Genomic DNA, 72,089 nt, shown 5'->3' with positions numbered 1-72,089 from the left:
GGACAGTTGTTCTCTAGGATGGCTCTGGGCCACTTTGTTGGGGCCAGCCAATATGAAGAGACCAGGTTTCTCTTGGCCTAGAATATTGTTCTCCAAGGTCATGCCAGCAGCATTGGGGTCATCTGGGAACATGTTAGAAATGCACATGGTAAAGAATCAGGAACTAGGGGGGAGAAGGGGGTAATGACCTATGAGTTAACATGCCCATTGGGTTACTCTGATGCACTCTCAACTGTGAGGACCTCTAATCTTCAACCCTGGTTCTCAAACCTAGCTGTACATTAAACAAAAACTTGACACCAGATCACCAGAGCTTATCATTCTACTGATTTGTTGTGTGGTATGGACACTGGGAGTCTCAGAACTCCTCAGGTAATTGTGATGGGCAGCAAAATTGGAGAACTGCTGGTGAGGAACAACCCAGAAGTTCTGAGTCTAGGTCCTTCCCCCACTTGGTGCACTACGAGAGCCCTGCTCTGTCTAAAAAATCTATTTCTTCACTGGAGGTCAGTCAAGAACAGGGTCCACTAATCTGGCTATACATGAGAATCTGGGAACATCTCAGAAATTCCTATTTTATTCTTTTTAAATTTATTTCATTGTTATTTCTCAGGCAATTCTAATGTTCAACCAGGGTAAAGAAGCAAGGGCTAAGAACCCATGCCCCACTTTAATCTGGGTAGAATTTCTTCTCTCCCAACAAGACCTTGAATAATTTCAGAGTTGAGATTAGGCTGCTGTGATATTGGAAGTTATAAGAAGAAATGTATATTTTGGTTTTGCCCGTTGCTGACAGACCTCCTAAAATACTTCAAATTTCCTATGATTTGAGCTATAAAGGTATCTTTTGAGAACAAAAGGTTAATGAGATGACTCTCGGAAAGCACCTAAGGATGGGGGCTGGTTGCCAGGATTAACCAACCATGTGATTAGAAGGTTGAAACTTTCAGTCCCACCCTCTGATTTCTGGGGAGGGTGGGAGGGGTGGGGGGCTGGAGGTTGAATCCATCACCAATGGCCAATGATTTAATCAATCATGCCTACATAATTAGGCCTCCATTAAAAAAAATAAAGGAACAGGTTCATAGAGCTTCTGGGTTGGTGAACAAGTGGCGATTCAGGAGAGTGGTACTCCTGGAGAGGGCGTGGAAACTCCACACTCCATCCCACTCCATTACCTTGCCCTGTGCATCCTTCCATCTATCAGTTCCTGGGTTGTATCCTTTTATAATAAACCTGTAACCTAGTAAGTGAAATGTTTCTCTAAGTTATGTGAGAGGCTCCAGCAAATTAATCGAATCCAAATAGAGGCCTGTTGGAACCTCCCATTTATAGTCAGTGGGTCAGAAGCACAGGTCACAACTTAGACTTGTGATTGGAGTCTGAAGTCGGGGGGAGGAGCAGTCTCCTGGGACTGAGTCCATAAACTGTAGGATCTGACCCTATCTCCAGGTGGATAGTGTCACAGTTGAGCTGAATTTTAGACACCCAGCTGGTGTTAGAGAATTGTTTGATGTGAGAAAATCACCCATTGGAATTGGGTGTCAGAATACTCAAGGGGAAACTCCCACCAAAAGTGCCATTTACTCTTGGTAGTAGTTTGAAACAGTTTGGGTCTTAGTTGTTCACAGACCACCACTCCTGAGTGACATTTAAGACACGCCTCAGGTTCCTGCACCTGTCCTGGGTCTTTGGGTCACAGCAAACCTAGGACCCCTGTGGAAACACCTTCCTGGTGGGGCCTCTCCTGAAAGCATCCTCACTTCTATAAGGAGAAGAGAATGAGTCATCTCTTCCCCTTTAAGGATCCTGCTTGTATTCAGGTCATCCATAATCAGGGAAATTGTACTAAGATCCTTAAAATAAATAATCTCAAATTTATCGTTAATTTATCTCAAATATTGTTAATGTCCCTGTAATTAAAGTGTCCTGGTGGATGTGAATCACCCCGAAGAAATCAAGGCCTCTGTTTAAATTCTTAAAACAAGCATGAAAATTAGTACTACTTAAAAGCATCTCAGCCCAACTGTCACTTCCTCCAGGAAGCCCTCTCTGACCTTCCCCAAAGGAAATGAAACCCCTGGTCAACGATTCCTAGCTCTGTAGACCTTTTCTTCCAGTCACTCAAGAGTCTGCAGCCATTGATTTCAAGTTGATTTGATTCCTCTCTGTCCAGCGAGGACACGGCTTGCTGGGGGATCCCTAGGAGTTGGCCCAATGGCTGGTGCAGTCATCAAGTACACAGAGGGCTGTTCCTCCTATTGCAAAGAGCTTGTGTTCTTTCTCCCATCTTGGAAGCCTCCTCCCAAAAGGTGGGCTACACTGAACATGGAATCAAGAGGAACATGGGAAGGTTGCCACCTGAGAGTGAAGCTTAAAAGCAGGGGGTGAATGGAAGCTGCCATTTCAGGGGGGCTGGCTGCACAGCCCGGGGGTAGGGGCTGTTTGGGTTTGCTCTGCCCCATTTTGGGTTGCTTTTTCTGAAGATGATAAAACACAAACCAGGCAAAATGCCACAATTTTGGGGTCTGGAGAGCTCCCAACAAGACCTTATTTTAAAAGGATGGGCGCTCTTTCTCCTGATTCCTTGTCATTGATTGTACCTTGGAAATTCCTGGCAAGATTATAATCTTAGCATTTGTCATGGACTGAATTTTGTTCTCCAAAAATTCATAAATTGAAGCCCTAACCCCCATGTGACTGTATTTGGAGATGAGGAGGTAATTAAAGATAAATGTGTTCATAAGAGGACTTAATCTGATAGGATTAGTGTCCTTATAAGAAGAGAAAGATTCTCTCTCTCTCTCTCTCTCTCTCTCTCTCTCTCTCTCTCTCTCTCTCCTTCCCTCTCTTTCTCCACAGACAAAGTGAAAAGACCTGCAAGCTCAGTAAAAAGGTCACCAAAAACCAACTCTGATCTCAGACTTCCAGCCTCCAGAACTGTGAGAAAATAAATTCTGTTGTTTAAGCTGCTCTTATCTGTGCTTTGTTGTTGTTGTTGCTATGGCAGCCCTAGCATACTAATGCAGCATTATTTATTCCTACTTTATCAATAACTGTGTGTTTGCTTTCATCCTGTAAACCTGAAAAAATAAACAAGATGACTGGCTTCAGAAAACGGAACTGCCGGCCATAAAACGAGGACTTGATTTTGTCAGCACTCCAGCACCAGGGATTGTGTATTAGCAGATAAGAGTTCACACGATTGTCCTTGACTCTTTTCTCCTTGCATAACTTTTACCCTCCTTCCTATGACCCAGGGTGCTCAACGGGAGGCAATGTTGCTCTCATTAAGGGTCACTTGGCAGTGTCCAGAGACACTTTTGTTATTTTAACCAAGTGGGGTTGCTGCTGGCATCAAGTGGATCGAGCAAGGGATGCTGCTAAACATCTTGCAATGCACAGGAGAGGGTGCTCCTGGAATTGAATCCAAGTAGGGGCCTGTTCCTATTTGATAGTGCCAATGCTGATAGTGCCAAGGCTGAGAAACCTGCTTTAGTCCCCACACTCTCATGTTCTAATTTGTTACACTCTTTTCAAGCTCCAGGTTCATTCAACCAAGTCAACCATTATTAGCTGAAGTATGTAAATAGTCATATTATAGAGACCTAAAGAAAGTCATGGAGCAAAGTACAAAGAAGGGAAATAGGAAGTCATTAACATTCTGGTCTGTGTCCATCAAAACTGAGCAATCGAACTTATCACGTCATAGTGCAAATGAAACGTCCGTACTGTATAAGATGAGTGCTCCTGTTGCCACCAACTTTGTCACCTTGGCATGTTTTCAGACGTGTCTCACATTAATGACAATGGCAACAGGCCAGGTGACATGGCCCTGGAAATGCAATGTCAGACTAAGGAGAGGCACATAATTAGACCCACAGGAGACTTCATTCTCTCAAGTTCGTGTTTTTCCACCTTTGCATTTCACAATGTAGTATCGTCTCATATAATTGCACATTGTTGCAGCATGTGATGTCCCAGGTGCACTCCAAACTCTTCTTTGGGGGGATTTTTCAGTGGCTGTGCTGCACCCAAATGCTTCCCAGTCTTCAAGATGCTCTAGTCTTTTTATAGCTCCAATGAATAAAAATAGAGTAGCAAGGCAACTGCTAACACGGCATCTTTATGTTGAATGTCTGTGTCCTCACTGTACCCAGTGTCCTGGCATTTAAGGAGGTGACACTTACCTTGCTCTCAGCATCCATCGTGTGAATCATACAGTGAAAACAATCCCCAAGTTGTATAACATCAGTTCAATCTGTGCATTAAACCCTGCTTTTGTCACACCCCAACCTCTGTGCATGAGTTTCCTGGGGACGCTGTACCTGAGTACCAGAAACTGGGTGGCTTACCCAGCAGCACTGTACCACTCACGGGGCTGGAGGCCAGAAGTCTGAGGGTGAAGGCTGTGCAGGCCTGTGCTTTCTCTGAAGGTGCTGAGCAAGGACCTGTTCTAGGCTTCTCCCCAGGGCTTGGAGATGGCCATCTTCCCCTCTATGCCTGCCTGTCTCAATACCTACATTTCCCCTTTTTCTGAGGACAGCAGTCAGATCGGATTAGAATCCACCCTAATGACCTCATGCCATGGACTGCAGGTTTGTGTTCCCACAATCCATATACAGAAGCCTAAATCCCTAGGGTGATGGCTTTGGGAGGTGCTTAGGTCATGAAGGTGGGGCCCTTCTGATGGGGTTAGTGACCTTCTAAGGAGAGGTATGAGAGAGTCTGGCTCCATCTCTGCTCTCCACTATGTGAGGGCACAGCAAGAAGGTGGCCACCTGTAAGCAGGTCCCAACCAGACGCCGGGTCTGCCAGCACCTTGCTCTTGGACTCCCAGCCTTCAGCACTGTGAGAAGTAAAGGCTGGTAGCATAAGCCACACAGTCTGTGATGATATTTTATAGCAGCCCACACTGACAGGATACCGCACTTTGACTTCGTTACCTCTATAAAGACCTGTCTCCAAATTAGGTCACATTGTGAGGTACAGGAAGTTAGCCCTTGAACATATCTTTTGGGGGGATGCAATTCAACCCGTAACACATTGCTTTTATTGGTTTGTTCCTTGATAAATGTGCTCTGGGGGACCCATTTGCTGTGGGCCTACTCAGCACCATCACACCAAATCCTCTGTACTCATTCCCATATTTAATCCCTCCACAAATTTCTCCCACTTGTACGAAGTACCTGAAAGGACATGGAATGATCTGTTCACACAGTGGGTGTCTTAGACTCAGGCTTAACAACTGGCCTGACCAATTCTACACGCTGTGCCCTTGCCCAGTCCAACCTGCCACTTGCAATTGCTTCTCTTTATCCTTGTCATTAAAGTTGATTCGCTCTGATGGAGCTCTTATAAGTGTCTAAGAGCCCTGCAGCTGCCCTAGAACACCAGAAACTCCTGTGTGTCACACACGTGTCATGGGGAAACTTGCTTCTACTTTCAGCTTTGCAGTGATTTTTTTAAGTCTTGTTGTTATGGCACTGGAGATCCTGTGTCTGATTATTTGTTTTCTATTTTTTTCTCAATACAGAATGTCTTGCCTTTGAAACAGGAAGTAACAATGCACAGCTCCAAACTCCAGAGGGAAGTCAAGCTGGGATCATGGGGAGGGCAGCTCCAGGGCAGTGCCATCCTCACAGCACCACGGATGAATGGAGTCCCATAGGACCTGACTTTGAAGCAAGTGGCTGAAGTCAGAACTCCAGATGATGTCATTGCTCTTCCTTCACTGTCTCTGCTCACCTTGACCCAGTTCCACCTCCCAGTGCTACCAAAACAGGAAGATAGATTGTGTACTTTGCAATTTAAGACATTCAAATTAGGTCCATTTAAATGATACCCATGACATAATCCCTTATTGGCAGATGGAAAACTCCTCTCATGGGGATTGGACGTATTTTATAGGACAGCAGCCGCACATGGAGGGCTTGCGATGGTCAGTATGCATATACATATGCAAGACCAAGGGGCCCTCCTGGTCCCCATATTGGGTTCACCACCAACTATTTCTTAGTGCTCCATTCACTGTTTTCCACCTTCCATTTTCTCTCATCTGCTATGGGTTGAATTGTGTCATTAGAATGTGACTTTATTTGTGAATGGGCTCTTTTACAGATGTAATCAAGTTAAGAGGAAGTCCTTAGGATGGGTCCTAACCCAAAGACTAGCGTCCTTATAAGAAAAGGAAATGCCATGTGAAGACAGAGACACACAGGGGGGTCACCATGTGATGACAGAGGCAAATTGGAGCCACACAGCTGCAAATCTAGGAAGCCAAGGGCTGTGAGCACCACCAAAAGCCAGGAGAAGACGCGGAGGGATTCTACCTGGAGTTTCATTCCGGTGAATGAATCGTGGAATAATGACCTCCTGCCCAGGGCCCTGCCCACACGGTACTGCATGTTTCTGCCCTGCAGGACTGGGAGAGGATGCTCTGAGCACCCAGCTTGCGGAGCTTCTACAGCAGCCCTGGGAGGAGTTCACCTCCTTTCAGTCCGTCACCTTCTGCGTCAGGAGTCAGCAGGTCCACAGCTGAGGCACAGACCAGTTAATTAACATTCATCCAGATAAATTTTGTTAGTGGTAAAAAAGCTGAATTCATTTTAGAAGAAAAAAATCTCCTTTGAAAAGTGCTGCTTAGTTGTACCAGTACCTCTTCCCACCCACCTGCTTTGTCCAGAGCTGGGACTTTGTCCAGAGCTGACGTGAGCACACTGAGTCTTGAGGGACACACTGACGACAGCACAGATGCAGGCCATGTGGGAGAGGGCAGTGCAGCCAATGGGTGGTGGGCACCTTTATCACTCCTTAACACCAGATGTAATAGTCACAGGCAAAACCTTACCCCGGGGTGTCTATGGTCCCTACCAGAAGGTCACCAGGTGGGAAAGCCCTGGGTGCCTAACCACAGACAATCAATGTAGGGTGGGGCCTCGCCCCCAGGGTGACTTTCCTCCCCTACCATATCGCTGGTCATGCAGCTGTACCCCCAGACCTTTCCTCCCTAGAGATAACATCTAGGCCTCAAGTTGTGTTTCAGCTCCAGACCCAGATAAGCAGCAAAACCAGACATGGCTGACATCAGGACCAGCTGCATGGAATAATGACCCCCTGCCCTGGTGCCTGCCAATCAATCCGTGGAGACCACATCCTGAAAGGACACACCAGGATAACTGCTGACACACCCGGGACCTTCCCTAAAGTCTACATCCTTAAAACCCTTAGGACGGAGGACCCAGGGTGCTCTCCCTCCAGGAGAGCCTTTCTCTTTCCCTTTCCCTGTCCCCCTCCCCCTGACCCCTGCCGTGCAGGTTAACATTAGCTTCCTCTCTCCCAAGCTCCAAGGGCCCTTCCTTTACTTCTATAACTTGTTTCCTAAGCCCATTTCTTTTAGAAATTATTTTTTCTACCTCTGTGATTTACCAAATAAATGTTCTCTTACAGTTTGGGTCTTGTTCTGAATTCTTCCCTAGCCAGAAACCAAGTACCGAGGTTTCTGAACCCGGTTTGATCTGACCCCACTGGTCAGACACCTGGTGCCATTCCCACCACTTACAACAATACCACCAGCCCACTTTGGAACACTTTGGACCCTTTGCTGCCAGAAAGGACTACTTTTATGGAACGGGTGGGTAGCTAGCGATCTTCTTTAATAATGACAATTAATGACCCAAAAGTTCAATCTAGAGAGAACAGAGGAAGGAGAGTGTGCTCGTCAATTCCGTTTCTAAGCAGGCATCTCAACTGTGACCTGGGCCTGCCCCTCTGCGGTCCTTTTCTCAGTGGAATTCTGGACTTGAGTCTGAGATCACAGGGGCAGCGTGGTTAGCTCACTGCACTGTCCCAGCTGGAGCGAGGCTGCAGGAGACCCTCTGTCCCCATCTAGGATGCCTGCACCTGACTTAGCACTGAAGCCCAGAGTATAGACCCAGAGTGACCCTCAGGTCACCCCACCAGTACACGCATCTTACAGGATTGTTGTGCTAAGTGACACAGGTCACTCTCTCAGAACCTGCCCAGGCCCAGCAAGCTGCTTTGGGGGCTTCTGGCCAGTGTGTGGCCCTGGAGGAGAACACTGTCCACACCGAACAGACTTTGCTCTAGCCACTCAGTCAGCCCCGGCTTACCTGACGCTGTCCATGGCACAGCCATGGATAGGCTGGCCTAATAGAGGCCGTGCAGGAATGGTGTTGAAGGGTTGCAGCTCACAAGGTCAGAGTCCATGCAAGCCTGTGGGAGCCATGCCCTCTGAGCAGACAGGCAAAACCATGCTTCCTCCTCCAGGGCTGGCACTGAATTAGAGCACTCAGCACAGTGGGAGGTTTGTTCACCAACTGTCTAACCAGGCCAGTGATTCCAACCTTGCTACACATCACACCTGGGGAGACTTTCAAAGTACCAGTGCCTGAGCCTTACCCAAGAGGTTCTATTTAATTGGCCCTCAGGGAGCAAGCATCAGTTTTTCCTAAGACATCTCTACACCCCCGCCCAGGTGAGTGCGTGTAGCCAGGATGAGACAGCTGAACTAGAATATAAAGCCCTGAAGTCCTTGGTATTGCATTCTATTCTTTTCTTTCTTTCTTTTAATTATTAAAGCCTAGCATGGTCTATCACATGTAACAAATGTTTTACAAATGAATGATTGAACAAATGAAACCTATATGTGGCTCCCTTAGGTTAAGAGGAAGAGTTGCTGGTTTTGACTATGTAAAGATAAAGGTTGCTTTCCTGTTATATTTTGATTCACTAGAATTTGTCATTTGATACAACAAGGGAAATGCTGATGAAAAATGAACAATATATTTTTCACACCTGCAAAATTGACTAACAGCAGCCCTCATCTGACTCAAATAAACAAGAGTAATTTGACTTTGGAATTAGATTAAATATGGTGAGTTACAGACAAAGGCCACAACTTATGACAAAGGGAAGCAAATGAACCTTTGTGAGTAAAAGGGGATCTCTAATGAGGCTATTGTGAGCATACCTGTGACATGGTTGTGCTTCGGTGGTGCTGGGACTTAATAAACTTCTCCATTCCTTGTACAGTAAAAAGCCTGAGGAAATAAGCATCTTACTTAAACTTCAAACAATGTCTCATTAAATTCAACCAACTGGACTCAAACATTTACACAGTAGGAAAAAATAACCCTCAGACAAGCAAGAGATTAAGAAATAATTTTGAAAATATGTAGGTAATAAAGGAAAGTAGGAACAAGTTAAGTCAGTGGTTCTCAACCTTGGCTGCACATTAGAATCACCTGGGAATCTTTTTAAAATCCTGATTTCTAGGCCTCATCCTCTGGAAATTCTTTCTTTGTTACTAATGTTGTGGCCCCACCCCATAACAAAGAAACATAATTTCTGGAGGATGAGGCCCAGAAATCAGGATTTTAAAAAGATTCCCAGGTGATTCTAATGTACAGCCAAGGTTGAGAACCACTGAGTTAGGTGATAACAACCAATGTAGGAGTCCCAAATTCTTGATGGAATGAGATCAAGCAAACACTAATAATAGTTAGAAATGCAAGCATTTATAAGTGGATAAACAGAGGCTCTACGTATCAAATGAAAAAGCTTCACCAAAGCATGAAAGATGCAAGTTTAGGACTAGAAGAAGGAGGGCTGCACATGGCTATGAGTAAACTTATGGAACTGACATTAGAAAGGACAATCATCTTCTTCTGGAACCTACCTTGACACTAGGTTTAATCCTGTATCTCTTCTTCAATAGTCAACCAACAATTGATTATTGAATTAATCTGAAATTCTTGGTGATCTGGTCAAAGCCAAAGTTCAAATGAACAGATCACAGATTTTGGGGGGCTTGGTCATTTCTATGCTTAGAAGTTCTAAGCTGAGAGAAGGGGAAGGAAGGAAGGACGGAAGGAAGGGAGCGAGGGAGGGAGGGAGGAAGGAAGGAAGGAAGGAAGGAAGGAAGGAAGGAAGGAAGGAAGATTGATTAAACTGATAGCCAATGAGTTTAACTTAGGAAGTGACAGGCCATCTAGAAACACATAAACAAATCTCAGACACCAATTCAGGGACATGTCTTTGAAGACAGGGCAATATTTTCAGGCATGGTTTCAAAACTTTCTCCATTTACATATTTTTAGTCCAACACTATTTTCAAAACTGGATATTATAATACTATTCTCAAATCTGAAAATTTTAAAAAAATACTACTACATAAAATTCAGCAAATCTAGGCCTTTAAAAAAAAGAGTTTTGACATGTCTTCGTGACCTCAGATATGATGACATTTGCAAATCATCATGAGATGGATCCCATTTGCTGCTTTGATAGAAGATTCATTCTGTGTCACAGGCACAGCTTTTGCGTATTGCTTTTTAAAATAGCCTCTTTGGTTCCCTGCCTGAGCTGGCTCATCGCTTGCTTGTGCATTCGCTTGGAGAGGTTCCCAGGCAGGAGGCCTGCGGAGCAGTGTGGGAGCCTGTGGATCCCAGCCAAACCTGACACAGCCAAGGCTCAGGGACACCACAGGCAACCAGAGGCCCAGGGAACTGCTTTGGTTTCTGCCTCTGAAAACTGTCCACCACAGTGCCACTTAGAAGCCTGAAATCTGGGAGTTGAATGATATCCTTTTTCTGGGCTCAAGCAGCTGGCCCATGAAGCTGGCTTTCTATACCACGCAGGTGCCAGTCTTAGCTCAGCTGGGTGATTCCTCTTTCCTGCACTTGTCCTACCTCCTTGCTTCCCTTATAGAGCCCTTGGGGACAGAGAAGAAGAGATATTTTAGTACTCTCTGAGTAAGGATTCCCAAGGAAGGGATGGAAAGGGAAGGAGGGAGGATATCCCCTCTGCCCCCACACCCTCCACTGAGGACACAGCATCCATGAGCACAGTCCCAGTTCTTAGTGAGCACCTGCAGGTGCCAGGTGCTCTGCTGGGCATCAAGAACTACAGAAAAGAAGGTGAGGTCCGAGGTCCCTGCTCACACGCAGCTCATAACCCACGTGGAGAAAAAATAAGCAAAACTATTTGTTAAAATAGTGTGATTTCAAGTAGAGGGATGAAGACAGTCGTGTAGGACTCAGCTCCACTCCCCTCCTCCACCCCACATCTGTCCCAGGCTCCATCTGGGGTCTCACCAGCACGCCAGCCCCACACCCTGGGATGAGCCCAAGGGGAAGCTGCCAGTGGTACCAGCAAAACAGAAAGCAAGTGTGCCCTCTGGGGCTGGGGGTTAAGTGTGTGTGTATCTAAGGGGTTGTGAGAGAGGCACAGAATGACTAAGAATTCCATATATTAAGGTTTAAAAGACCATTGTGGTCTGGGCACCTTGTCACTGCACATAATAGTGTTTTTAGGACAGATACAATTTGTTATCTAGTCTACTTAAAAGTGAGCCTTGGTGACACAGTGCTTCCCAAACTAGCCTGAGCAGAAGGTTGAAAATAGAAGCCACAGCTGACTAGACCATGCAAGGAATCCATGCTCAAAGCTATCTCACCTATGTATTGCATAGGTGTAGGCTCATTTCAGTCAACAAACTTCTTCAGGGGGGTGTATTGGTTTACTAGGGCTGCCATGGCAAAGTGCCATTATCTCACAGTTCTGGAGATTAAGGTGTCAGCAGAGTTGGTTTCTCCTGAGGCCTCTCTCCTTGGCTTGTAGATGACTATCTTCTTCCTGTGTCCCCACATGGTCTTCCCTCTGGGGGTGTTTGTGTCCTAATCACCTCTTCTAAGGACACTGGTCATGTTGGAATATGGCCCCATTCATACAATCTCATTTTACCCTAATTATCTCTGTAAGGGTCCTATCTCCAAATATAGTCACATTTGAAGGTACTAGGGGTTTGGACTTCAACATGTGAATTGGGAGAGCAGACACAATTCAGCCCCAAACAGGAGGAAATTGTGAATGTGTGTTTGGGGAGAGGAGAGATATAGCATTCTCCTCAGCCCCCACCCATGCTCAGGTATATATGTGGTTGAATAATCCGGGTAACTGAGGAAGGTGAGCAGAGATGTCTCAACAGCAGTGAGCCTCTAGACTCACAGCCTAGAGTCTAGGGTAAAAGTGGATCACTTTCAGGTACAGAGAACTTAAGTGGGGGTAGAGAACAGGCTGCACAAAGTGCCTGGAGGACTGTGCCAGAGGGAGGGGACAACTGGGTCTCAGGACAGAAATGAAAGCTGGATTCCACCTGTTTCTCAGTTAGCCAAGAGCTGGCTCTGGTGGTTGGATTAGGCATCTCATTCAAAGTACATATTTGATGTGAGTAAAGTAACCGATATCAGTCAAAAAGGACCCACAATTGCCCAGCCGATGTGGCTCAGTGGTTGAGCTTTGACCTATGAACCAGGAGGTCACAATTCAATTGGGACAGGGCACATGTGGGCTTTATGCCCAGTAGGGGTGGGGGGGCAAGAAGCAGCCAATCAATGATTATCCCTCATCATTGATGTTTCTCTCTCTCCCTTCCTCTCTGAAATGAATTATATATATAATCTCCCACAAATCCCCAAATCAACTTGAGTGGTTCTTCCACCTCTCAAAAAAATATAAATATATTTTCAAAAATATTCTATTTTGTAAGACAACATTCTACATTCTGAATTTCTCTATCCAAAAACAAAAACAATGTCTATAAAGTGAGTTTGAAAAGAAAGGAAAAATATTAGAAGATGTTCTTCATGAATTTTGATGAGAGTATTATTCTGTTCAAAGGCATCCTAATTATAAACAACACAATAAACCTCAATTCCAACAGAGTTACTCTTCTCTATCAGGCAGATGGTAATTGCTTTCTTAAAAAAAATACATATGTATACTCGTGGCTTATCTGTTTATCTGTTTTGAGGAAGTAATAGCTATCTTGTTATATGGCCTAATTTTTTATTCTGCAGAAGCTAACTCTGAATAAAATCTCCTCTCAAGAAAAATATCCCTGCCTAGATGAAAAAGCAGCACTAAACACTGGAAGATTTTTGCAGAAAAGATGAGATTGCAGAGTGATCGATTCAGAGGGCGGTCTTACAAGCCTTTGCTTTCAAGCTACTTGTGAAGGCAAAGAACAGCAGGGCGTGCTTGGTGTTTGGCTGTTCTGCACCCAGGCACTCTGGGCAGGTTGGGGTGAGGACTTGACCACAGTCCGAGGGGGGGGGCCGCTGGGGGGAGAGAGAGAAAAAGGGGGTGTTTCTGCCATTTAGGAATAACCTAGTGTTGATTACTCCCACGGCCTTAGAGGACCATTCCCTTTCTTTAACAGATGCCTTTACATGGAGTACTCCAGCCATAGCCCCGGATTCCTACCTATAAAAGGCTTCACAGAAACACATGTTTTGTGGTGTGTGGGAAGAAAAGGGAATTACATTTTTTTTTTTTTTAGTGGGAGATGATGTAAGGCAGAGTTTAATACTGCAGGTCAAAGCCTGTTTTCTAAAAAATGAAATAATAGGCTAGACTAGACTGGATTATAATAGGACAAATAAGAAAATATCACAGTGCCTTCCTTGCACAGAGGAAGGGTAAGCGTTGCTGCGTAAACCTTTAACCCTTGCAGGGTTACACAACAATTTATTCTAGATGTTCACTCTCCAGTTGCCCACCCACTGGGCAGAGATGTTTGACGCTGCCCCTGAGCCATTTCCGCTAAGACAAAAGGCACTGGGAGCAGTTGGAAGGTGACTTAGATAGCAAGTGCCATCGCTGTACTATCTCTGCCTGCACACTGCAGAACAACAAGCAGGCCAACCTAGCTCTGTGTGTTGACTCGAGCTGGTTTTAATAGATGCAAGTCTGAGGCAAAGAGGAAAGGATTATCACCACATTCATGTGCTAAAACACGCCACCTTTTCAAACAGAAGAACGGGACATTTAGACATTTTCCAAAAGGGTCCATTCACTTCTAATGAATTACTATAGGTTTTCCTCATCAGGGTGCATGTGTGTATTAGAACCCACCCACATACCCCATGTGTCCAAAATACATACATTTCCTGCACAAATGTTTATAATTAAAATTTACATTTTTAACCAGATAAAGGACAAAATGAAGCCCAAACATGGGTTTAGCGGTATAGAGGCAACTCAGAGTCAGCAGCAGCAATCCGAAACTGTCATTGTTGAAATAAATGTTTGATGCCTCGAACCACCAGCATCATCCCCCAAATATGTTGCTTTCATCCAGGTAAGCTAACACTCTTGCACTCTGGGGTACTTTGGGATTCTAAAATCATGAAGGAACAGTAACAGCCATACACTGTGATTACAGCCTCTGCATTCCATCAAAATCGTCATTTGAGTGACCTGGCTTTTCCCAAATTTTTCCTTAGTTAACACTCACCTTAAATTAAACAAGAATTTAGTGTATTGCTCTCCACCCCCAGCCCTGTGCATTTGAAAAAAATTCTATGCCAGGACTCTCTTGTCCTGTGATTATCTGTCAAAGGGGTTTTTGTCACACATTAAGGATAAAACCTTTTCCTAAAACCCATGTCAGAGATTCTGAGAAAACATCTGAGCTCGGTGACTCTGGTCACGGTTTTGGCTGCCAAACAGCAGTGGAGACTCGTTCCAGTGTGGGGCGATCCTGGTTTCTCCTCCATATGTTATTTGTGCGGTCACATCCCTCAGTCAATGTAGGATTTCTCAGGGGCGGGCTGCCCAAGCTGAGAGGCACTGAGAATCAGTCCTCTATTTAAAAAGCAAGTATGGCCCAGCCAGTGTTGCTCAGTGGTTGAGCATTGACCTATGGTTCAATTCCCCATCAGAGCACATGCCCGGATTGCAAGTTCGATCCCCAGTGTGGGACACGCAGGAGGCAGCCAATCAATGGTTCTATCTCATCATTTATGTTTCTCTCTCTCTCTCTCTCTCTCTCTCTCTCTCTCTCTTTCTCTCTCTCTCCCTTCCTCTTTGAAATAAATAAAGATATATTCTTTTTTAAAAGAAAATATGTAGGACAGTGGGAGACATGTATCACTACAACCAGAACACCAAAATGAGGACGCACGTGAGACTCTTGTCCCTCCCTGCCTGCAGTGCCTGCCTTTCTACACAAGGAAAGCGACCCAAATTGTTTCTGGCCAGGCAGCATCACCTGTGGGGCTTGCTTTGATCAGGACACAGGCCTTTCTATTTCAATACTCATTCCTGGATTAATTCATTTATGCACATATTCCATCACTCAGTAAGAATGCATTCACAAATGCTATCCACTGACAGAGAGCAGACTCAATTGTAGCTTGCATTGCTTTGAAGATATTTGTTGCATATGTTAAAATCTCCTTTTTTGTTCTTCTAGCTTTGTTTCCTCAAATGTTAGTTCTTTGGTTAGGGTTGCTTTTTCTCAAATGTTTGGTGGAGATTTATTCCCTGTGAATATGTGATTGCTCAGGAATCCCGGCTCACCCCCTGGAGAGGTGATTCTGAATTTCCGGCGCTCCGTGATTGAGGATGAGGGACACGCTTCCACAATGAATGAAGCGGAGCTAGTCATCCAGGTGAGTGGCTTCCAGTTCATCCTGAGGTCTCCAGCTACACCCATGCTCTCTCCTAAATTTGGGTGCATCTTCCAATGTAGCCTATTGTTGGCACAGCCAGAATCATCTTGGAGACTATCTGGAGTCCCCATCCTGTTGTTTATCTCCCTTACTCTGAAATAGCCCCCACCTCTGTGGCAGAGCTTTCACGCTGTGGCTTCTCTGGGATACTTTCTTTAACAATCCACGCCAATCTGCTCTTGTGTTTGGGGGATCCTCCAATTTTCACAGCCACTGATGATTATTTTCCTTGTTTTCTAGCAGTTATGCCAAGGGAGTGCAAAAAGATCCAACTTGGAAAATAGTCTAGAAGTTTCTTGTGAAGTTTAACAGATGCCTAGCCTTTGATGCAGCCATTGCACTCCTTGTCATAACCCAGAGAAGTGGAAACATGTGTCCAAAAAGACTCATATATGAGTGTTCATCGAAGCTATGTATATCACAATATTTACAACTGGAAACAACACAAACATCCTTGGATAGCAAGATGGATAAACAGAATGTGATATATTTATGCAATGAACACTACTGATCAATGAAAGCAGAACACTGACACATATAAGACCTGACAAATCTCACCATGAAATCATATATTGATTATATATTGATTGATAGAAGCCAGATATAAAAGAGTGCATACTGCATAAGTCCATCTATACGAAGTTCAAAAACAAGCAAGACTAATTTATGGTAAAAGAAATCAGAACAGAGGGTGCATCTGGTGGAGGGTTGAGTTGGGCTTGACTGGAAGGAACATGGGGAAACTTTCTAGAGTGATGGAAATATTCCATATATTGATTGGGGTGTAAGTTACACGGGTATATTCATTTTCAAAACTCACTGAGTTGTGCAAGTGAGACCTGTGCACTCCACTGTATATAAATTAATCCTTTATTTTAAATAATTGTGAAAGTAAGATACTACTTTTGAGTGCCAAATTTGCAAGGTTCATTTTAATTATATTTTTAAGCTGGCATAAGAGCAATAATACAAAAAGGTTCAAAAGATTCCATTATATTTTAACACTTTGAAAATGCATGAGATAAATATAATACACAGTCTCACTTTCAACTAATTATAATATCTCACTCACCACCCCTCAGCTGTGTCAGGAAGCAGAACTGACTTTCCTTTCTCAGAATACTATACTTGGACCTATATTTAGACCTAATATTTAAGGCAGCATTGAATAGAGATGCCACCTTGACATGCAATATCAACTGTCATTTCACACTTCCACACAACCAGAAAGTAACTGTCTTTGCCTCAAGCAAAGATGAAAAGGACAGGGGAAATGAGATTATTATCTCTGGAAATCTCTTTAGGACCAAGCAGTTTCTTCTTCCGAAAAGAAAGCATGAGTCATCTCATCACTCAAGCATTGCTTCAACTGCCAGAGAAAAATCTATATTCTGTAATTACAAAAGCCACCTCAGGTCCTTTCTTCTCTGCTCAAAAAGCTAAGTAGAGCCCAAGAGGAAACCTTTAGAGATTGTCACGGTGATGGTTCACACAGGTAGTCCACATGCTGACCCGAGGTAGGACTGGAGCACTTGACTTTGGAGGTCATAAGTTAACAAAGGAGTTATGATGCCATGCTAGCTCCTGGCAGTGGCGGCAGTGGCAGAGGAGGTGCATCAGCTGTGGACAGAGGCAGCCCCTGGGGATAGTGCCTCTGCACCCATCCCAACACCCACAGCAGCTTCAGGTATAGGTCCCCGCACTCCAGCTCTGGGAGGTGAGGGTCATAATCCTCTTTTGATTCTTCAGCACCTTGTTTCTTCTTTTATTTCTCAAATATGTCAGTACCTTTGTAACCAATTATCTAGAATAAATCTCTTCTGTTGAAACATTTAGCATGTCTGTGTGTTCCTCACTAGACCCTGACTAGTACAGAGCTTGGGATCAGGAGTGGATTTGAAGACTGGAATGACCATCTAACATCTCTGTCCTTGAGCACTGTGATGACCACAAAGTCAGTACAAAATGGAAAATTGGTAGTTAGTATAAAGCAGAGGCATCACAATTCCGCTATGGTTCCCTGAGATGAAGGACATACCTAGAGGAAAGCTTTGGGACAGCAAGTAGCTGCTTCCCCAGACCCTTACAGTGGGGATGATGATGACAGAGGCAATGCGCAGAACGGACGCTTCTGACTGCTGTGGAGCTTGCAAAGAAAACTGGCAAGCTCAGAGATTGGAACTCTCAGCGCAAGAAGAGTCAGAGCAGGCAGAACACTCCATGATGGCCCTAAAGACTATCATAACTCTTAAAACTGCAGAACTGGTACAACTGAAAATCAGTCCCAAAGTGTGGTGCTTGAGGTTGCAGAATTATAACATACATTAAATTCACAGCTATGCAAATCCTCTAGGAAGTTAGGGCATCAATCATAAAAAGGTAACACCCTGACAACTGAAATGAGTCCATTTGGGTTGACTCAGAAAGCTTTGAGAAAACTACCACCTAAAACCTCTGAGCATCCTTGCCAGCAGAAGTAGTTTCTCCTTGCCTGGATGACACTAGCCTTCCTTTGCTTGAAGACTCCATACTATCCAACCCAAGGAAATTGCCTTTCAAGGGAAGGCCTGCTCTCCTCAACACTCCTCATTGCTACCAAACCAGAGCCAAGTTCACCCCAAGGGGACAAATGCTGTGTCTTCCACAATAGAAGAGAGTTTATATTCCAAAGGAATTGCAAGACGGTGTTATTATGCTGGTAGAAACCTGGGTCTCAAACTGAAGGGCAGAGTGGAGGATTGCTTGGGTACAGACTAGAGGGAATCTATATACATAAAAGGCTAAGTGACAGTCTGACCGGCTGACTGGCCAGTAGGTATGATGCGCACTGACCACCAGGGGGCAAACACTCAACGCCGGGATACGTTGTTGCTGGGCCATGCGATTCCACCTTTGGCCATGGGTTATGTTGTTGCTGGGGCACTGTCAGTCCCGAATCTGGTTTAGTGCCAAGCTGCAGTGACTTGGCAGTGGCAGTTCTCAGATGACACACCCTGGAACCAGAGAGGAGGGAGCCCGATTCCTCCTGGGGCTGTGCAATTCCACCTTCGGCTGTGGGTTATGTTGTTGCTGGGGCACTGTTGGCCCTGAATCTGGTTTACTGCACACTTGCATTTGCATTCCACATCCTGTATGACAGTAACTTTGCAGAATGCCCTCTCACACTCCAGGACCCCTCCGAGGATGTCAGAAAGCTGGTTTCGGCCTGATCCCCGCAGACCAGGCCAAGGGACCCCACCTGCCAGAGGGACCCCACTCACTCTGCAGACACCCTTCAAGCTGTGGCACTGCCCCAGATGCAGCTGGACAGAGAGGGACCGTGGGAGGTTGGCTCCAGAGCATGTCCGGCCCTTCTCACCCAGTCGTGCCCTACCAGCCACCTTCTAATTAATTTCCTTTCAATGTGCACGAATCCGTGCACCAGTTCACTAGTGTCTAATAAATATTTTGCATTTGTGCATGATTTTAAATCCTTCATTTTACAATTTTACTCCTCTAAATTGAACTACTTCGTGAATTAAAGATCCACTAAGAAAAGTGCATGTGGCAAAGACTTCTAACTGACCCCCAGTGTCCATACACCCTGTTTCTTCCTAGTGAGTTTAAGCTGATGCCTGCTTTCCAGCAAAGGCTATATTTCCCAGACTGCTTTGGAGCTGGGTATGGAATGGGATATGAGTAAGGGTGGTAAATATAACTTCCAAGGCATTTAATTACCGTCACTTCCAGAATCAGCAAAAGGCAGCAACTAAAGCCTCCATGGAAGCCATGTGGTAAGTGCCCTGTCCCATTACATACAAGAGAAATATACTTCTCAGTTGAGCCTCTAGATTACTTTTTAAAAGCAACCTCACCAGTGCTGTAACTAATATAAGGCGTATTATTTTAAAATATTTTTAGTGATTTCAGAGAGGAAGAGAGAGGGAGAGAGAGAAAAAAAAAACACCAATGATGAGAGAGAATCATTGATCAGCTGCCCCTGCATGCCTAGACTGGGGATCAAGCCCGCAACCTGGGCATGTGCCCTAACTGGGAATTGAACCATGACCTCTAGGTTCATAGGTCAACACTCAACCACTGAACCACCACGGTTGGGCAAGATGTATTACTTTTAAATATAAATACTCCTAGGGAACTATGCATTACTTAAAAATTCATATGAATTAGTTTAACCAAGGTGTGTTCTTCCTGAATCCTTGAAGTTAAGTCAGAGACAGCCTGGTATGTAGAATGCTGCTCATCCAGCACTTGCAGCAGACATCCTTAAATCATTGGCCACATTCTTCTCTCAGCCTACTTATCCTTCTGAACACCTCTGGCAGCTTCCACTACTTGATCCAAGTTGGCAAGGAGATAAAACCCACTTGTCATTCTGAGTTAGGTTTGTATGGAAAACAGCAAACTGAAGTGAAGGCTTTGAGAACTAAGAGCAGCATGAGGGCCCTGTGAGTTAGGGAGTGGTGGCTAGTACATGTGAAAGATGCCACGGAGCCTGTGCTCTGTGCAGGCTATTTCCAGCAGGCGGTCTCAATGGGACAAAAGTTGGACAAGTCAGAGTTCTTGCTTACAAACAGTAGCATTCATCCACCAAAAGGACAGTGTAGATGTCATTTGAAGAATCGCCAGGATGGAGAAATTTTATTTGGAGGCTACACAACCTAAATAACAGCAAGATTATACTACTGAACCACCTCAAGGGAGACCCTACTATTCCATCCAGGGCACAAGCATGTAGGTGGGACCATCCACTCTGAACTCCAAAGCCACAGGAGGAGTGGCTGCTGCCTCCAAAAGTTGGATCACCAGGTCCACTCACCAGGACCAATCCTCACTGGGCCTCCATTTGTAACCTAAAGTTTCACTCTGGTGCATTGGATTGGCTGAGACCAAATCACATGCCTGTGCCTGGCTGCAAGGGAGTCTGGGAAAGCAAGCTTCTGGCTTCAAGGAGGCAATAATCATCAGGAGCAGTATTGGTTATATATTGTGGCATAGTAAATTGTCCCAAAACGTGATGGCCTACATGAATAATCTTCTTTCCTATCTCTCAGTTTCTTTGGGTGGGAAACTCAGTTAAGACATAGTGGGGATAGCCTATTTTTGCTCCCCAATGTCTTGGGCCTCAGCTGGAAGCCTCAAAGACTGGGTACAGAACCATCTGAATCATCACACATATGTCTAGTGGGTGCTGCTAGCTGTCTGCAAAGACCTTAGTTGGGCTGAAGGTTGGAGACACTTCACCTGGCCTCTTCATGCAGCGTGGTCTTCCACACAACAGGGTGACTGGGTTCCCCAGGCAAGTATTCTAAGAGAAAGCAGTAAGAAGAATATGTGAGATGGGACCAACAAATCAGCATTGCCAGCTTTAGGAAATCCAATCTTCCACAGGAGGGAAATTCTCCAAACATAGGAATGTGAGCTAAAGTGCTGGTAGACATAAAGCATGATGGAAGATCTTCATCACCTATTTCAGATTGACAGTGCTTGCCTCACGCTCCACCCTTCTTCCCTTCTGTCTTTTCTGGCCTTCCTCTCCTTCCTCTCTTTCTTCCCTCCTGCTCTTCACCTGTGGAATATGGCACCAGGAGGATAGGATAGCCTTAGACAAGGCATCAGGACTGGCCTCCCTCTCTCACCACCTTTTGTGTGACTTTGGGCAAGATCCTGATTGCGGTGAATTCAAATGTCTGTGCTATAAAATGAAAGATTGATTATTCTATTAAACAACAAAAATGGGTGTGTCCATTGTATGTCTTGAAAAATGCAGGGTTGAGTATGAAATGCTTCTTTGTGTCTTCAAGCTCTTTCCTTTAGTGACTGCCAGAGCATCTTTCTATGGAGGGCTCAGATGTCCTCCCGAGAACCTCAGCTCCAGGAGGGTGGGATTTCTCCACAGTGACTGCATGCAGTCAGTGCTCACATTGCAATGGCTATAGCGCTATCTGGAACCAAAGATGTCTGGGTTGAAATCCAGGCTCTGCTGACTCTGTGCCTTGCTTCACTCATATATAAAATGGAGATAAACATGGCACCTATTTAATTAGAGTTCTTATAAAGATTGCTTGGGAAAGCATTTGAGATACAGCAAGTGCCATCTAAGAGCTAGCTTTGATGATCAATAAATGAATGGCATAATAGGTCATGTGACCTGGTAATATCAGAGATCTGCATTATGCAATGAATTCTTTTGGCAGAAAACGTTTTGTTTTTCTAATTTTGACAGTGATGTTACCAACTTCATTCAAAAGAATAAACACATGGACATAGTCAATAATGTGGTGAAAGCCTGGGTGGGGGAGGGGGAAGCAGACACTGGATGGAGGGGGGCTAAGGGGCAGGAAATGGGGGACATCTGTAATACTGTCAACAATATAAATAAATAATAAAAATTAAAATGGTAAAACATTCCCAATAGGTTTTTTTAAAAAAACCTGTCAGTTACATTTAGTCACCATTCCTGGTTATATAAAAATAATTATAGAAATAAAGAAATAAAAGACACTTAAAAAAGGGAAGAGAGAAAGAAAGAAAGAAAGAAAGAAAGAAAGAAAGAAAGAAAGAAAGAAAGAAAGAAAGAAAGGAAGAAAAGAGGGAGGCAGGAGAGTCAGAGCCAGAGAAGGAGATGTGATGAACGAAGCAGAGGTCAGAATGATGCGATGGCTGGAGAAGCAATGAACCAAGGAATGTGGCAGCTTCTAGAAACTGGAAAAGGTCAGGAATAGATTCTCCCTTATACCCTTCAGAAGGAACACATTCTGCTGACACCTTAATTTTAGCCTAGTGAGATCAAGTCTGAACTTCTGACCTCCAGAACTCTAAGATAATAAATTTGTGTTGTTCTCAGCCAAAGAGAATAGCCCTGGCAAGTGTGGCTCAGTTGGTTGAGCATTATCCCGTACATTAAAAGGTCAACTTGATTCCCGTCAGGGGAACCCAAGTTACGGGTTCGAACTCTAGTTGGTGTATGTATGAGAGGCAATGTTTCTCTCTCTCTCCCCCTCTCCCTTCCTCTCTAAAATAAAAAACAATTTAAAAAAAGACTAAACAATGTGTGTGAATTGGGGACAGGTCTTTTGAAATGGTCTAGTTGATGCCTTGGAGACTCTATGAGATTGGGGATCACAAGGAAATAGGATCAATTGGAATAATTGGGTTGAAGTCCTTTGAGGCAGAGAATAAATGAGAAAACCCAAGTTCTGCATATTTTTGCAAAAACTGCCACTGGAGACAACTGGCCCCTGGAACCATTGATTCAAATGCTCATGGAGAGTCATTGGCAGGTACAGTGCAATTAATTTCCTGACCGTCCATTATGTGATAACCAACATCCCACCCCCCTCCCTTTCTCCTGTTCATGGCAGATTAGCCCATAATCTCTCTGTAGACATTCCCTAAATATCCTGCTCCCCACCTCATCACTACTTGTGAACAGAGGAAGAGCTAGAGATCAGAGTGGTCCTTAGAGATTCTTTTATTTGACTAAATGTTCTCAATTCAATTGTCCTAATATTGTAAACTTAATCTCAGAAGGCTAATTTTTAGGGTTTGTTAACAATTTTTAAATTATAACTGTAATATATTCCTTTTCAGAATAATTGAAAATTAAATAGAAGAGAATAACTACAGCACAAAATAGACCTCTACACCAAGCATGTCAAACTCAGGCCGATAGGCCACATGCCTCATTTATAGAAGTGGAACATTCTAGAATTTTCTGGGATAGGAAAAGGAGGGTGGTTTACAAACCACACAGGGAGAGAAACCAAGATGGCAGCATAGGTAATCACCTATACTTACTGCCTCTCACAACCACATCAAAATTACAACTAAATGGCAGAACAACACCACTCAGAACTGTGGGAAAGCTGGCTGAGTAGAAGTTCCACAACTAGAGAGGTGAAGAAAGCTCATTGAGACTGGTAAGAGGTGCGGAGGCGCGGAAAGTGCTGGCACCTGGATGTGCTGTTCTTTAAACCAGGAGGGAGGTACAAGCTCCCACTTGCTCTGAACTCCAGACTCTACGGGCCAGACTCTGGGGGACCCAGACACATACGGGGAGAAACTGGACTGTCTGGCATTGGGACAGGAACGTGAGGGCAGCTTACTCTTAGAGTTGCTCGCAGCAATCATTGTTAGGGTTAGGGTGGTGTGGGAACTGAGTGAAGGGGAGCTATGGGGGGGAAAAAGAGGAACAACTGTAATAATCTGAACAATAAAGATTTATTTAAAAAAAAAACCACACAGGCCTTCTCATCGCCGAAGTAAAGGTTCGAATGAATGGACTAGGCAGTGGTCGGCAAACTGCGGCTCGGCAAACCATGGCTCACGAGCCACATGCGGCTCTTTGGCCCCTTGAGTGTGGCTCTTCCACAAAATACCGACTTCTGCGCATGGGCCACGAAGTTTCAATCGCGCTGTATGTCGCACCCACATGGTATTTTGTGGAAGAGCCACACTCAAGGGGCCAAAGAGCCGCATGTGGCTCACGAGCCGTGGTTTGCCGACCACGGGACTAGGGCATCAATTTTTAATCTTTTTCATCTTATGGGACACACAAACCATTTACTAAAATTCTGTGGCATACCAAAAAATATATATTTTTTCTGATCTGACAAAAAAAATAGGTATAATTTTTACTCATTCACACCAGGCGGCTACTGTATTGGCTATTGTCACATTATTATTTGACAATCTAAGGGAAAAGAGGTCAGTGACCCTGACTAAATAGTCAGTCATTGCATGTTTTAAAATTTTTCGTGACACCCCATTGTGCCTGCCACAGCACACTGGTTGAAAATTGCTGAACTAGAGGACTGTGGAGGGGGTCAGATGAGAATACTTACCTGTACTAATATCATTGTTTATACCATTTAGTTCTTTTTCCTTCTAGTCTTTTTTCCTACACATAGTTTTATGTAGTTGCAGCAACAGTGTGAATATAATTTTGCACTCTGCCTTCTCACTTAACATTATTATGTAAATCATAAACATTTTCACATGCTATATGATTTTATTATTATAAAGTTACTGCTGTATAATATATCCTCAAGTGGAGTAGGTATAATTTACTGAACACTTCCGCTCTAGTTGTAACTTTAGGCCGTTCCCAATTTTTAACTGACATGGCTTTATCCCTTCAAGAGCTGATGAGAGATGCTGTGATAGGCAGATAATAAGTAAGATGACCACCATCTCATGTCGGTCAGTCCTGTTTTGGCCTCTTGTCCTAGCATCAGTATTAATTGTGATCCTTTCACTCTCAAATTTATTGCATTCAGGCAATAAATTTTATTAGCACCCTAGTCATAATTTCACTTGAAAATAAAGGCCTTACAGACAGCTCCTTCAGATTTCAGTTAAACCTTTCCCAAACCACACCAGATCACATCCCTGGGCCTCACCCAAGGCCGGCTGGTTCTGTGACAATGAGCACTACACCTGCGGAGGCTTTCGGGGCATAGACCTGGTAATGCAGTGTGCTGTTTGAGGCAGCTGGCCAACCTCAGCACAGGGCCTGGAGGCACAAGGACCAGGCTGTAGTTGGAAGCACAGGGCTGAGCTGGGTCAGCGGCTGAGCCTCTTCAAAACTCAGTTTCTTCACCAATAAAATGGGACCTTTTCATATCCTTTCTCCCTCCACATTAAAGGAACTCACAGTACTTAAGAGACAGACTATATTTCATAGGTGATCTCTGCCTCTCACTATCACAGGGCTTGACCAGTCTAGACCAGTGGTCGGCAAACTGCGGCTCGTGAGCCACATGCGGCTCTTTGGCCCCTTGAGTGTGGCTCTTCCTAAGCCTTAGGAGTACCCTAATTAAGTTAATAACAATGTACCTACCTATATAGTTTAAGTTTAAAAAATTTGGCTCTCAAAAGAAATTTCAATCATTGTACTGTTGATATTTGGCTCTGTTGACTAAAGGGTTTGCAGACCACTGGTCTAGACCATGCATGGCAGCGGGCTTCCTGCAAACATTGAAGCTTCACCAGTTCTGAGGTTGTTACAGCTTCTGAGGCTCTGAACAAGCATTTTATGTGAAATTTTCACAGATAAAAGTTTTCATCTTCCTTCTCAACCTATCTTTAAAATCAGAACTGGATAAAGCAGAGCCCCCCAAAAAGCATAGAGACCCAGTCAAATAGACCTTCAGGCGGCAGCAGCTGATATTCCATCACCAATCCCTGGTCTTACCTGGGCTACTGCACTGCCCAGTTCCACCCATGAGAAAACAGCCTCCGCAGAAATGCATCTTTGTGTATAGTCACCTTTCCAGGGAACAGCAAGCCAGGGTGCAGGCACCTCCTGCTCACTTGGCACAGCTTGTGAGGATTCTGCTGACATCTGGTAGACAACCCCAGAAAACCAAACCCCAGACCCTTACTAGTGTCCGTCCACAGTGGCCTAAAGAGTTATTTTCCATAGTGGAATTTTTTAATAATTTGGAAAAGTGAAAATAAAAGCGGTTTTAAAAAATCATGGTGGCATCAGAATGAACACACGTGGCTGATGAACTTCAAGGCTCCCCAAATTGAACTCTAACCAGGAACAGTAGTGAAGTTAGAGTCCTGAGCCATTTAGCTTTATGGGGTAATGTTTTCCTATATTTCATAGGTGATCTCTGCCTCTCACCATCGCGGGGCTTGACCATGCTAGACCATGCATGGCAGCGTGCTTCCTGCAAACATTGAGGCTTCACCAGTTCCCAGGTTGTTCCAGCTCCTGAGGCTCTGACCATGCATTTTATCCGAAATTTTCACAGATAAAATAAGTTTCAAGGGTTAAAGACAGAAAAGGAGGGGAGGAAGGAAAGCGTCCAGGCTGAAGGAGGCTCCCCTCCTCTCCCGCAAATGGTCAGCCATGGATACCCAGGACTCTGGAGTTCGCAGAGGGTCCTGTCCCCCGCGCTGAGCACCCACAGGCGCTAATGTTGGAAGCGACTCCCCGCATCCTTTCGGAAAGGAGTCAAAAAACAGTGTTTGGCTGTCCCCTCCCCTGGGGACCCCTTTTCAGAAAGCAGGAGTCTGCTGAGGCAGAGGCTTAATTCGCATTACATTAACCCTTTAAGGTTAACTCTAGGGAAGCGGTTCTCAACCTGTGGGTCGCGACCCCTTTGGGGATCGAAGGACCCTTTCACAGGGGTCGCCTAAGATCATCGGAAAACACATATATAATTACATATTGTTTTTGTGATTAATCACTACGCTTTAATTATGTTCAATTTGTAACAATGAAAATACATCCTGCATATCAGATATTTACATTACGATTCATAACTGTAGCAAAATTACAGTTATGAAGTAGCAACGAAAATAATTTTATGGTTGGGGGTCACCACAACATGAGAAACTGTATTAAAGGGTCGCAGCATTAGGAAGGTTGAGAACCACTGCTCTAGGGACTTCAAGAGGTTTGGGACCTGATGGGGCGAGCGGAATCGGGATTCCCACCCCTTTCTCCCCCGTCACTATTCTTTGATCAGTCATTATGGAAGCGTCCCGCCACTGATCCCCTAGTCCCGGTCCCTGCAGGCTCAGGACGGCTGTGCGAGACATCGGGCTCCATCTGGTCCAAGGGAATTAGTAATCAGGCTGCTTTCCATGCTGCCCCACGCCGCTTCCCCTTCGGATTGTTCTAACGAGGTTAAGTGAGATCAGAGGCTCCGGCCGCGGGGTGCAGCGAGCCCGGTAAGGGCGGGAGGACCGAAGTCTGAGACAATCCCATTCGCGCGCTCACATGCCCCTTCTCCTGCTAGTCCCCACCCGCGCCCAGGCTTCTGCCAGCAGGCTGGCCTCGCGCGCCCAGACCCCGCAGCCCACAGCCCGCCCGCCCGGCGCGCCGCTGTCTCCCCCCAGCGGCTGAGTGCGTGTCGCCGCGGGAGACTGGCGGCGGGAGAGTGGCGGGGCGGGGAGGCTCGGTGCAGGCAAGCCCGCGGCTCCGCCCCGCGCCCCCCCTCTCCCGGCCGGCAGGGCCGCCCCCGCCGCACCGCGCTCGGCTCAGACGGAGCAGCCGCCTCTGCAATGTCAGCAGCCGCAGCGGCGGCGGCAACGCGAGCGGCAGCGGCCGGGGCCCCGCGGTAGCCGCCAGCGCGGCACGGCCCGGCGGGCGCGCAAGACGCGTGCCCGCTGCCACCTCTTTGCCTCCGGGGCGCTGCGAGCGACTCTGCGCGCCCCGGCGCAGAGCTCCGACCTCAGGCCAGCCCGGCTGCGGCCACGCACAAAGGACCACGGACCCGGGCTCCGGGGGTCTGCGCCCAGGGACCAGCCCGGGGATAGCCAGCTACGCCGCGCCTTCTCCTCCCCTCCGCTCCCCGGGCGGCCGGAGCCCGAGCCAGAGCGGGCCCCGTCCTATGACAGCGGCGATCCAGCGGCCGGAGAGCGCGCCTGCTGCCTGCTCCGCTGCGCCACGGCAGCTGGTGCCCGGAGTGGCCCGCGCCGCGCCCCGCTGAGTGGTCGGCCCGCCACCGCGCCCCGCGCCCCGGCCCTCGGGCTCCGGCAGCAGGAGCCGAGTAAAGCCTCAAGCCGGCGCCGAGCCTAAAATGGCCACGCTGCTCCGCAAAATCGGGCTCATCCGCCTGCACAACCGGGACACCGAGGACCCCAAGCACCACCACAACCACCGCGGCGGCGGCGGCCAGCAGAGCGCGTCGCTGCGCGGCAAGGGCGGCGCCAAGAGCAGCGGCCACAAGCAGCAGCACCCCCCCGGGGGCTCGGGCGACGCCAGCCCCGGGCCGGGCAAGGGCAAGGGCAAGCGCGCGCCGGAGCTGGCACCGCGCGACAAACCGCCGCAGCCGGCAGCAGGGGCGGCGGGGGCGCCGGGCGGCGGGGGGCCCCGGGAGCCGGCGACAGGCGCCAGGGCGGGGCCGGGCCCCACGGGGGCGGCGGCGGCGGCGAGCGGCAGCCTGATGCCCGTGGCGCGCCAGCAGCACTGCACGCAGGTGCGCAGCCGGCGACTCATGAAGGAGCTGCAGGACATCGCGCGCCTCAGCGACCGCTTCATCTCCGTGGAGCTAGTGGACGAGAGCCTGTTCGACTGGAACGTGAAGCTGCACCAGGTGGACAAGGACTCGGTGCTGTGGCAGGACATGAAGGAGACCAACACCGAGTTCATCCTGCTCAACCTCACCTTCCCTGACAACTTCCCCTTCTCGCCGCCGTTCATGCGGGTGCTCAGCCCGCGCCTGGAGAACGGCTACGTGCTGGACGGCGGCGCCATCTGCATGGAGCTGCTCACGCCGCGCGGCTGGTCCAGCGCTTACACGGTGGAGGCCGTCATGCGCCAGTTTGCTGCCAGCCTGGTCAAGGGCCAGGTAAGCGGGGAAGGGCTGGGGCGCGCGGCCCGTGATCCTACCCAGGGAGCTGGCCCCTTCTGCCATCTCGCTGCGGGACCGGACTGCTATTGCGAGCGGGCCTCCAACCGGGAGACTCCGGGGACTTCCTGGAGCCTCCACTTCTTTCCCCAAAGCGTTATTATCCTTCCCTACTTTTCCACCCGGTCGCTCCTGATCCCCCACCCTGTCTCCGCCGCCGCTCTCCTCACTTCTTGTCTCTCCAGAATGCACTCTCCTGCTTTCTCGCTTCTTGCCTTCTCCTTTTTCTCCTCTCCTTCTTACTCCCTCCCCTGGTGTCCCTCAGGTCTACCCTCTCTTCTCTGTCCTTTATCCTCTTCCCCACTCCTCCATCTATTCCTCTCTTTCCAGCCCTCCAGCCCCTCCCCCATCACCGCCTCCCTCTCTGCCTTTCCTCCTCGCCAGCCAGTCTCCCCCACTCTCTCTCCTCCCTCTCGCTTCACCACCTCTCCCTCCCCATAATGTCCTTAAAGGTGGAACTTTATGTGCAACGCAGGATCCAGATGTCCAACCTAGTTTACCACCCCACCACACACACACACACACACACACACACACACACACACACACACACGGTTTCCTCCCCACCTTCTCAGGTGGATGCCCTGCAGGTGGGGCGCTCTGCCCAGACACCCTCTGCTGAATCTGCCCCCCTGGCTCTGCTTGCTTTTCCTGAGCAGCAGCTAGTGTAAAGGTGAAAATTTTGCTCTTGAGAAATTTCACGGGAGAGGCAGAGGTGTGGTGTGAGTGTCTCCATAAGTAACAAGGCCAGACTTTGTCAAGGAATTGCCTGGTACCTGTCCCTTCCAGGACCTTCACCTCTGAGGTAGAGGTTCAAGGTCTTGGTTTCTCAGACCTGTTTCTTCCTTTGGTTTCCTCAGTAGTTAAATCTTGCATCAGGGCTAAAGATTTTTCACTAAATATTGAAATAAGGGACACGTTTGATGCCTCAGTCTTCTCACCTATTGCACCAGATGGCAGCTTTACCGAAAAGAAAGCCCAGAGGACTTGAGAGCGGAGAATGAATGACTCTCCTGAAGTATGTTCCCACCTGGCTGCAGACAGGTGCAGGAGGGCTTTATCTTCCCACATTAGGTGCTCTTCATCATATTCAAGTAGGTTGATGTTTTCTGGAATCAATATTAAACGTTACTTAATAAAATCATATTTTTATATGGGCTTCTTCTAGATTTATGAAGAATAACTGTTGTATTTAGAAGACTTGAATGACCTCTATTTGGTCTTTTTACAGCCAGCGTATCAGAAGCAATCAGTCCCTTGTCACCTGCCTCTGTCTCTTTCACTGCAGGATCTTTCACACTAATCAAATAATGCTTGTTCTGCCAATTTCACTAGAGCCAGAGCCCCTGGGATACCAAGCAAATAGCATCCTAATTCCAGTGGAGAAGGGCACTTAATTCTTGACTGAGGTCTGTTGTTACCAAATAACTATCCTGCTAGTGCATCTTTTCTGGGGCTTAGGTTCCACTTAATTCTTGAGTTAGGAATAGGATGGATGTGGCAGGTCTGGAAAGACATCTCGAAGTGAGCGGGGTTTAACTCTTTAACGTCAGAGGTTCATTCTGAATCAATGCTGGCTCTGATGTAAGGTGCCTATGAATTGAGACAAGCCCCAGGGGTGGCTCAGGAGTCTCAGTTTATTTTTCAAATAGAATTTATACAAATTATGTGGGAGAAGATTTCGTAGAAATGCCTTTGTTATTTATTGGTAACCAGAACTCTCTGGAGCAGTCTCTTACCTTTTTTTCATTCTTCACAGTGAAGATGACTTTGGGGGTCAGGGGAAAAGGAATATCATTTTGTTTTATAGAATCACAGAATCACATGTTAGATTTGGAAGAGATCGTAGAGGTCACCTGAACTACAGCCTGCATTTTAAAAGATGCAGGAAGGTAAAGATCTCAAATGAAAACTAAAGAAGTCTTTTTAAAAAGAACAGCTTCTTAGTTAAGTGCTTTTCATGTTTACGTTAATGGTATGAATAATAGTTCTGTTGGTGCCCATGTACTTCTTTTAAAATAGGCACACCCTTTTTGTTGTAATCAAAATTGAAAGTCTTGCATACAGCTTGCAAGTCAGAGACTTCAGTGTAGTTATCAAGAAAATTTTATGTATTGATTTCAAAAATCTTACCTAATTTAAGTCAAGGTCCTTCACCTAGCATATTGTGTTATATTACCTATTCTAGTGCATTCAATATCTGAAATGAAGGTGAGAACTCAGCAAAGTTATTAAAATCCCAATCAGTTTCTTTGCTTTTTCCATGCTGATTTCAATATCCAAAAGGGAGGAATGTGGAATATACATAAACTATTAGAAATGCAATGTAAGAATGGGAGAAATGAAGTCATTAATGTTTCAGGATTCTGTGTGCAAAAGTGTTTCAGGAACCTGAGCATTACTGTGCCTTTCCTACCTTTATGAATTCCCTGCCTACAGGTTGCTCATTGCAGCACCGTAGCTACCAAATTATTTCCATAGTTAAAGGTAATAGGCTTTGGGGAAAATGCCTGATTAGGCATTCCAAGAGAACCAGCACTGCTACCAAACCAGTAATTACTTTAAAAGAACGAATCACTCATTCTAGTACATTCCTCCATCTGTTGGCATTTCTTTTCGGGGTTCGGTTTTTTCTTAAGTGACCAAGTCAGAAAAGGCTCCTTTTTCTCTTTCACAATTGCTCACCTTACCTTTCTGAATGGAGGATACACCAAGTCGATTTTGTATCATACCTTTAGGGAAATCGTAAAATAATATTAAGGGTTTCATTGGTAATATGAAAAGATCAGCTTAACCTTTTTGTGGACAAAATAAAAGTTGGGGTTTATCACAGGATCTGATCAATTCAGTCATTTCACGAAGCCTTTACCTGACTCTTTGGCTCATGTTATCAAAATCTCTGGTGTGCTGCTGTATGGGTTGCGGCTGCTTTCAATGAAATCAGCATGAATTTCTTGTGTGCTGTATTCTGTGTGGAGAAAGTGACATACTTGCAGGTGTATTTGTCTGCTGTCCAGCATCAAGCCTCTTTTGACTAATAGAGACATTTTAGGTAACTCTTGCTTTTCTATAATTGGATGAAAAGCCCTGTACTTTTAAAATGAACTGCTCACAGTGTTCAAACTTTAGACCATTATTTATACCCTTTATCATTTATTGAACCCAAAGGAGACAGTCCACAGCTCCTATAGATGATTTTTAACATTCAAAGCTGTATGAAGTTGGTCTTGAAACTAAAGTCAGATGCAACCAAAGGTAGAAACGACAGTGGACAGACTCTGGGAACCTGACATTGAAGGGCCCTGCCTGGAAGTGCCCCGGAGCTCACCGGCTTGTCCTCCAGGTGTGAAGTCTGGGATAATTGGAGGACTGGACCGAGACCCTCTTCTTGCAGTTGTGTGAGCATAAGGTTTCACAAAAGCCACTTGAGGAAGCACTAACTTAGGATTCTTTTTCACATCTGCTCACATCCTGAGTGGCCCCTTTTTAATTAGCTAGATGTGGCCAGGGGCAGGGGACCAGATGGCACTTGAAAGATGGTTCCTCAGTCCTCCTCTATCCCCTCAGAGCCAACCACAGGACTGGACTTGCCATGAAGATAATATTGATCAGAATAATAGCGGCAGCCACTAACATCTGCTGCATGCTCTTGGCCTGGTTCTGGACCAGCTTAGTAAGCAATTAGGCTGTTTCACCTCACTTGGTTCTACTGTTTCGATAGTCAGTGTGCAGGTGAGGAAACTGCTGCTCCACGCAGTCAGGTAACATTAATACAACTTCATGTTCTAATACCAACCATGAGTGGCAAGGCCGTGAAAATCAACCCACACCAGCAAAAGCTTCAGGAATGATAGAGTCAAGCCCACCCACCTAAGCACTGGCGTTCTCCAGGTAGCCTCTGAATTGTGACCTGCATGATGAGCCTTTTTATCCACAGAAAACAGATGTGCAGCCAGCTGTCAGCAGAAGACTGAGAACAACAGGACTGAAGTATCCTCAGATCTCAATGTTTGAATTAAAAATTGGTAAGTGGTGCCAGGACAGTTACGTTTGCCTGACACCACCAGTTTCTGAGACTTTTGAGTAAAGTAAACTGGCAGATGTGGCCACTTGTCAGAATGTGATGAGGAGGTAAAGGGCTCTGCAGATCACCTTGGTCATAACATGTATCACTGATGTAGGCCTTAAAGGGATCTGTACCATGGGTGTCACTGGGAATCATGTGTGCACGCGCGCGCACACACTCACACAGTCATCTTCAAGACTTCTTCCAAAATACAGGGCCTAGAAACAGCATTTTACTTGTGACTGTAATATCTCCAGGTCTTATCAGAAAATATGATGAAGATGAACAGCGCTTTGGGTTCTTAAAATGTATGAGCTTCTAAACTGTTATAATTGACGTATGTGTAAAAACCCTGTATTAGTTTCCTAGGGCTGCTGGAACAAAATTCCACAGACTGGGGGCCTTCACCAACTGAAACTTATTGTATCACATTTCTGGAGGGGAGGGCAAAAGTCTGAGTTCAAGGTGCCGGCAGGGCTGGTTCCTTCCCAGGGTGAGAGAGAATCTCCAGGCCTCTCTTTAGCATGTAAACCATCTTCTCCTTGTATAGCTTCACATCTTCTTCCTTCTATTCCAGTGGTTCTCAACCTTCCTAATGCCGCGACCCTTTAATACAGTTCCTCATGTTGTGGTGACCCCCAACCATAAAATTATTTTCGTTGCTACTTCATAACTGTAATTTTGCTACTGTAAACAATATGTAATTATATATGTGTTTTCCGATGGTCTTAGGCGACCCCTGTGAAAGGGTCGTTCCACCCCCAAAGGGTCGCGAACCACAGGTTGAGAACCGCTGTTCAATTCTCTTCACATCTTCTTCCTTCTATTCATGTATGTGTCATAATCTCTTCTCATAAGGACCCTGATCATATTGGTTAGGGCCTACTCTCATCAATATGTTTAACTTAATTGCCTCCAAATACAGTCACGTTCTAGATAGGACTCCAAACATGAATTTTGCTAGGACCCAATGCAGCCCCTAAGGAGCCCAAACAGGGACTCCTTAACCAGCTTAATCCCTTGTTTCTCTAGAGCAGGAGTGGGAACCTTTTTTCTGCCAAGAGCCATTTGGATATTTATAACATCATTCTCGGGCCATACAAAATTATCAACTTAAAAATTAGCCTGCTGTATTTGGTCAAACATTTAATTAACTCACTGCTAATGCCTTGGCAGGGCCAGACCAACTGGTTTCATGGCCTGGATGTTCTCCACCCCTGCTTTAGAGGCTGTGCTGGTTTGCAGAGTAACAGCAGTCGTGTGGACACAGGGCCACACTGAAGAGGGCCAGGAGGGCCAACCTGGAGTGCAGCTTGGAACAGACAGATGGATTCCCCTTTAGAGGGAGGTTGGAGAACCTAGAGCGCAAACAGTGCTAATCCCAGGTGGGCGACACGTGTGCGTTCACTCAGAGTGGACCTGAGGGGGTTCTGTGAGTCACTGTGTGGTTTGTTCTGTGCCACGTGTAGGTAGTGGAGAGATTTACCCACCATGATGACTCTGCAGCTTGAGGTATCCAGGTGCTTGACTGTTCAGAGGAAAAAATAGCTTGTTCTGCTATCAAGTAGGACAGGCGGGAGGACACAGACAGGACTCTGCATCCTAAAATAGTCCCACGCCAACTTGGCGGCCGGCAGCTCTGCTCTCTGGCGCTGCTCCTCCCCAGGCTGGTGGGACAGTTACTAATAGTAGTGACTTGCTCTGCCCTGAGTTGCCGACTTCTGAGAATCTCAGAAGAGGATGTAACGCGTGTCTGTTTGCTCTTCTGATTTATATTAGGGGTGTGGGAGGTTTGTTTGTTTTCTTTTTAAGGAACAGCACAGTTTGGGGATTGTGTGTGTTTGTTTCGTGGAAAATGCCACTATGGACAGAGTTAAAGTTCCATTTAAAGTCTGAGAGCCACAACCCAGTGTGTCCCTTCTCACCCCCGGGAACAGGTGTGTGTGAATTCAGAAAAGCAGCCTCGGATATCATTTGGGGACGGCTAATTTTACTTATTTGTTAAAGCAGCCACTAACAGTGGTCTCTTTGAGCCATATTTCAAAACTGAATTCTACTTTTTCGCTGTGTTGATAAGGTAATGAGAAGGGAGAAGGAGGATGGATGACAGGTGTAACTCCTTTCCTCTCTGTCAGTGGTTCTTGCCTGGTGGTAAATCAGGTGCCCTGAAGAGTGTTTAAATCATTCCAATGCCAGGGCCCTACCCTCAGAGATTCAGACTCCTGGGTCTAAGATAAGGCCTGGTAGAGGCTTGTTGGAAAAGCTCCTCTGTGATTCTACGGGGAGGCCAGGATGGAAAAAGCCATGCTGGACCAGTAATTCTTCATCATTTCCGGTTCCACCATCTGGGATGTGTCCTCACACAGCAGCTGCTGCAGGGAGCCTCAGGTGGTGGTGGGTATAATCAACCCCCCTAACCTTCCCCTCTCCACCTTAATTAGACTCACTGTCCTCTGTCAACCCTGATGGAGTGCCCTTGAAGCCCTGCCATCATAAAACCAAGTCCTTCCTGCCTGGACAGTATGCATAGAGCAAAACAGGTGCGAACCCTGCAAAAGGACATGTGTTCAAGACAGGTCACTGGCTCTTCATTAGACACAGCTGGGAAGACTGGAGTACAAACCCTCCAGAACTATGGATATTCAGCTAATTCACATGGCAAAGTATGGGGTGCCTGCCATGTATCAGGCACTTGCTAGGCACAAGGGGGTGAATAGAGACACATAAAGTGCCTGACACAGAACTGACTACCCCGTGGGGATAATGCAAACCCATTCATATGCCTTTGACACAGCAGGCAGCTTCACAGTTACAGTTTGCTTGGTATTTGGGTAACTGCCCATTCGTTGAATATATGTGGGTGTGTGTACACAGGGGCTTTGGGAGAGGAGGGAACCTGGGGTCAGCAGCATCTTCAAACTTCTGTATGACTCTCCCAGAGGGAAACCTCTACTGACAGCTGGATGGGACTTAACTCTACCGTTGAGGGTTAGCCTATTTTCTCAACATTGTTTCATGCTAATAAATGGAAAGAGCAGGCATGTCTCAAAATACACAAAGCTCTCATAATAGCAGAAATGTTTCTAATAATGTCTACACTTTCCTACCAGGGAGTCAGCAAACTAAGATAAGGTTTGTTTGTTTTTTCCTCATTGTCACACATTTCATTCATTCATTCATTCAGCACCCATTTGCTGAGGGTCTACCGTGACTTGGGCACTGTATCCACATCAGTGGCATTTCCGGGGTGACCCTTCCCCATTCTGTGTGTTATTCCGTCCTCCTTTTGGCCATCTCCCAGGCTGGGTAATTTGGAGATGCCAGGAGAAAGCAAGCTGAGATGAGCAGGAGGACCAAAGATTGAGAAAGGTAGGGGACAAAGCAGATCTGGGACCAATCATGTGGCAAAGAACTGAAAGAGGAGGACAAGGCATGAGAACCAAAAGAAGTTGTCCCCCCCAACCCCCCAGCAAGCCTAGATGTGGTCAGGGAGAGGATTAACTAGGATGCTTGACAAACTAGGATGTTTGTCAAGCCCAGCTTTTCCTGCCCATCCTTTACTCCTGACTCCGTGGATACTTGTGACCTCCTGCTTGGATTCCTACACTGCCCCTATCCAGTCACTCTGCCCCTTCCCACCCTCCCTGCTGCCACCTTCCTGGTTCCTCTAAAATGCAGACCTGGCATTCTCATACCCGTGATTATGACTCTTACAGCATAGAGCCCAAGCCTCCGACGATGCCCACCCATAGGGGCACTCCTCTACTGCCATGGCCCCCACGGAGGTCCTTCTCCCACCAGCCCCTTCCAGCCATAGAATACCCACACTCGCTGGTTCTCTCCACCCCTGCTTAGCTCACAGATGTGCCCCCACCCGAAAGCGCTTTCTCCCCATACACCAGGGGAGCCCTTGGTCATCTTTCAAAACCCTGCCGAGATGCTCAAATCCCTCTGCAAACAGCCCCTCACCACTCCTGCAATAGAGCAATGGCTCCCTCCGCTGAACCACCTCTGCATTTTCTGGAAGACTTTCATTTCTAGGCTTATCCTGCTAGATTATATTTACATGTTTAAATGGTACTTCCCCTTCCCCTTCCCCTCAAATAATGCCTGACATGCCCTGTGTGCCGAATAAATGTCTGTCTCAAGATTGCTAGTCTGAGCAGACGCCCCATCCCTTAGCTTTGACCCCTCTCACAATGCAACATCAGATTGTGAACGTGTATCAGATGCCATGCAAAATGCTCTATGGGTCACTTGGTTAAATCCTTGCAACAGCCTATGAGATGGGCGTTGTTGTTATTCCCATCTTACAGAGGGGGAAACTGAGGCATGCCCGAAGCACATGGCTAGTAAAGAGCAGAGCTGAGTCGCCACGAGGCAGTCCAGTGCCAGAGCCACCTGGTGCTATGAGCTGTGGGAATGACAAGTCCCACCAAGCGGCACGGGCAGCTGGGTTGTTCCCAGGGGTCCCGATGCACCTTAGGGGAGATTTGGCAATGATAGTTCTTGGTTTTGCCACAACACCCACAAAGAAAGAGGTAATGTATCCATCAACTCTAACACACAGTAATGAATTATCAGCAAAGTTGGACAACTAGGATGGTCCAAACTCACCATAAATTATTATACCTATTATATGAAATGGAAGAATGTTTTAATTCTTTCAAACTGTAGGAGAAAGATAATTATTACTGCTTTATTTCTTCGATACATAAAAGGGAAAGGCATTTTAAAGATTCTGAAAATAACTCGAGAAAAATGCTTTTTGAACATAATGGCTACATTGGTAAAATCACTCAAATTAAAGAAATTACTTCTTTAAATATAATTTCTGTAAAATGAATACTAATTCTCTGTCACAACATTTGGTAAGCATTCTCAATATTGTTTAAGGGTTCTTTGATGATAGAGATAAGAAAAAACTATGTTACAATGGATTAGATTACATTTAAAGTTGAAATGTATTCAACTCACTTGGGAATTGGAGAACAAAAATCCCAGGCAAATATTGTTAAGAGGGTGCTTGCCATTTTTTTATCTTGAAATTCAGACATTTCCAAATATCAGAATTGATTATACATTCTATATAATAAAAGCCTAATATGCTAACTGTCCAGTCATTCGTTCAACCAATCAAAGCATAATATGCTAATGATATGCTAAGGCTGCTCAACCACTCGCTATGACGTGTATTAACCACCGGGAGGCAGACGTCTGACTGGTAGGTTAACTTGCTGCTGGGGTCCAGCCGATCAGGACTGAGCAAGATGGGCCAGACATGCCCTGGAGCCCTCCTGTGGTCCCTCCCTGGCTGACCAACCTCCCGTGTCCATCCCCAGCCCCGATCATGCATCGGTGGGGTCCCTTGGCCTGGCCTGCACCCTGTCACAATCCAGGACCCCTCGGGTGATGTTGAAGAGCCGGTTTTGACCTGATCCCTCAGGCCAGGCTGAGGGACCCCATTGGTGCATGAATTCATGCACCAGGCCTCTAGTTGGTTATAATAGCAGTTATTACTATTACATTAAGTTGGACATAATTATTAGAACAATTATTTTTGCCTTACCAATACATATGAATTAGGGAGATTTTTGTGTGTCAAGCTGGGCACCCACTTTGCTTCCCAGGAGACACCAGTCAGGAATGGGATGTCATTGTACAAAATAAATATGAGTTGCTTCAAGGATTTATCAGTGCCGGGGTCTTTCTCGGTTAATGACACATCCTACTTCACTCTGTTTCCAACCAGGGAAAAGTAGAAATATCATGGAAGAAATTTCAACTGAATTTGTTACAAGCTTAAATTAAACATAGCTAGCTTAATGTTGTAAGCTTTTAAATGTAACTTTAATACTAATGTAATCATAATTTCTTCTTTTTAAAAAAATATTTTTTATTGATTTCAGAGAGAAGGGAGGAGAGAAAGATAGAAACATCAGTGATGAGAGAGAATTATTGATTTGCTGCCTCCTGCACGCCCCATACTAGGGATCGAGCCTACAACCCTGTGCCCTGACCGGGAATCGAACCATGACCTCCTGGTTCATAGGTTCTACCCTCAACCACTGAGCCATGCCAGCCGGGCTAATCATAATTTCTTTAATCTCACTTTGTGACAAGGAACTGTTTCTCATGGAAGCTTCTTCTGCAGCCCATGTGTGTGGGAGAACTCGCCTCTGGGGTCAGAGCCGCCCTCCAGCCTGGCCTTGGAAGGCAGAGCCTCCATAGCTGCGTGTAGGGCCCTCTGGGGAAGCACCTGTGTCCAGTCTGAAAATGGCCTAAATCTAATGCAGATGAGCTGCTCAGGGTGATCGCTGCCATCCCAACCCTCACAGACCTGCTGGTTTTGCCTTTGATCAGTTTTATAATGTAGATTATGAAAAATCTTAGCTCATAAAAGACAGTTTCTCTAACTGTAGGGTCAACCAGTAAAATTACATAAAGCTTAAAGGAAATAATTCTAATTCATAAATAAAGCTAATCTAATAAAAAGTGACTTTGAACACTGCTGGATTGGATTAGGATGATTTATTTTTAGTAATTTTACTTAAAAGAGGATCCTAGCATCTGCCTTTTTATAGATAAGAGAGAAGGAGGCCTCTGGTCGGTTATTCTCGAAGATCAGTCAGAGAGGAACAGGAGAGCCCAGAACCCCTCCTGCCACGTCTGGCCCCCACAAGGCCACGGGGAGGACTGCGCAGCCTCCCAGCATCTGGACACCTGTGGGCTTCTCCTCAGAATAATGTTTTTAAATGCACAAGATAAAATCCACAGGATTGCCAAGGAAATGTAGTTATAGTAGTTCACCCTTATTCTCGGTTGTAGTCAACCTCAGTCTGAAAATATTACATGGAAAATTCCAGGAACACACAATTCGTAAGTTTTAAATTGCACGCCATTCTGAGTGGCATGATGAAATCTTACTCCCTCCCGCTCCGTCACACCCGGAACGTGAACCATCTCTTCGTCTTCAGTCTCCACACTATGGATGCTCCTGCCTGTTAGTCACTTAGTAGCCGTCTTGATTATCAGTTAGATAGGCTGTTCCAGTACCGCAGTGCTTGCCTCCCTTCTCTTAATAGCTAATTAGGGCCCTGGACATTGGCCCCACATCTAGGGTAAGGCGAGCGACTAGATGTCTCCAGTATTTTTTCTAAGTCTTAGGACTCAAATGGGTAGAACAGCATTCTCATAACCAGAGGAAATGGCATACCACTCACTGATCCTCCGGGATTTTTATGCTGTTTTTGTTGTATTCACAGTGATTTTCCCATAGTTTAGCAATATTGAAATCTGAAATCCAGCATCTGAGATCATTGGGGCATGAAGCATCCTGTCCCCATTGTTTCTCCGCCTGCTGTGCAGATCATTCTAAGGAGGGATGTTATCATCTTTGTGGAAGAGAGTCTATAACAATATCTAAATCCATGTATGGGCCTGGGTGGTGTTGCCATAACTACTGCTTTAGGTTTGTAATGTTTTCAGCATCATAGTCACCAAATAGAAACAGATCTATCCAGCATTGCTCAGGTTGTTTTTCATAGTTATTTGTGTCTCTTTCCTGCAAGCTAATTACTTAGCTGTCATCGAACCTTATGGTTGAGATCATTTCAGTTGCCCAATCCAAAGAGAAATATTGAAGGCCCTCAAGCCACACCTTGGCCCCAACCACACACCATTTGGAGTTTCCAAGGCTGCCGGTTCTCCCTTTTGATAAGTGAGTGGGCTGAGTTGGAAAGGATGAACCCAGCAGGCTCTGTTAGTCAGCACCTGACTGTATTGCCTTTGAGGGGCCAGTAGACTACACAAGGGCAGGTGACTATCATTTAACCCTTTCAGATCTGTTAAAAAGGTGATCGATGGTCCCACGACGACTGTGGCCAGAAAACCTTCCGGGAGTTCAGAACGTGGTCTTGGTCAGCACCCAACCAGGAAAGACACCCGAGGCCCAGGACTGAAAACCCGAATGTGGGAGGAAGTGTATGAAGGACACGGCCAGCAAGCAGACCTAAGAGGCTTGGGTCTGGGTTGGAGAAAGGAGAGAGGATTCTACCAGCAGGTGCCAGCAAGGGGCCTGGGACTGAACAGGCTGGCGAGAACAAGTCAGACCCCCATTCCAGAGCAAAGCTTGCATTCACAAAGCACTTCCACATGCATGACTTTCTGGAGGCCCAAGACAGGGAGGCGTGCGGGCATGCAGAACAAGGAGGCTTGCACACGGGGGACGAGGCAAGTGTCTGCTTCTCGAGTTCCTGCCAGTAATATTATTGAACCAGACCACGACGTCTCCAGAAGGATTGAGGGACTGAGATCATCTCCCAGGGGCATCTTCTTCCCTCTATATTGTCTCATGTTGTAGCATCAGCAAGCAGTTGTCAAATACCCAAGTCTGAGGGACCATTAAGTAGAGAGCGGATGGTCCACCACGAAGGGCTGGGCAGAGTGAGCATGTTACAGGATTCAGGAAGTAAGAGATGGCCCTTGCTCAGCTTGCATTCAGGTCAGAATACTCCTTATCCAAATTCCTGTGGATGGTCTCCATAGATTTGATGGAAACTTCCACACTGTACCACTAAATTAAGTTGCCCCCAAAACATTGAGGGAAATGTTAAGAAGGCTACCAAACTGAAGAGGGTCTGACCACCTGACGTGCAGCAGAGCCAAACACTGGACACCGAGTTTTGCAGTGGAGAAATTAAAGCAGTTAATTGGCAAGGCACCAAGCCAGGAGAACAGGAAGCTATTCCTTAAAACCTGAACTCCTGATGGTTTTTAATCAAAGGTTTTCAAAGGCAAAGATTGAGGGTTAGGGATTAGGGTCTCAGGTGATGCTGACTGGTTAGTTCTTGTGTAAGCTTCAGTGGTTTTCCTTAGTACGATTAATTCAGTTCCTGACATCATCTTGTCTGGAGCCTTCATCACTGTGGTCGGTGATCTAACTGGGCTGAGGAACCAGGATTCTGCAAAACATCTCATGATTGTGTATCAGTGATGTTATCTTTAAAGCCGAAGGCAGAGACTAAACATCTTGTGACCACTGTTATTGTTTAAACTGTTGTTGCTTTGTGCTTAAGTGGCTTCATTTTTCTATTATCTCAAGCAAAGTGTACTTTTAAATACTTTTGGAACTTGGGTTATAGGTAGGCCTTCAGGACATGACCAATATACTTTCTTAGTCTTTGACTATAAGCTATTTGACAACCAAAGCAATTAAAACATTTAATTGAAGACTATACCTATATTTCTAGAGTCTGTGGTCTAATGCCTACACATGTTTACTGTTGACTGTCAGTTTCAAGATCTTGGCCACAAGGAAATGCTTCTGACATTTTTTGCTTCTAAACCTACAGTGAAAGAATGCTATTTTGTCATTTGTTTGGTCTTAAGGAGAATAATGCAGTGATATTAACTAGGCTTATAAGTCAAGCATAATTTGAGTGAGTGATAAAAGAATTTTTCATAGGTAATCTTACCTTTTGAAACTATGAATCTCTAAATCACCTATTATTTTCTACTTAACATTTTCTATCTTATGTTATTTTTCTTTACATAATTACCATGACTATTGGTACCTTGTCCACAATCTTCAATTTTTTCATCTCCTGCCAGTCTCGTTCATTTCACTACTTTCAAGTAGTCTTCTAAGTCAGTAAGTCACACTATTTACCAGTAGGTAGCATTTTTAAAATACTTCAGAATATTCTACAAGGTTTCACTCTGAGATTGGGTGAGTAAATCCTTTAAAACTTTTATTCTTGGAAACCTTGAACATACACCATATGTTAAATTTATAATACAGCGATTCTAGAGGAGGTCTGGGGAGAGAACATGGGTTTGATAGTGACTGGAAGGGAGAAGAAAGAGCCCCTTGAAAAGATGGAGAGAAGCATAGCATTTCCTCAGTGCAGGACCTTGGATGGGACACCCTTCATTTTTTCACTCTGCCATCGACTGCAAAAGTTGTGTGTGGCTGATACCTCCTCCCACACTCCATGGACCTGGGACTGCAATCAGGCCACAAGGAACCAGGAGCTGAATATTGATCTGAAATCCCTCAAAACCCAATCAGGCTTAACATTTGTGTTGTGATTTTAAAGTGGAATTTTTGTTCCAGAATATTCTAAACTTTTTTTTTTTCATTTTTGTACAATCACATAATTAAGCAGAGTTGGGAAGAGTAGACATACTGCACACATTTGCCAGTAAACCCAGATATTTATGTGTTTTATTGAGCCATGATAACATTTGGCATTCCCTTGCCATTCAGAGTAAATTCTCTTCCCAAAATATTGTGGTTTTAAGTTCTGTAATAGGAACAAAGAAGCTACAAAAGATCTAAAATCCTGCAGGAGACAAAAATCCCAAAGTCAGGGTGGTGAGTCATCTCATCAATGGAAAAGAACAGAGAACCAGCTCCCAGTTAGCTCCTGTGGAACTTTTCAGCACCCACATTCCGTTGGTTGGCTTGCTTGTAAGGTACTGAAGGTCTCTATCAGACGTAGCTGATTTTAGTGTTGCATGTGTGTGGGTTCTTGGCCACTTCTGGCTGCCCTTCTGAGTTAGAGCTGGACTGGAACAGTTATGAGGTCAGAGAGCAAATAGCGAGGCTCAGAGCTGGTGCAGGCAGGTCTGGAAAGGTCCCCTTTATCCTGATGTCACCTGTGGGCTCATTGCCCTAAGTACACACACACCTCCTCAGGCATCCCCCAGTCAGATTTTAAATGCCTTGACAATGTTTGGGAAATAGAGATTCCTTTTGACTTGGGTGCAGCTGTTGTTTTCTGCTCTGGGCATTTTAAGCAGGTGCAGTCAGTGGGATTCAGAGTTCTGTAGGGCCACTGGTCCTGTGCTAATGACGTCTCACCTTGGATGGGTTAATAATATCAACCTCATGTGTGACTTATGGGGGAGGTCGCCAGAATCAGGCACTTTTTAAAAGTAACTGCTTTTCTAGTTTTCTTAGATACAGTGAATTGGCAGACAATAATTTGATTGTGTCTGCATAGAGGGAATACATTAATTTTGTAACAGGAAACCAGGAAATAGGCAAAATATAACTCTCCAAGTTGCTATCTCACAACCTGCTTCCAGTGTCCTGGAAGTGGACAGTGGAGCCCATGGGAGATGCTGCACTGTCCCTATAACAAGCACTTTGTGGGGTACTCTGGGATGCCTGTCATGCCCCTCAGGACCCAGGACACAGCAGCTCAGTGTCAGGGTGAGGATGGAGGCCACACCTGGAGGACCACCCCAGCTCACTTCCTGCTTGAGAATCACTGCAGGAACCTAACACCAGTTCCAAGACTATAGCATGAATCTACACTCATGCTTGCACTTTAACCCGTATTTAACTTCAGTGAATGTGGAATCTTGAATCTTTTTTCCATTTTCAAATCTTTCTTTTTTCCCCTGTGCAGAGCATTTACCTAATACACTTTGTCTTTTCTATGTATGTGTTTATCACCTTCCTGCTCACTACCAGCTGCTTCCCTCTGTTATTCAGGCCCTGAAGTAGCCTTCCTTCCACTCCCCATTCTCCCCTCTGCTCCCCATCTTCCCCTCTGCCCTCCATCCCCCCTCTGCCCCCTGTCCTCCCTTCTGCCCTCTATCCTCCTCTCTGCTATGCGACGACACCTCTACTCCCCATCCTCTTCTCTTTTCCCCCTTCTTCACCTCTGCTCCTCATCCTCCCCTCTTCTCCCTGTCATCCCTTCTAACCCTGATTATTTTGCTCTTCATCATCCTCTCTGCTCCCCCATTCTCTCCTCTTCTTCCTGTCCTCCCCTCTGCTCTTCAATCCTCACCTATGCCCCATTCTTCTTTCTACTCCCTGTTACCCCCTCTGCTCCTCTTATCAACTCCCTCCTCATCTGCCTCTGAACCCTGGAAAGTAGGGAGGCAGAAGATAGTGAGTGCTTTGACTATGACTAGGGAGATCAGCTCTCAGGGTCTTAGCAGCAGGTCTGCCCATTCCCTCTCTTCCCCATTTATTCTTCTGTAAACTGAAACAAGAGTCCATCTGCCTGGTGTCCTGGTGAGACTTTTAGTGAGCTGCTGTGGGAAGATTTTAGCTGCCACTTTAGTACCCCAAGTACAAGTCCCCAATTGGAATCCCACCCACCAGCCCCATCTCCAGGTCACATCCTCCTTGTAGCCTCTACTACTCCCTCTGCCCAAGCTCCCTGTGCAATCCCAGAGCACTCTGCTTTCAGCTTGCTCTGGCATGTGCTTCCTCTTGGAGGCTGTGCCGTGTCTGTCAACCCAGCTGGGCTGGATGTTCCTCACAGGGCGAATAACTCTCTGTAACTGAAACCAAGGTTCAACTGCCTGCCACCAAGAAAGCCAACTCATGAGACAGGTGCTGGTTAAAAGGAAAAAGGTTTATTCAAGTGCAAGGAACCTGAGAAGATGGGGGACTCTTGTCACAAAGCCCATCTATCATCTCAGTGCAGGCAGGGGTTTTTATAGGGAGGGAAAGTTAAAGCAGAACAGAGAGATCAGAGGGAGGAGCTATGGATATGCAGACAGTGTCCTTGCTGGTCCCAATATGGTCTTTAATGTCAGCATACTGGAATTGGTCAGTGTTAGCCAAATTCCTGCAGTTGGGTGATCCTCATCCCCTGATGTCATGGTCAAGGCCATTTCTTGTACAAGCTGGAACTGGAACTTCTGATGCCTGCAATATGCTAATAAGGAAATCATTAGTATGTGAGTGCCTTTTATCATTTTGTTAGTACATTTTATTCTAATTCCATTTCATGGTTAGTCAAATCAGAGTAGTATAGAGTTTTTATTCCCTGTCACATACCCACAGGAGGAGCAATTTGTGGGGACTCTGGGTAGGCAGGCATTGGGGGCTTGCAGGGACTAGCCTAGACCTTGCATCAAGCAAGCACTCCACAGCTATTATAGAGTGAAATTGAGTTGATGACTTTCAGGTACCGCAAGGTCATGAATCATCAAAGAAAAATTATGGGTGTTGAATGCACTGTAATTATAGTGTCAAGAAAGTGGACATTTTTAGCAATAAAATGACACTGGGTCAAAAAGGCAGGCATTGTCTAGTTGTCACTGAGTGCCAAAATAATTTCACCTCCAGCACCATGTGCATCCCATGTGATTTGAATTTATCTAAACACTGAATTTATTGATCATATTTTAGTAAATATGAGAATTCGTGTCATGAATTATTGTTTTTAATCATATGCCCTGGAAATGTCATTGTACTATTTGCCATAAAATAAATGAGGTAGACACTGGGTGGAAGCTTGTGTTCAGAGTCCAAGAGATAGTGAGTTCAGCTCCCTGCTCCCTGTCCCCAGCTCACCAATCAACATGTTAGGGTCTGGCACTTATTTTGTCATTTCAGCATGAAGAGTATTATTTAAAGACTTTGTCTATAAACATCTTCTTTTTGGTCTCTTTGTGGTCTTATCCTAATTGGAGGTTTCTGTGCTACTGTGTTCTCTCAGTCTCCCTCTCTCCCTCCCCACATTTCATTTCTTCTCTTCTCTTCTCTTCTCTTCTCTTCTCTTCTCTTCTCTTCTCTTCTCTTCTCTTCTCTTCTCTTTTCTTCTTCTTCTTCTTCTTCTTCTTCTTCTTCTTCTTCTTCTTCTTCTTCTTCTTCTCCTTCTCCTTCTCCTTCTCCTTCTCCTTCTCCTTCTCCTTCTCCTTCTCCTTCTCCTTCTCCTTCTCCTTCTCCTTCTCTCTCTCTCTCTCTCTCTCTCTCTCTCTCTCTCTCTCTCTCTCTCCCTCTTTCTCACCTCTCCTTCCTTCCATCCACTCATCTGTGGCTTTTCTTATTGGAACCTGAATTTGCCTGTACTACTATTGGAAGGCTGCTGGGATCACAAGGTTATACAGACTGGGTACTTTAAGCAACAGAAATTCATTTTCCTACAGGTCTGGAGGCTGGAATTCCAAGATTTAAGGTGTTAGCAGGATTGGTTCCTTCTGAGGCATTTCTCCTTGGCTTGTAGACAGTCATCTGTCCTCATAGGGTCTTCCCTATGCTTGTCTGTGTCCTGATCTCTTCTTATAAGGACACCAGCCAATTCAGGTTAGGACCCACCCCAATGACTTCATTTTTCCTTAATGATATTGATAAAGACACTTATCTTCAAATACAGTCACATTCGGAGGTTCCAGAGATGAGGATATCATTATGTAAAAACTGGGAAATACTATTCAGCCAAAAACAGTACCCTTTTTTTTCCAAACACATCTTAATATTTACTTTTCCTCTTGTGACTTTGATCTTAGAATTCACATCTTTCCATCATTGTCCTGAGGCCTGGTCCCTTGACTCTTGCTGCCTCCAGGTCTCTTAGAAACTGAACTTTTCTTCATCTCCTCAGCCCCCTTTCCCTCCTGCAGCCTTCCTCCTCGTGAATTTTAGGTTTTCCAGAATTGTTGTTTCTTAGCTTTGTTTTTCTTAGCTTTCCCAGAATTTATTTTCTACTTTTTCCCAGTAATAATAATTGCCTTTCTTTTCTCATTCTCTCCTTTTTCTTTCCACTAAAGGATTTCTCTGGTTTTGTTTGCTCTGGGCTTTTCCCGTTGCTCTCAGCAAAACTTTTGAGTAGGGCTCCCTCCATCTTCTGTTTTGCCTCTTTATTCCTGTGTACCTGATGACATTTTCTTCCACTTTTCTTTCTCATGGGCTCTATACTCTGCACCCTACTCCAATGCCACACCCCTGAATTTGGCCAAGATTGCCGAGAATACTCTTTTCTCCTTTCTTTCCAGCCATTACTGTCTCAAATATCCCTGTCCATGCAGGACTAGTCACTTGTCCAGTTGCTTCTCTCTGGTTCAGTATTTCCTCTCCTCTGCTTTGCCCAGGGCTCTGTGTCTGCCTTTTCCTCTCAGAGTCATCTCAGCCCTTGGAGCAGGTGGCTGAGAAAAGGGACATTGTGCATTTGCCTGGGGACCTGCAGAGACAGAAGACTTTGAGCAAAACCAGGGTGCAGAAGAAGTGGCCTGGGGTAGGCAGGGTAGACATTCCAGGTGAACCAAAAGGGAGAAGGGCTGCTTGGCTGATGATTATTTAAAACAACAGCTTGAGGTTTGCTGATTCTGGAAGCCCTCACTTGTGGACTGACTGAGGTCAAAATTATTGTGACTATGTTTTAATCCAATTGGTTTTTATGATGATACACCCACGTTGATGCATTTTTTTATCCAAAGTTATTTTTGTCAATTTAATGCTCTTCCCAAACTCAGATGTAGGATGCTTTCTGAAAGCCCTTAATTCCATTTGTATGCTAATTTTACTCATTAATTTATATTACATCAGAAAACAATTCTTATTTGGTAATTTTATTGATCGAACTGTTTGAAACAAGCACTTAACAAGAGTGTGGTGATATATCAGATATATCAGATTCATCACAAGGTTTATTAAAAACAATTTTGTTCACCCATTTGCATTTTGCATGCGTTCTTGTATTACTCAAAAGTAGAGGAACTCAGTCAAATATCCCCAAATATCTCCACCAGTCTCCCACCTAGACCTGAGAATGTGATAGTTCCTGGAGGAACCTAACATAATGTATGAGCACAGCCATCCCCCTCACACCAGCTCCGTGGACTTCTCTTCAGAATTTAAGCTCCCTTTAATCTATTTTCTCTGTGCATTCTGCAGTCCATCTTAAACCCTCCCTCCTGTCTCCTGTCTTCTTGGAACCTTGAACTCTGTAGAGCAAGGACTTGGTGTTGCCACCAGCACTAACAGAGGGCAGCAGTGCTGTTTGAGTCCTCTCTGCAACTCCTCCAACACAATTATGTTATTTCTGTGTGTCTAGACAAAAGCTGAGCAGATGACACTCAGCATCTTTTTTGTTGTTGCTTTTTCTGGTATTGCAGAACAGTTATGAGCAGGGGTTCTGGAACTAACTTTGTGAGTCCGATTCCAGCTCCACCACCCACCTGCTGCGTGAACTTGGGCACTTTAACTCTGTGCCTCAGGTTCCTCATCAGGAGCGAGGTTATGGCAGTCCCTCCCTGGTTAGGATAGAGCACACTTATATACGTAAAGTTTTTCGAACATTGACTGGGACACACTTGACCTGTATTGTATTGTAAAGTATGTATCTTTTGAAGACTCCCAGTGATGTTCATAAAAATCACTGACTGAATTCGTTTCTCTACTTAGTATACTTCTTACTCAATCAAAAAGAAAAAGTACTGTAGGAGCACCCTTATACAAATAATAAAATAATAGAGTTGAAATCAGAGCATCCCCAAAGTAATGACCTAAAAGTAATAATAGCCATCCCAGTTGCCTATAGAAAATCACTTTTTAATTTTTATTAGGTCAGTCAAAATCAGTCCCTTGGTTTTCTAAGATTTTCAGTCAGAGACTAGAAACTTGAATTTAGAACCAACTTTTTTCCTTGATTACTATCATAAGATGATTTCATGGTAACAGAACACCACCTTTTCCAGACACATCCCCACCTCCTTGCTTTCTCAACACCGAGTAAGCTATTCCATACCCTGCATCATCTTGTAAACAGGAAAAGCATGTACTGGTTTCCACCTGCACCAGAACCATCACCTGTGTGACACCAGCGAACAGCAAATTTGGGAGCAGGGGATGATGCTATGTAGTCCTGCAATGGTTGGAATCCTTCACTTTTATCCAGTTATTCATGGCACATGGCCAGATGGACTCCCCGTACTCAAAGCTCTTTATTTAACAAGAAGCCAGTGTAGGTACAGGGCAGAGGGGATTGGAAGGCAGGGAGTGGGGGTGGTGGAGGAGTGGGAGCAAGAGGGGAGTCAGAGGAGATGGGTGTGATACGAGAGCAGTAACTCCAGCCATGGACCCAGAATGCTGACATGCTGTGATACACGCCCATGGTGCAGAAATGAGCTGACTTTCCCGAGCATGTTATGGGTGCTGATTTTCACCACAAGACCCTCCAGAACATTGTTTTATGATACACTTAGTTTTTAATGTAAAGTGCACTAGGATTGGTTGAGTTAGGACAAGCCATCACACCCCTGAAATGGCCCAAAATGTGGGGTGGCGCCTGCTCAGGTGTGGGTGAGTGTCTGGAAATCTTCAGGGGAGAGGGTTGCTGTCATGATCAAGCTCATTGTCTTCCCAGCAGGTGCAGTCTAATAGCCCCAGGTGAGGGAGGTGAAGTTGCCTCCTATTTCTGTGCAGAGCAGTGCCTCCCCCAGCATCCAGCACCCTGGCACCTCATTAGCGCCTCATTAGCAGCTGGTGCACAAAACAACCAAAAGTGTGTTCTCGAGCAAACGTAGCAGGCACTGTCAGTTTATTACAAGGTGTTTGTTATTCAACGTTTTCAGCACATAGAGGGCCAGTTTTCCGCAGGGGGAGCATCCCTTTTGAAGACTGTCCTGCTGGGCTGGCACTGCTGCCCTGAGGAGCTTGTGGGAGGGTGACAGGGCATTGACTCATCACGGGATGGTCCAATGAAGCAGAAACTCGAGGGGCGGCAGAAAGGGGTCACGAAAGTGTCACAGCATTCCTCAAGTGTGCCAAATCAGCTCCAAAACTTAGGACAGTTTTAATGAAAGTGACACAGGAAGCAGAAATGCGCCATGAACGCATAACCTGTAGCAGGTGATCCTTTTCGGTTCTTTTCATCCTTGGAGTGACGTTCAGTCATATGCAATGTGCATCGCCCACTTGCTAATTAGATTCCTCAGCAGGAAAACATACTTTGGATTTGTAAGGCCAAACCACCATTGTCTCTGCGGGACACTGGTTGCCACCAATAATGGTTTGCTTTCATAGGGCGGGAGTGACCCCCTCTTGGGGTAGAGAGAAGTGAAAACCAGTGACCCCAACTCCAGGGACTCAGAAATCCCTGCCTCCACCCATCCTCACCCGAGTGGCCTAACCCATGAGCTCTGGGACCACCAGCTTACATCAGTGCTGAAGGCCCATGGTCACATGAGGGTGTCCCATCCCCTGGGAGGACAGGGCCAGCAGGACAGACCCCCACACCTCTCACACACCTATTAGCCCCCCACAGCCTTCTGCCTCAGACTAATTGAACACATGCCCATCTCCTGTGCGTCTCCACTCGACCTCTGTGCATCCACCGAGCCTCACAAACAGAGCTTGGCTCCAGTCTGTGGACCCACCAGTCAGACTGATGTAGGTGGATCTGCCATCTTAGGCCAAGCTCATGGTTTCAGCCATGCCAGGGGTTCCTGATGCCTCACACTCACACCTAGCCCTCACACTGGAGGTAGCCTGCTAAGGTTTGCTGCAAGTGTAATGGGCATAGGTGGGGAATTTGTGGGAAGCTACCCCACTTTCTGCCCCCCCAGGACGGGTGTGACTGGCATTCCTGATGACCGCCACCTCCACCTTTGAAATCCGAGGAACTGGCTCCTGCCAGCAGGTCTCTGATTGAGGGGCTCTTGGTGATATTTCAGACTTTGAGGAAATGGTTGGATAGAAAGTTGGGTGAGCTTTGTTCAAAATAGGGAGGTGACAGGAAAACTCTTTGGGGGGGTGGGGGGAAGGTGATGAGTTTTATCCTGACAGACTCCACTCAGAAACAACAGTGGCTGGCCTGGAGCAAGTGACTGGCAGGAAGGGGACTGACATTTGGGTTTGAGGTGGAGGCTGATGGTGAGAATTCCAGAATCCCCGCCTGGACATATGTGAACCAAAGATGGAGTGGACTGGTGACCTGGACTGTGTGGTTCTTTGGAGACAAACTGAGTGTTCAGGGCTGTTCTAGGAGGCTGCATCCACGCCTTCATAACAATGAGTCCCATCTTTGCTCAGCACTTCAAGGAGGACTAAGCCGAAGGCAGACCTTGACCCCCTCCTCAGACCTGTCCTCCGTGAAAGGCAGGGTGGGACATCACCAGTGGCCAGAGGTGAAATTTCACATCCATGTGAGCATTGCTCTTTTGTTAAGAATAAAAAAAGTAGTGAAGAGATGAAGTAAATAATCCATGTAGAGTCTTTGTTATTGCTGTGTTTTTATAGCAAAACAGATTCTTCTCAAAAGTAATATATATTTTACTCACATCATGGGAGATGGACATGACTGAGAGTCCACAAAGGGAGGGGCAAGGGGCTCCCTCCAAATATAATATATATTTGCCCAAATCATAACATTTTTACATTTGGATTTTTCCAGAAAATATATCTTAAGACATCCAGTAATTCCAAAATCTCATCAGTTTTATTTATTTGATGTTGTAGAATTTCCTTTCCCATTTTAAAGTTGCCTTGTTAACTGTTACGGTGGTGACTTTCTCTGTCATTGCAAGTCACACTGCTTGGGGAAGATAGTGAAGCTGTGAAATGTCGCCATAAATCGCCCAGACAGACATGGCTCCTAAAACTAGAAACTATCCTGAGAGTGAAAACATGATGCCGATGTTACCCTGGTTCTCTATGAAAATCTTGTGTTACTTCTTGATGCAGTTTTTCCAGATCAACCCAGTTTGGGGTAATTTTGTCAAACCTATGAAGTCCCTGCTAGCAGAGGCAGAGGGTGGACTTTTCCGAACCCACGAGGAGGCAGCTGGAATTAGCTCATTAGTAGAAAACACGGAAGGAGTGGCTGTTTTGCACTACAGATGTGTTTTAGCCGTGGAAATGGAACACGGTGTCCTTGGCTTGGCCTGTCACAAGCAGCTTCCTTTGCATTCTGCATCTAGTAAAAATGGAACCACGGATTGCCAGTGGTCCCCAGGAACAGGGACTGCGAGTGAACGAGCATCTCATGAAGGAGGCCTCCCTGCTCCAATCACTCAGGAACCAGAGTCCAGGAGGGTCCACACGCCTGGGGCAGAAAGACCAGGCTCTCGGGGTGAAAGCAGATGCAATGCACGGATCAGCTCAGGGCTTAAACTAGCTCTGTGGTGAATGTGGGATGGAGGCCAGGAGCTCCATGTTGAAAAGAGGGTGTAGAGGGCTAAGAGGGCATTTAGTGACCTTGACTCATCCTCCATCGGGGGGGGGGGGGGGGGGGGGGCGGAGAAGGAAGGGAAGCCAGGGTGGGCAGCATTTGTGAATGGTCAGAATCTCATTTTTCTTCTCTTACTCCTGAGACCCTTCTCCATGTTTCTGAGTCAGCTGGGCCTTGGGTGCAGAGTGTGGACTTCTGTCCTGCGCTGGCGTCCTGTGTGACTTGGGGCACATCCTTGTGCTCTTGTATCTGTCTCTTTATCCATAAATCAAGGTTGATGAGAGCACAGCCCACTTGGTGTGGTTTCAGGGAGGTTTTAATGAGTGTGTTCAAGCCCCATCCTGGCACCCAGCAAGCGCTAGACAGAGCCACGAATGCCTTTAATAAGTAGGTCTGGCTGTCACTTCCTGAGCTCCAGTGCCGCTAATGAAACCCACTGGGACCTGGCTGCCTCAGCAGAAGTATAAGTATGAGTGGAATCTCCAAAGATATATTTTTGAAATGATAATCTGATATTTAAATTTTTAGCAAAAAGTTCCTTTTTCTCTGCTTGCTTCTTCCAAGAAAATACGATATATCTCAAAACAGAATTAATAATTGCTGGAACATTCTTTAAAATATAGAGGGAAGAGGTCCTTATGTTTCACAAGCATCAAAAATATCCATGAACTGTGTCTTTGGTGCTGCCAGTGGCTTGAGGGTTTTTTATGATAATATTGAATATTACCCAAGTTTTTCTAAAACTGATGCTGGCTTTGTCATCCTGAGAGTTTTCACAAATTTAAGAGCAAATATCTGAAGATGTTTATTACCTAATACTTGGGGAAATGTTTTAGAGACTTTAATAGAGAGTTTGTGGTTACATAATATTTCTCAATGGAAAACTCTAGAATGTTCCACTAAAGCAACATTCCTTCTTGAGTGAAGTGGCTTTGCATCTTGGCATTTTTCTGATGAGAGTCATTGCCACCGGAGAGCTGGGCTATGGCCCTTCTAGGGCAGGGAGCTGGGATCTGGCCAGTTGTACTCATTCATTCACCTACTACCACCACCCACCAGGCCCTGGCTAAGCCCTGCACATCTCGCTCACCTGGTGTCACCTGGTGTCTCTAGCAATACACACAAGGTCTTCTGGATGGCAGGCACTTAATAAACCTGTGGGACATAGAGGTTGCTATCTTGAGACATCTTTATTATTAAGCTGCACTTTTCTAAAGGACCAAATTTTTCTTTAATGTGTGGAGGTTGCTTAAAAAGATAAGGTCAAGAAGAGTTTATAAAGTTCTGATTTTATTACAAATCAAGCAAGCATCACATTTCCTGCCAAGGGTCGGCACCAATGCTTTTTGGGCACTGACCTGGCACCCTGCATTCAGGCCCCCATCTGCACCCTCCCTGACTCCCCTGGCCTGCCCAGGCCCTGTGCCCATGGCTTTCTGCTTCTCCTCTTGCATGACCCCCCCACATACACACACTGTTCCCAGTTCCCTTTCTGGAGCATCTCCTAAGGCAGTGTCACCTGCAAGCTGTCCTGTGTCACTAGTCGCACCACCACCTTGCCCCGCTTGCCACCCTGCACACCAGGCCAGTGATTTCTCCTTGTCCAAAGGCTCACAAATACCACAGTGGGCACATGGTTCAGATGTGGAGACTGAGGTGCAGATAGGGTGACTTGCTCCAAGCCCGTAGCTAGTGGGCAGAGTGGAGGCACAGCCCCTTGCCCCTCCCTTTATGGACCCTCAGTCATGTCCATCTCCCATGATGTAAGAGCTCCAAGCACTGCATCCAACGGCCTCCTGCCTTGTGTGCCTGGATTTATGATACTCAGTCCAAGCCCAGCCCACCCAAAGGGACTCAGTACCTTAACCTGGAAACCTGTTTTCTCCTGGGTCAGAAACCCATAAGCCTCAGTCCCCCTTCCTCTCAATGGCATTCCTCCCAAGCCCTGCTGACATTGCCTACTGGACCCAGCCTCTCTCTCTCCACCCACATTGCCTCTGCCACAGGCCAGGTTTCACCCACCTTCTCTGGACTATGACAATAAGCTAACTTGCCAACACCCCAACTTGATGACCACCCACCTCCTAAGTGACCCATCCCAAAAGACAACCTGATTTGATGCTCTGTCACCCCCAGGAGAGTTCCAGATGCTGCCAAAAGGGGTTGAAGACCTTTCTAACAACCTTACCTCTTGTAGAAGGGAGAATATGTCCCCCCAAAATATATATTGAAGTCCTAGTCCTCCCCCCACACCTCACCTGAGAATGCACCCTTATTTGGGTTTTTGTGGATGTAAAGCTAAGATGAAGCCATCCTGGATTAGGATGGGCCCTAATGGGATGCCTGGTGTGTCCGGGTAAAAAAAAGGAAATTTGACACGGAGACAGAGACACACAGGGAGAAGGAAGGCCATGGGAACATGAAGACAGAGACCAGGGAGAGGGACTCTGACAATTACCAACAAACCACCAGAAGCTAGGGGGCAGCTTGGGACAGATTCTCCTCTGGAGCCTCCTCAAGCAGCGCTGCTCACAGCTTGGTTTTGGACTCCTGGCCTCCAGAGCTGTGAGAATATAAATTTCTGTTGTTTGAAGCCACACACTATGACACTATTCCTACAGCCCCAGGAACTACTGTGCCTCCTATTCCTGCCTCCTGCCTCTCTCTCCTCCCAGGAGCACCTGGACACAAATGCCCAGAGCTCCTCCTGGCTTCCTGCTTTCTGGCTGGATTATTCCACTTGACCTTTGAATCCAGCTCCTGAACAACCTCCTCCAGGAAGGCTGCCTTGCCTGAAAGGAGCCCAACACGCGTTTGCAACCCACGTCGCAGGGGTTAGGGTTTATAAGTGCCATTAGACTATCAATTACACTTTCTAAGACCTTGAAAACAAATAGCTATTCTGCAGTGCAGCCCAGGAAATGAGTGAAGGAACTTCAAAAGTTTACATGAATTGTCTGGAAAGTTATTTTTAAAGGAGCAGAAGGCTGTAATTCATAGGTAAATAACATACAAAAGTGCCATGAAGGTATGTTTGCAAAGAAAAAAAAGTAAGAAGAAAAATCGGATCAAAGGAGAAATATAGAATGAATGCATTTGTTAAAATGGGCATTATTGAAAAGGTTGAGAAATTAGCCACATAAATTCCAAATATTGGACTTGCCTAAAGACATTTTTGTGACCAAATAAACCAAGTCATAATATCTAAACAAAAAAAAGACATTTTTTTGTATTTTTATCAAGAGGAAATAATGCAACTAACTTTACCAAAAGAGAAGACCCTCTGATAGTTTAAAAAATAAAATGCAGTATTTATTGTGTTTTTCCTGTGCCTGGCACTGTGCCCAGTATATCATATGCGTTAACTTACTAAGTCTTTATAAAAATCCAGTGTCATATAATACTATTAAATGCTTATTTTACAGTAACTCGCCCAAGGTCACACAGCCAGGAAGTGTTGGAGCAGGGATTTGAAGCCAGGTCTGTTGAATTCTGCACCCCCTGCCACAACACCCACACTCATACTCACATGCACACACACACAGACACACCCGTACTCTGTACCGTAGCTTTACCAAGTGTCTGCCCATCATTCTCTAAATATAGCTGGCTGTTTCAACCTCTGCTTTGGGACCCCTTACCCACACCTCTAGGGCCTGGTAAACACCTACCCACACATATTTCAAGGCTCAGCTCAAGGGTCATTAGACATAGAAATCATTCTGGATGCACAGACAGCTGACACTACCCCTCTCCCCACCTTTTCCTTTCTTTCTCCCCATGGTGGACTTTCTCTCCACACACACACCCTTCCCCTCAGCTGTATGAGAACCAGACTCATTCCCACCTTGGACAGTGCTGCAGTCCCAGTAACCAACATAGTGCCTAATGGGGAAGACTTGTAGCAATTATTTACTAAACAAACAGAGAATGATCTGACTCCTCCTTGCTCTGGACCATCTGTTTTGTTTTTTAAATATATTTTTATTGATTTCAGAGAGGAAGGAAGAGGGAGAGAAATAGAAACATCAATGATGAGAGAGAATCACCGATCAGCTGACTCCTGCACAACGCCTCCCCCCTGGGGATCAAGCCCACAATCTGGGCATGTGCCCCCAACCAGAATCGAACCCAGGACCCTTGAGTCCACAGGCATATGCTCTATCCACTGAGCCAAACTGGCTAGGGCTGGCCCGTCTTTATTCTGTACATCAGTGGTTCTTATTCAGGGGTGATTTCAAGGGAACACTTGAAAATGTCTGGAGGCAATTTGGTTGTCATAACTCAAGTTGTGCTGCTAGCATCTAGTGGGTGGAGGCCAGAGGCGCTGCTAAGCATCTTACAATGCACAGGACAGCCCGATCCCTCACTCACAAGAAAGAATTCTCCAACCTATGACATCAATAGTACTGAGGCTGAGCAACCCTGATCTACCCCTTCTGTCTCAGCATCTGTAACACATGCAGTTCGCTCTCCATGATGGATCTAGGCCCTCTAGGGTAGGATTGCTTTGTCTTTTAAGCACCCAACATAATGGATGGGTAGATGGGTGGATGAATGGGTGGGCAGGTGGATGGATGGATGGATGGATGGATGGATGGATGAGAGAAATGCAGAAGGGACAGAGCCAGACTGAAATTCAATGTGCACATTGGGGTAATAAAAATCCTGAAAGATCTTGTGGCTGAACTGAGGACCTGAGTTTGGGGAAACTTATTAGCTGTGTAGAAATGTTTTCATGTTGACCATTGTGATCAGCCCCAAAAAGGTCAAACCAAAGTACCAATTTATGGCTTTGTTTGACAGATGCAACCCTAGAGAGCTGTATTCTCGTTAACACTGTTCTGCATCCATATTATGCTGAGATTCTTCAGATTCTTGGGGGAAAGTCCTACATTGTTCATAATTTTACATTTACAGTCTGTGGCTCAGAAGGGTCTTTACTTATCTAACCTCCTAATGACAATGGAATCACAGTGGTCTGAGTAATTCTAACATCCAGGTCTTTCAGCATTAAATACAAGTAGGTATTTTAAAAGAAATAAGAGTTATTTTAACAAAAATGCCCAGAATAGACTCTTTGATTATTAGTTAAATGGAAACAGACAAGGGAGAAATATGTATGTTATAAGAATAAGGAAAATAGTTCTTAATTAACTGTACATACTTAAAAATTCTCAAAGTATTTCCAAATTCAGTGTCTTCTCTGACATTCGGAGTGATACTGTGAAGTGATTATTGTCCCCACTTGACAGAGGAAAATAGAGTCAGAGCAGTGAGGCTGAAGGTTTCCTCGAAGTCCAGATTCCAGGAGACTGGACCCTGGAAGTAAGAATGGGAACCAGTTCAACAGCAGCGTGGCCAGGGGATGTCAGAGGCCCTGGATGGATGGAGCGATCCTCCCCTTCCTGGCTCAGTGGGCACCTCATGGGCATTTCAGCAAAAAGCTCAGCCACCCTGGCAGAGCCAGGAAATGCAAATGGTCGTTTTCAAGCTCAGTGTTTCACTGGATGATACTTAAATAGCCAATCAGTGGAGGGCAGGCAATCTATGAAAACATATCTGTTAACTGTGACATGGGGTGTAGGAAACAGGAGAGGAGAGCAGAGTTCTTTCTAACAGCTGAGTGCAGTGAAGGCGTGGAGACCTCCGACTAGCTGACAGCAGGCGCTGTCTCCTGGTTGCTGAATAGACTGGGCACTGACACTTTATGTTCATAATTCTTCCCAGGCCACAAAGAGTAGTCTGTTCACTGGGGTTTGTCTGTTGTTTTTTGTAACAATTGGGACTTTCACAAACAATAGGCAGTGTATATGTTCATCCAAAAGCCAACAGAACATTTCAAGATTATCATGAACCTGTATTTGACTGCTTTTAGTTCAGGATTCTCAAATCACACCATAAATTTTCAGTATTATAGAAAAAAATCATAGAGGTAATTAGAATGTTCATTTCATGAAAAAAAAAAAACCAGAATATTTGCTCTTACTCATGAAGAAATTGATGCTGATATGCCTACAAGTTGCATTTGTATATGTTTAATGAAGTAACTTTGGACTTTGATCTCAGCCCATGATAATGATTACAAATGTATTAGCTTTTGCTGGTCCCCTTTTATCAAGTATAAGTATACCACATAAGCAACAGAAGAAATCATAAAATTAAAACTAGGAGTCATGTCCTGGTGAGATGTGAGGAAGTTTCTAGAAGTTAGTACGTGGCAGTGTCCAGTCTTCCTTCACCCTTTTAGCAGCTCACTTGATGTGAACCAAGCAGCAAATTAGAAGAAGTTTGTAGTAGTATGCATGGGGAATATATGCATGCACTTGCCCGTGGAGGGAACTCAGCCAAGTCTTTCTAGAACGTTTCCACCCCAGCAACAAACGCACACATGAGACACTAAGAAAGGCCAGCAGGTCTTCAAGGAGGGGCTAAGGGAAGTCAAGTGCAAGGAAATGTGCCCAAGAGGCTACCTGGGCCCCCACCCATCTCCCAAGTTTGTGTGAGAAATCACTGGCCCTTTGCCTTTACCCCCTCACGGGACTTGAGGACAGACCTCCCCCACCAGCGGCTTCCCAGGGACATGACATGAGAAATCCACTGAGTGCTCCCGAGCTTGAATTTTAAAAGTCAGATTTTTAAAATGTGTGTGTGAATATATAGATATGCTCATGTATATGTAAACATAGAAATCTCTACTATTATTGAAGAGGAACTGAAAAGGTATAATTAAAGGCATCTTTGGTGGGAGAGAAGGAAGTTAGGGCGGTATCTGCCTTGGAGAGGGCGCGCTGGGTCCTGCAGGGGTGCTCTTGGATAAAGCTGGCCCTCCGGCGGGGGAACTGGTGGAGGATGCTTTCCGGTGTCTTGGGAGGAGCATGTGCGGAGGAAGCCAGTGCCCCGGTTTGTGAAGACAGCAGCCCCCCGCCTCTCCCCTGCCCCAGAAGCTTGCCAGCCACTGGACCCCTCCATCCGCCTGGTACCAAAGCTGTAATGCTCCGTATCTCTCCCTGCATCACACTAATTCAGGCATTAGGAAGGGCCACAACTTTGCCGGTCTTAACAAAGATGATGGGAAACAGGATTCCTGCCGGGGTTCTAACCTGGCTTCTCTTCCCTCTCACACAGGGGCGCATCTGTAGAAAGGCCGGCAAATCCAAGAAGTCCTTCAGTCGCAAGGAAGCGGAAGCCACCTTTAAGAGTTTGGTGAAGACACATGAAAAGTACGGCTGGGTCACCCCACCAGTCTCCGATGGCTGATGTTTGCAACGAGGCCTCTCCACACTCAGACACCCGCCATCTCCTCCTCCACGCTGAGCATCCTCCATCCTTTTTTACTCCAGCGGAACTGAATCCTGAATGCCAAGGAGACATTTAAGTTATTTATGAACAGATGTGTTTACAGGGAGAAAGAGGGAGCAAAAGCTGTTCGGGATTAAGTTTCGATCATAAATGAATGATCATCTCTAAGTCACTTTAGAACAAATGCTGAGCTGGTGACATTTCCCTGCCCACCTGCCCCTCCACCTGGTCCCATTGCCCTTAGCTTCTTTCCATAACAGCAGCTCCAAAGAGCAGGCAGGAAACTCGACGCCCGCGGCTTGACCCATTTCCGTGTCCGTGGCACCGCTCATATTCCCTAGGAGCGCCCTGCACCGCCGGTACATGTTCGCTGTGCCCTCTATCTCTGTTTCTCTCCCTGGCAGGGCAGCATCACTTAAAGATGTGTCTTTCCATGGCCCCCTGTGACAACATGTAGACCTCATTTGTGCTATGACCTTTGGCTCATGAAAACAAAAATTTAATATTGCAGGTTCTAGTGATTTCAAACTGCCCTCTTGGTTCAGATGTGCTCTCTGTGCTGGTGGGATGGTGGCCACAGAGAAGCCAGCACCCTTAGGTGAGAGGCAGGGCTGCTGTGGCCTCAGTGGGGCACACAACCCTGCAGACGCCAGGTGTGCACTCCCTGGGGCTCAGAGCAAAGTGTGGGGACACGTGGACAGTCTCTTCCGATATCCTGAGATGCTCCTCCGACAGCCGGTTTCTGTTCCCGTCTTCTCTCTGCTGGTCAACCCACCACCAAAAACGAAAGACAGTTTTCCACTCACGAAAGTCATCGGACTCATTTTATCATGTGTGCTAGTGACAGGGAATGCCAGAACTGCCAAAGGATACCAAGTGATCGTACGACGACTTGCATGACCGGGTTTAATTCTTCACCCTGTAGTCACTTGTGTGTCCCCCTGAGGCTGGGATGCGTGAGCACCCCGCTGTGATATAAACTTCCTGTTATTTAATCTGCCCACAGTTTCATTTCTGTCTTCTGTTAAGTTACTTAGAACTTTCTAAGGAACTCCATGAGATGAAGAAATACTGTTTATAATCATACACAGGAAGAGGAAAAATATTCACCCCAAGTGGAAAATCTTACTGGACACATTTGAAATAAAATCATGCATACCTGAAACACTGCCTCAAGAATCCAGTCATTGTGGGCCATGCTTCTATTTCAAATATTTAATCTATCTGAACTATTTTAATATTTCAAATACCACACATAGCACGACAGCCATCTGCAGTGAGACAGGAGATGGGTCATAGGAACCCGAAGTCTTTGCAAAAGGATTAAAATGGTCCCCAGAAGCAACCAGGGAGATAACTAGAAACTGGCACATAAAGGGATGATTTGGCCAAATTTGACTGTTGCCAATTATATTTTACCACTCTGAAATATAATTTCAGAGGGAAGAGAAATCTTTGCTGATTACAAATTATTTTTCAGCCAGTCTTGGCTGCTCAGGGAACTGCCTGCTCATTGTCCAAGGTTGTCAGAAATCTAACCTCACTTCACAGGACAGGAGTGGAGTCTTCTCAATACAATTGGCCACTCACCAAATCTTCCTTTTATTGCTCTGTCTATTTTTTTTACCACATTTTTATGTGCCCCCTAAACACACACAGCTCTGTTCAGCCAAAACAGCAGTGTATTGAGAATGCCTGACCTACTGCTCAAGTTCCCTCCAAGTAACAATAGTCACGAAATTCGATGACAATGAACTTTAAGCGTTCATTCATCTGATCCTCCACAGAGGAATTCTCCATCCTGGAAACCCAACATTTAGCAGGTGGTTTGGGACCCTTGGCTATTCATTGTAATTGAACCACACTGTAGACCTTAAAGAGCTAGGACAGAAACAGGTTGTCAGGGAAGCACCTGAGTTCATTTCTTTCCAGATAGTTTCCTCTTTAATGTAAAATTAAAGGTGACTCCCTTTAAGGAACCATATGCATTATTTGGAGATATTTCTATATGTCCGAAGCTGTGTCACCAAAGCTTGTGGAAGAACATGTGCATATTTTTTCAGGGGATGCCACACTCGAGGGGATAGGAAATCAAATGGTCACTTTACTTGCTTGAGCCTCAGTTCCCTCTACTGTAAACTCATGCAAAGTTGGTGTGAGAACTGGCTACATAATGAGGGAAGGAGCTTGAAAAACCCAAAATTGTCATAAGCACTTTACATGTCATTTTCACTGGTATTGGGAAATTTACATTACAACAGGCTTTCATTAGAACACACTTGAATAAAGGCTCAGATTGAACAATTACAACAATTCATTACAGTTACCTTGTCATCGTATACTGGCTTTCTGTCTCCAAACCCCTACTTTAAGTCAATGAATCAAACTTCAGATATAGGGAATACAGAAGTGTAAGGTGCATCTCCTTCCATGTATGTACTCATAAGACAAGAAAAACACACGGGAACCAGCAACAAGTGAGTGGAGACTACATGCTAACTGCAGGGCAGACACTGTGCAAGCAGAGGATTTCTAATTGATAACCAGGGAAGTTTTCACAGAGTAAGTTAGGCTTCAGCTACAGCTAGGCAAGATGGAAGGACTGGTGTAGAAATGGCGGCGGGGGAGAGGGAGAGGGGTAATGTCACCTGCATAGAGGGCATGGTCTTTGTTCTACTGGCCCGGGAGGGAGAACTGGGCAGCTCCTTGCCACTTCTCACCTGCAGGGACCCTATCTATAGATCTGCAGGATGCAGTCCAACCTCACAGCCCAAAACACCTAAACATTCTATTCCAGTGTTTTATCTGAACCCTTCTAACAACATGCAAAATTTAAATAGAATTTTCTTTCTGGAGAGGCAGAACTAGTGTGCTAGTTCAGAGGAGGGTAGAACCATCAAATTTGGGAGGCCACTTAGTCTAACTTCATACACTCTCCAGTGGAGGGAACAAGCTCAGAGTTATTAAGTGGTTTTTCCTAAGTCAACTGGAGGAACTAAGCCAGGGGTGGGCAAACTTTTTGACTCGAGGGCCACAATGGGTTCTTAAACTGGACTGGAGGGCCGGAACAAAAGCATGGATGGAGTGTTTGTGTGAACTCATATAAATTCAAAGTAAACATCATTACATAAAAGTGTACGGTCTTTTTTTTTTTTTAGTTTTATTCATTTCAAATGGGCCGGATCCGGCCCGCGGGCCGTAGTTTGCCCACGGCTGAACTAAGCCAAGGTATCTGTCTTACTGGTGCTGTCTGATCCTCGGTGATGCCACCCATGAACCATTCGTCAGTTCTCATGGTCCACATCCTTAGCCCATTGCTGCATGGAGCCACAGGTCTTCCAAGCTGGCTGGGAAACACCCAAAGTGATCCACTATGTGTCAAAAACAAGTTGGTGCAAAGGGCCAACTTTCCACTCTTGACTGATTCAGGGAAGCTATAGTGAGGAACTTGGACCTCAGCCCATGTGATCACAATCAGTATTTGTTTTTCCCTCCAAAGTCATTAAAATAATATACAGCTCTGTTACTTAGCTTTATGCTGGGTTCTACCTTATCTTTCTGATTTTGGCAGGCTCCAGTCTACATAGTATTGAATATCGCTCAATCCCAGGGCCCATCTGACCTGCAGGATGTGGTCAATGAACTGGAAAGGCCAAATAAACACAGTTGACATCCAGGAAGGCAATAAGCAATGTTAGCTTTGTTCCAGAAGAAACACAGGAGCAAACTATGCTAGCCAAAGAGACAATCAAAGCAGAGTATTTGAACATAGTGTAGATCCAAAGGGGAAGCAAGATTTTATTTCAAGGCCATAACAAGGCTAGACAAATAGAATGGACTGGGGGAGTCAACCTCGGGGTCACCCCTTTGGGTCAGTAAGGGAGTATGTGGTGAGGGAATAAATACCTGCTCTGCTTCCCACTGCGGATAAACTCTGGCACTTCCCTGTTCCTCTACTGGAGCAAATTAAGTGGCTGTCTTCCTTTGTAGACACACCATCACTTTGCATCTATAGATCTCAGGTGACCACTTGTGATGACACTAAGTGAGCTAAAATAGAACTGCTGCAACCCGATGTGCTTGGTTTCACTCCTGCTTGCCTCCTCAAATGATGTGACTTTATTTCGTGATCACAGTTGCCATATGACTATGGCAGACTGCTGATCTACATACAATGGGCTACTGGTATGTAGACTATCACCACAATTCACACTGTGGCTTTCATGTATACTCTTTCCAAAGGTGTCCTATTCTGTGGTCCTCAAAAGAACAGGGGGGAAATTGCATATGCCATAAAATAACTAGGAAAGAAATGTTGGCTATTGGAAGAGGGTGAATGCACAAATCAAAGAGGTACTGTCCTAATGGAAAAAAACAAGGATTCTCAAAAGCAAGACTTTAAAACCAATAGATGTCTTTCTATGGAATGTTTGTTGTGTCCTTGCATGTTCTATGTTCAGTATTGGTTGGAATTCCTTGTGATTTCCATATGCATTATCCTCTGTGGTCCATTGTGGGTGGCTTTTTATCAAGTGGTACCCTCTGATCTTTAGTGCTTTGATTTATCTGTGTTTTAGAGCATGTCATGGGTATTCTCTATAAAAGTCAATGAAATGTAACTGAACCAAATCTAATTAAGCAGCAATGTGATTTAGAAGATTTTTCCTTCAGCTTCCATTTGCATTATAAAGATTTATTAATGTGGTTGCCAAAGATCCCCATTAAAGTTTCTTGACTTAATTGAAACTGTGTGCTTAGCACAACACGATAGCCTAAACTAATACTGATTTACAGATTTACTTTTCTGGAAACTGTAAGAGAGCAGTAATTCTGCAAAGTGACAATTTTCACATTCCTAAACTCAATCTATTTAAAGGATACCTCAACTAACTTTTTTACATTAATATAGAAGTTGACTTTCAGTTTTTATTTCAAATTGTTTATCAGAGGGATTTCTCCACACTTGTGTCAATAATTGAAATTGTTTTCCAATCAAGACCCCATTTTTTTTCATTTAAAATCTGATATTGTGATGATTTTTGTATTCAATCGACATAGGTTTTGAAATCAAACAGCCTTGAATTCCCTCTGCTTCTTATCACCTGTGGATAAGGAACTTGGGCTCCAAGACACTTTGTTTTCACTTTCCAAACTAACTTATGATGCTAATATCTACTGTTGAGGGTTGCTGTGACAAGACAGGCAATGTGCGGGAATCATGAAGCCCCATGCCTGGCATGTAACTGATACTCAACACATGATTTTGGAAATAACAATGCGATTGAACTGGCATGGTCAAGTTGACAGCTTGAGGTGGCTGTTAGGCTCTACTTCGGGTTGTTCATTTCATCCCCCGTGAATCTACATCCTTTTCTTTGGTTGAAGACATAGATCCACCATCAATAGGACATTGGCATGTTTCACTCTCACATCAATGTTTCCCTGTCACATCGATGTTTCTCTTTCTCTCACTCTCTCCCTTCCTCTCTGTCTCTAACAAAATAAATTTAAAAATGTCTTTTTAAAAAATAGGCTCTGAATTTCTCTTGGGTGATGGAGATGGACAAGTGCCCGGTCACTCACACCCCAGAGCATCTCCAACCCTGGCTGGGTGGGAGCATTGACTGTGCTAGCTTGGGTAGTCTGGGTGCAAGGACATAGTTTTCTTAAGGCAACAGTAAAAGAACCAATAGGACTGCACCTGGATCCTAACACTGAGAATTCCAGGTGTGGCCTCTGTGTTGGTAGGATAACTGAGGGAAATGCACGCTGGTGAGCTCTGCTTTGTCTATCACATCAGTGTTTGTCCTACCGAGTTTTATTCCCATGCCAGAAAAAATGCTACATGCTAATGGAAACAAGTTACTCTTACTTAGACACAGGGAAGTGGTAGCAATATTGAGGTAGATGCGCACACAGTCTGTTTGCAAAAATGGAGCTAAAGTCTATCTGTTCAGCTTTCCGTAGGGATCATGGATAACCGTGCATGAGAGAGGCAACAGGGTCAGGATTCAGTGACTGTTGAAAATACTTTTTTTGTTTGTTTTTCTAAACTTATGCCAGAGTTTTGTTTTGTTTTTACTCACGAAAAGTTTTTTAAAATAATTTTGAAGGTTAAATCCAATCAAATAATTCTAAACAAGTTTCCCATGGAGGACCATTCCTATCTTTTCTTTTCTTACACTTGAAAAGTTTTTAATTTCTCAAAGACCTTTTAAAACTATCTTCTCATATCATCCCCATAGGCAACACTGCGAGGTAGAGCTTGTAGATGGGAAATGAGCATTTAAAGCGTAATTGATTTTTCTAATGTGATTTCACTTCAACACGGTCGATTACTTTCCTGTCACAAAAACATTACATTAAGTCAATCCTAAAACAACTTTGAAACCTCTTACTCCAAGGACTATTTGTAGCAAACACTCTTCAGACTTTGTCCCTTTTAAATACTAACGATCATTTTGCATTGATAGTAAATTCACACACATACACCTGATTTATGGAATCTTAGTCTCATTGTTTCAAGGATTTTCTTCTCACTTTAGTTTCTACATTTTACGGTGTTGCTTTTCCATAAACTATAATTTCTGAAACAACACAGTGTTCCATGCAACGTTGCCGCCTCAATCTCCTCTCTTCTGTGATCTGGGGCCACCGGGAGGGTCTCTGTTCTCACCTGCCGGGGTCTTGTGTCCTGTCAGCTGTCGCCAGAGCCCTGGACATCATGGCATCCAGGGTCTCACCACATTCAAATGGTGGGACCAGAGGCTGCCTTGGGTAAATGATAGCTTGGAGATTGCTAACATTTACTCTAGAAGGTTAGTGTGGGAAACAAGATCCAAGGTTCTGACTTCTAATCTCCCTGCCAATTACTTATTTAATAAATAAACTGGAAAGGCCCTCGGGGGCCAGTGGAAATGACCTTGTCATTTAATTTGGTTCCGATTGCCCCAGGCTGAGTCCTAAACTCAGAGCCTGTTCAAGCACACTTCCTTCCTGTCACATAGAAGGTTTTAAAACAAGCCTATTCCAATCACTTCCAAAGGTGAAAGGTTCTTTATGACAAGGGAACTGTAACCTCGAGATCTCGTTTTTTTTGCAAGGGTGTTTTAAGGTACAGGAAATTAAATTCAGGGTCCAGCGTCCCCATCTAATCTATTATAAAGTTGAGACCAGAAATGGGGACCTTGTTACTTCTAGTCACGTTGCCTTAGAGTATAAAATATATCCACACACACATATACATGTGATACATCTGAGAACTAGGCACTAACATGGAACATAAAGAGAAAAGATATATACAGTACTGGGCTGAATAGTGGTGCCCCAAAAGTTATGTCCACTCCCTAATTCCAGGAACCTATAAATGTGACCTTATTTTTTCTAACATGTCTTTGCAGATGTAATTAAGTCAGGGATCTCAAGATGAGGTCATCTGGGATTTAAGCTGGGCCCTCAATCCAATGACAAGTGTCCTTGTAAGAGAAAGGCAGAGGCAGATTTGAGAAACAGAGGCATAGGAAGAAGGTGATGTGCAGAGAGATTGCAGTGATGAGTCTGCAAGCCCACTCTGGGTGTCACTGTCAATGTGGAAATTTCTATGCACAGATTTCTATCCAAATCTCAGCTCTTCCTGCCATGGACTCTACAGCAAAGCCTTTTCCCTCCTCTGTGACCTGTAGGTCATTCTCTCCGCAGAGCTCTGTCCATGCTGCTCCCCCACGAGCACTGTACCTCCACAGTGGGAGCCCAGGTCCATCTCAGCATCCCAGCCCTGGGGTGAGGGGTGGGGTGAGGGCCTAGCTGTGCCTCTCCCCACTCACTTGAGTCAGTTCACCCAAAGCCCTGCAATAGGAAGGACACTGGACCCGCTTCTTCCCCTGTGGAGGCTTTGGGGACAGAGGGGGAGGCATGGCCACCCCGATTCTGTTTGGTCCAAGAAGACCTCTCCAGGTCAGCTCATTTCAGTAGGAGTCCCCATGATGGCTCCTTTGGGGAATGAATCACCAACTACCCGGTGCACCATTTCCTTTAACTAGATTTCCCGCTGTCCGGTTTTCTCTAAGTAATGAACATCTTGGGGGGCGGGGGGGAGGATGTGTCCTGCACCAGCCCAGGGAACCAGTCCCACCATTTGGTCCTGCAGATGCCTCCTCACAGTCCTGACTCATCGCCTTCCACTTCCTGCCACCCACCTGGCTGCGAGCAGACATCTTCTGGGACCATTAGAACATCAGCAGGAAGAGAAAGGAACACCAATTTTTGTATATAAAGGTATATCTTCTCCAGGAACCCACCAGTCCTGTATGAAGACACATCTCTGCCCTCTAAGAAACAAAGCCCCCTAGCTGCCCCTCCAGCCCACAGTAGGCCCACCGGTTGGGCCTGAACACACTCGGGACCTCCAAAGGCAGCACTGCCTGAAGCCTAGAGAGAAAAGCTGCTGCCTTCCTCAGGTTCTCCGGCCACTGCCGGGACTTGCTTCTCTCTGTCCACCAGCAGAAGGCTCAATCTGCTCCCAAAACAAATCCTTACGGGATTTGCCCCCCACATTAATCCCTGTGCTTGTCATTCTCCTAGCCATTGCCCGTCCCTACCTGCCCGCCAGGATTCAGTCCCATGCACAGCTCTGCTCTGCCTGACTTGTGCATAGTAGGTGCTATAAGGCCTGGTGAAGGGTTAACTAGAAAGAGAACATTTCACTTAGAAGGAGACAGGAACTAGGGACCAGGAAAGAGAGAGGCTCGGCTTCATCTCCTTTTCTGACACTGGCAACTTCTGAACAGCATGTGCCAACGTGTAGGTGGTTCTGGGAGAGTTTAATTACTTTTTTTCCCAAAGCTGATCCAGGCCAGGACTACAGGAACCTCAGAGGGGTGTGAAGTGACCAGCTGCAGTGGGATCAGGCTCTCGCACCGAAATGAGAAGGGGCAGACGTGCCTCTGCACTTGGACCTGGTTCTGGTGGTTCCCTCTGGGCTCAGGGCTCGGGGGTGGCCGAGTGGGTGTCTGCTGCTGAGAGCGGCCCACAGCAGGACACATGCCTTCTGATTCCCAGCCTAACACAGAAGACGGCCCTTCTCCACGGCAAAGAGAACACAAGCCAGCCACCCAGCAGCACCTGGGCAAAAATATCCGTCTAGCACTCACCCTGTAATTTACTTTCCCTCTCATATGGAGAACTATATGTTTTTCTTTCAAAAGCTTCCTTTCCTTCCCTACAATTCTGAACATTGGAAGGAAGTAAGAGATGCATCAATAAAGGGTTCCTGTCCTGCTCTGGGTGCGGGGCGGAGATCTGCATTTCACTGGGGCCCAGCGGGCCATCAGAACAAAGAGGCCCAGCTAGGAGCAAGGCTGAGTGGGCCCCAAAACCACAGAATTCGCACAGAATGGGCCCAAATTGCCCACTTAGCTTTCTACCATTCTATTTCTGTGAGTTCTCTTTTTAAATTTTTTTCCACTTCAGTAGGAGAAAGATATATCTATTTCCCGTTATTTTTTGCTTTAGAGAAATGTTGAGGGAGCCGTGAGAAAACAGAAAATGAAAATGCATGGTTATGAGCCTCCAAGAGAGTGTCTGTGTCAGCCATGGGGATGGGACGGGGGTGGGAGGTGGGGGGGGAGGGGGGAGGGATTTTAATACTTAAGGTGCTACTGCTATCTATGTCAGGCAAATAAGGGAGGTGGGATAGGAGACCCCAGATTTATGTTGAGCCTGATATAGAGTAGTGGGAGGGGACTAAGGAATAAAGGAAGGTTCCAGAAAGTTCCAGGAAACTAAAACTTTACACTCCCCAGCGGCCTCTGCAGGAGTATAGCAGCGCCATGTGTGCACTTTGCCGGGGTGTGGGGTTAACTGGGGAGGTCTCCTGAAGGCATAACAGAAGGCTCAGCTGGCCCAGAAACCACAGGTCACAGTGCTTCACTTACCCAGGGGCTGCCATTCTTCAGGTGACTCAGGAGTGGAATTCTCAGTGATGAGGACAATTTGAAAAGACAGCATACAGACTGAGATTAGGCTCATAGTGGGGTGGTGCAGGGCAGCAGGACACACCTGTACGACCTGCTGGCACGACCTGCCCACAGGTGGAAACCCACTCAGGGTAGTAGACACAGAGGCCTGACCTAGTGTGGAAGGCAGACTCTGGCCCCCAAAGGCATCCTAATGGATGCCCTATCCCCCGAAACCTGGGCAGCAAGGCATATAAGGAAGGGCCTGGACAGTCACAAACTCAGCCACCCATGGAGTACAACCCTGTGTTATTGGGGAAATTGGGGTATCCCGTCCCCCACTGAGTGCTGGGGGTAGAGTTCTTACAATAAGAAGAATTTGCTGGGACTCTCACGGGAGGATGAGTGATTTTTATTTGTGTGGAATTACATCCCTGGGTTTCCAAAGTCCCATTTCCCTTAATTCAGTCCTGGAAGAAGCATAACTGGGGTTTCAGTAGAACTGAAAGCAAAGCAGTGTCCAGAGCTTCTGTTCCATGTTGCGGCTGGGTCCAGTTCAGCATCATTTCCAGTCCATTGGTCCATTGTGTGTGGGCGAATGCAAGGGAGCCAAGAGAGCCCACCCTCTGCAACAAGAGTCCCAAGAGAGGCAAGAGGAACCAAGAGTCCTACCTCCTTTGTTTAGGGGAGTAAATATTCTGGCCAATGACTTATTCCTAGGTGTGACTGACAAAAGAACCTTTCCAATGTCACTCCAGTTTTACTGGGCATGGGTCTATCTTCCCTCCATTGGACCCTTGGGTAATGTAAAGTTTTAGCTTCCTGGATAAGCTGCCCAAATTACATGCCTATAACATTTGGCCTTCCTTTGCTCCTTTCCTGTTTTTAATAACTAGGTTAATTACAACAGAATCACCTAGGCCAGGCTTGTCTGTGATAATCTCATCTAGTCTGAATGCACAGGAAATTGGGCACTCACAGGGAGGCTGAGGCCACAGAGGGTAACAAAGAGACTTGGGCAGAAGCAGTCCAGGTGTGGGAAACCCTACAAATGGTGTGGGGACCTGGGTCTAGGAGCGCCTGAACTATTAGCCCCTGGCCCAAACCTGGAAGAAGGGAGGCAGGAGGGAGCAGGATGGGTAGAGGGGCCCCGCAGAGGGCATGACCTCTGTCTGAGGTACCCAAGCCCCAGACTGAGCTCTGGGAACAAAATAAATCCTGTGCAGGCCTGGAAGTTGGCCTCTGCTGGAGGAGGAGCCCCAGTGAAGTAGAACCACACATGACCATGCAGATGAGCATAAATACCATGAGCTAGAGCAATTTGGGGTGGGCTGGGGACTCGGACGGTGGTCAGGGGGACCTCCCTGCCTTTGAGCTGGGCACTGGGGCAGGAACATTCCATGCAGAGGAGCAATTACAGCAGAGGCCACAGAGACCGGTAATAGTTGGAGGATCAGAGGAGTTCAGAGATGGGAGGTGGCAGGTGTCTGCGCAGGAAAATGTGAGGAGACTCGGGCTCAGCAGGACCAGGTGGGTGCAGGGAAGGGCTGGGTGTGTCCAGGAGTTTGTTGTAAAGAGACACCAAAGGCTGTGTGGTCAGTCAACATGTCAGGGCACATACCCTCCTCTGCCCATTTTGTGCTAGGCCCACAGGTGGTGTGGAAGCAGGCAGGTTGCATGTGGTTCCCCTGCCTCTCACTACGTCCTGTGGGAAGACTAGGGAGAGTAGGTCATCCAATGGATTAAGCCACTCGGCAATCGACCCATGAGATTGTTAATTACTGGTATCATGTCGACCCAAAGAGTCCTTCAGTCTCCCAGAATGTCCCCTATTCCTTCCAAGGGGCATCTCCATCTCAATGCCAGGTGGAGACCCTGGTGGGTGGATGGAACTCCCACCCTGAAAATAACCTCTGCAACTCTCTCACCCAGTG

The 72,089-nt window shown here is 45.8% G+C and overlaps 1 protein-coding gene across 1 annotated transcript; it reads left to right on the top strand.

The window, feature by feature from the left end:
• The first annotated feature begins 27,578 nt into the window (after positions 1-27,578).
• On the top strand, positions 27,579-61,367 carry UBE2QL1 (ubiquitin conjugating enzyme E2 QL1). The gene is made up of 2 exons (XM_070411962.1): positions 27,579-28,849; positions 60,029-61,367. Exons 1-2 carry the CDS (start codon positions 28,079-28,081, stop codon positions 60,158-60,160), a joined length of 903 nt encoding a protein of 300 aa, XP_070268063.1. The 5' UTR covers positions 27,579-28,078; the 3' UTR covers positions 60,161-61,367.
• Positions 61,368-72,089: the final 10,722 nt, after the last annotated feature.

Source organism: Myotis yumanensis, unplaced genomic scaffold (genome assembly GCF_028538775.1).
Source record: "Myotis yumanensis isolate MYYU_CA2020_CCGP unplaced genomic scaffold, mMyoYum1.0.hap1 SCAF_4, whole genome shotgun sequence".
Taxonomy (NCBI): Eukaryota; Metazoa; Chordata; class Mammalia; order Chiroptera; family Vespertilionidae; genus Myotis; species Myotis yumanensis.
Note: the sequence above shows the minus strand (reverse complement) of the source record. Positions and strands in the feature narration are given on the sequence as shown.

Excerpts from the sequence above, each read along its gene's own strand:
- UBE2QL1 (XM_070411962.1), top strand. The coding sequence starts at position 28,079 with ATGGCCACGCTGCTCCGCAAAATCGGGCTCATCCGCCTGCACAACCGG. Across the intron at positions 28,850-60,028 it reads CCAGCCTGGTCAAGGGCCAG|GGGCGCATCTGTAGAAAGGC; the intron begins GTAAGCGGGGAA and ends CCTCTCACACAG.